This window comes from Genypterus blacodes, unplaced genomic scaffold (assembly GCF_046128005.1).
Source record: "Genypterus blacodes isolate CSIRO-AG114 ecotype Tasmania unplaced genomic scaffold, CSIRO-AGI_Gbla_v1 ptg000007l_1, whole genome shotgun sequence".
In the NCBI taxonomy this organism is placed as follows: Eukaryota; Metazoa; Chordata; class Actinopteri; order Ophidiiformes; family Ophidiidae; genus Genypterus; species Genypterus blacodes.
Window position 1 is genome coordinate 2392178 of NW_027466821.1, and position 72089 is coordinate 2464266.

The 72089-nt window shown below is 44.3% G+C and overlaps 1 protein-coding gene across 1 annotated transcript; it reads right to left on the bottom strand.

Moving 5' to 3' along the window:
- Positions 1 to 24397: 24397 nt before the first annotated feature.
- On the bottom strand, positions 24398 to 38907 carry lrrn3b (leucine rich repeat neuronal 3b). Its single transcript, XM_076150024.1, has 2 exons — positions 38553 to 38907; positions 24398 to 28171 (listed from the first exon to the last, which is right to left on the bottom strand). The coding sequence occupies exon 2, from the start codon at positions 27725 to 27727 to the stop codon at positions 25598 to 25600; it is 2130 nt and encodes a 709-aa protein (XP_076006139.1). The 5' UTR covers positions 27728 to 28171; positions 38553 to 38907; the 3' UTR covers positions 24398 to 25597.
- Positions 38908 to 72089: the final 33182 nt, after the last annotated feature.

Genomic DNA, 72089 nt, shown 5'->3' on the forward strand with positions numbered 1-72089 from the left:
AAAAACTCCCCATTAAATTAAAGCTCTGATAATGACATCTGAATAGAAAAAAGCTTTTGCCAATATTTTGTCAATTGACGAAAACGGTTCAACTGCAACTCGACTAATGCTCAGAGCAATCTTAGAATAATTTGTTCCACCATGTTCTCTCCTTCAGTGGAGTGGCGGTTTAGTCTGCAGTGGGCAAGCAGTTTTGGTACGGTACTGACTACAGACATCAGAGGGTCGTGAGGTCTGCATGGGAACATTTTTGCTTCCCAGCGACTCTGTGCACGTTGCTATTATAGTTTCACAGCTCGAGATATGAAACAATAATCTGAGCGTGTCTGTGTTTGTATTCCTCGGCTAATATCTCCCCTTTAATTCTTAATTGGCTCCAGAGGATGCGAGTCCCCTACTTGGCCACACAAACAAGCAAACAGTGCTTAATTGATTGGGATGACCCATTTCAGCTGAAGCCAAATGGGGGTCGCGTTTTAAAACACTGAACTGTGGCAAGACGAGGCGACAGTCGGATGCCACAACCCACTGATTGCTCTTTTTGTTTTTGTACTGTGAGCTTATTTGAGTTTGGCGACACTCTCTATCATCCACACACACATTCACACATATTGTCTTCCCCTCTTTATCCATCACCCACAGACACACCTGCGCACACACGCGCACCCTCTCACAGGCACACACCATTTATTTTGCTCTTCCTCTCTGCCACCCGCCACCATTTGGCAGGTGGCACACCGCCGGGTTCCATTAAAAAAAAAAAATCTATAATGGAAAATAAAGAGTGGGACCTGCTGCCAGCTTGCTTGTATTCTGTGCCAGATAATAGAAATGGAGGTGCGATAAGGTTCTTGTATAATCTCCCCTGTCTTTGTGTAGTTAATTTTCCCTTTCCTGCATTTAGGTACTTGCTGTGACATCGGTTTATGTTATATAATGCATGCTAAACAGAGCATACACTTATGGGAGCTGTGGCCGGTCTATTTTTGTTCAGGTGTCATTCGTTTTCTCATCCATGCATTTCTGTACTTTTGTTCATAGCCAGGGTATGGATAATGTAAAGTCTGTGGACTGTCTCAGCTTCGCAGCTGAAACTGTTGCATTAAGTGTTCGGTGGCAGTTGGAAAGAAGCAGGTGCAAGGGCGGCTGATCGCGTACATCAGACTAATTTGATGATGGAAGAGGTGCTTAAGTGGTAATTACACGTGCCAAACAACTGACTTTGTTATGCATGCATCAGACCGAGCTGGCTTCATTATCAATTATACGTCTGAGAGACACACAGGCAAGGTACCAGAGCGAGCGGGCAGCCAAAGAAAGTGGCGATACATGGACATAAAGAGAGAGCCCTTTAACTTGATGAAAGTTATCAGTGGGTTGCGTTTCTAATGTTGGATTCATCATCCATAAATACATTTTTGTGCCTCATCAGCTGCTGCACATTGATAGAACTTGTCATGTTCTGTGGACCGGGCATTGGCCTATTTCCCTTCCTCATATTAAATATCCTAATCCTTGGGATAGCTATTTGGGAAGCAGGAAAAGCCTCCTTTGGCTCATCTTGTCCTCAGTCGTCCTCTCATCAGGGAAGCACATGGCACTCATTTGCTCCTGCTGAGAGCAAAGAATGAATTATGGAATTGGAAGAAAATACAACAATCGGCTGTAAAGAAATATTCAATAGAGGTTAGAAGACACTCGCAATGATATAAGTGTGGAGTGATAAAACCACGGCAGCTGAAAGTGCACGAAAGTTACGTCAAACTGCAGCTACAACATTTTTACACAGAATTTGATCAAGGAATCCATAAAAAAAAAAACCGAGAGCAAAGGAACAGAACCAGTCAAGGGGCAGCACAGGGAAGGCGGATCAGATGGAGAGCCCTAAGTCCAGGACCCAACCAGGAGAGAAATTGGGGCCGCAGCCCAAAGTCTCGACTGGACAGAATAGGCAGTGCTGAGTAGGCGGCCCAAGGAGACGAGACAACTGCTGGCCCTGGCAACAAGATGACTGCCAGAACCAGAGCAGGGACTAGAGTAGGCGACAAGACGACTGTTGGCAAGTGCAATGAGACAGCTGCTGGAACCAGAGCAGGGACTGGAGCAGGCAACTAGAGGACTACTGGCACAGTTGACAAGACCACTGCTTTAACCAGAGCAGGGACTGGAGCAGAAAACAAGATCACTGCTGGCACAGGGACTGGAGCCAGTTACGAGACAACTGCTGGCCAGAGTGGGACCAGAGGCCAGTGAGGAGTCCGCTACCACTCGAGCTGGACCAGGGACTGGCCAGAGGGGTCGGCCACCCCCAAAGTAGGGGCAGAAGCTGGCGAGGAATTAACCATCACTGGGCCAGCAATGAGATGGCAACAACTGGGGAGGCAGTGGCTCAGTGGGTAGAACTTCCGCTTGGGAACCGGAGGGTTGCCAGTTCAAGCCCCTGCCGAGGTGCCCCTGAGCAAGGCACCGAACCCACAATTGCTCCCCCCTCTGCTTTGGATAAAAGCGTCTGCCAAATGATCGTAATGTAATGTAATGTAACTTGAGCAGGTGATGAGACAACTGCTGGCAGATGACTGCTGGTACTGGATCAGGGGCTGGAGCAGACGACAAGAGGCCTGCTGGAACAGGGGGTGAGACGACTGCTGGCACTGGGGCAGGGACTGGAGCAGGCGACGAGGGGTGCAGAGACTTGGTCAAGCGACGTGAGAACTACTGGACATTCAGGCTGACATGGACATCCAGGCTGACACCTGAACAGCCGAGAAACACATTTTTTACAGTGTAATATTTATGGGAAATGAGGTAAACAGGATCATGTGAAGATAAATGTGACACAGGTAAAAACCCAGGAAGATCAAATTTGGGCAGGAAAGTGACCAATACATGAAAAAGCTACCATATGATGGGAGGGACCATTTGAGTGTATGATGAGTGAATGAGGAAGATGTCTGGAGACCATAAAATCAGTTGTCAAGTCTTGACCTTGATCGATGCTTGGTTGCTGTACATGTTGTAGGCAATCAACCTGCACCTGATTTTGCCTGTTGGACTGCTCCTTCAGACTCCCTTTCTGAGAGTAGTTCGATTGGGAGAGAGCTCCAGAACTGTCCTGGCACATTTTGGGGTCTTTTTCCTCAAAACTGCTGCCATTAAGGTTAGGGTGAGGAGGAAGCAGGCAGCTAGAAGGCAGGCGAGGGGTCAGGTAACATGGAGCCAGACCAGCTGACTTTTTGGAGAGGAACCATATCTAGCCTCATAATACTTGGCCTCATTAAGACCAACAGGACCACAGGCCCCCGGGCGACGACAGTGATGAAAGAGTTTGATGCATCATGACAAAGAGAGACGGTGGAAGCAAGTGTGATAAGGCAGATGGACAACAAATACAAACAAGTACCTAAAGGATATGGGGTTCTGTGATAGGTCATTGTGTGTTTGTTTGTGTGTGTGCCTTACACAGATAGTAGTGGGGGGCCAAGATATCGACGTTGATCTCACAGGATGTTGTGCGTGCCTCACACATGTACTCCTCGCGATGTTCTCTGTAGGAACATACGGTGACGTCACCTTGTGGCAACTCATTCGCCAATACCGCTGATCTACCATTGCAACCATTGTTGTGCTCCCAGTGGAATGACCTCTAAGTAGCCATTTCTCGCAGCCACAATGGAGTTGAATGAGAGGAAGAAGGATGCTTGTGGCTGAGCTCCCAACACCGTCCTTATTGGTTTTTGTCTGCCACTCTGAACAAAATTTTGTACCAGGAGAAAGTTGCATACTAATCCCTCATTATCCCTGTTTTCTGAGGTGTGTGTGTGTGTGTGTGTGTGTGTGTGTGTGTGTGTGTGTGTGTGTGTGTGTGTGTGTGTGTGTGTGTGTGTGTGTGTGTGTGTGTGTGTGTGTGTGTGTGTGTGTGTGTGTTTAAATCTTGTCAGGAGCACATGTTCTCAAAGACCCTCCACTGCATGCCCTCAGCTACAGGGCTGATGAACATTGATTGGCTGAATTAATTGCTGTTATCAGATGCAGCTGAAGGCCACACAGTATTGTGTCTCTGAATGTGTGTGTGTGTTATTTGTGTGTGACATGGAAAATAGGGAGGAATGTGTTTTTTAGCTATATTTGTTCATGTACATCAATGTGTAACTGTCAGATATCACTGAAGGCCACCTATTGTGTGTGTGTGAGAGAATGTGTGGGTCTGTGTGAATGCATATATGCTGTATACTGCCGACGATGCCCTTGTAGATTACACGGGAAGTGCAATCTGTGTTTAGCACACTCGCCCTTAGAGGATGGATTATGGGATAAAAGGAGTGGCAGACTCCTGTCACCACACACACACACACACACACATTGCTGTTCAGTACTATAGGACAGGCAGAAGGTGGTCATCGCCTATGAGCTGTGGAAGTTGTGCACATACACTGATGCTCATTTATCTGCATTTGCAGATGTGTTGACTGCCTGATTAGATTGCATACAGGACCACCGTAGGGCTGCGATGTGTGTGAGAGGAGAGACAGTGAAAGAACATGTCACTGAATGTGCAGTGACCCAAGGTGCATATACTGATTAAGGGAGAAGGAAATGTGATTAAAAACCAGAGGGTTGGCATTGCAAACCGATTGGTGGGAATAGAATTGTTAAATAATTGGGATAAATAATCCACCTCGGTTAGATAATCCACTTTAATATGGAAATCACAAACCTATGTCACCCGTTAAGATATAGTATAAATGCACATGAATAAGTTCAGAAGGAATATTCTGAAGCTATTTTTTTCACCCTTGGATTCTATCACATTCGCACATGTAGTCCCTCACTCTCTTTTCCCCTCGCTCCCTCTCTCTTTTTCACACACACGCCTGCACCCTTCCACCACGAACTCAAGGACACTCAGTCAACATTTACCGGAGCTTTGACGGATTTACAGCCAAAGTTATTGCTTTCTCCCTTCCTCCTCCTCCTCCTCCTCCTGGTCGCAATTTTCTCAATCTGGAGTGTAATTAACCACACGACAGGCTCGAGAAAGAACGGCATCCAGTGGCTGCACAGCTGCAGTCGAGGCCGAGACCAAATAACCCCCTGAACCCGCCCGCAATTCACTCGGGCATCGTGGATAAAGAAAACTCCTTAAAATGTCATTGTCAGTGGAGACTAAATAGCCCAAAGAGAGAAGAGAGTGTATCTGCAGTAAATTTGGTGCTGTAGCAGCTTTCTGTGTCATAAACTCCCACCTGCACTTTGTTTTATATTTAAACTGATAATAAATGAGATCCACGCGTGCTCCACTAAAGGCTCGCTTTATTAACACAGGAAGGAACTCTTAAAGAAATGTTGCATTAATCCCTTTGATTTTTGATATTCCTCTATCATCTCTTTGATCTTCCCCTTTGTGCGTTGGGAGATAATGCTGTGATGGAGAATGAAGTCATTTTGGAGCACAAATTGAAAAAATGTTTGCCGTTATCTCCAGATTTTTTTAATGAGAAAAGAGGTGGTGGAAGAAAATAGCTTAAGTTTAGTCGTGATCTTCTGAAAATCACTGATTAGCAGTTCAGAGCAGTTGAGGCCCAACAAATCGTCAACTCTTGGCACTTTTAAAGATCATTTTCACTGATTTCCTGTCGCCCTCTCCAAAACCTGCATTGCACCGCATTGCACCCACAGAGACCCCCCCTCCCCCTCGCCCCTTCCTCGCCTCGTCTTATCAACGAGGAAGACACAGCGGCGGGGGGGTGGGTGACGGAGAAGGATGACAATTTGTTTAATCCCTCCATGAATGCTCTTCCTCTTTCTGGGTGATATTGAAAAGATGCTCCAGGCTTTCCCCCAGCAACGCGCCAAAGCAGAGAGGCCCCTGGGAAATATTTTATTCAGGCACTGCCAAACCTTGTACTCTTTCTCACACATAAACACACACACACAGACATACAGACACACAAACACACAGACACACACGCACAAGTCGCAGTTTTCGTGAAAGAGAGGTGCTTGTCCTATATTTCACTTCTGTCACCACCGCCCGCGTTTTCATATTCACATTGGGTGATGATGCCACGACTTTGCAAATGCAAGCTGAAGGTGAGTTCAGAACCACTTGAACCGTAATGTTCCCATTATTCTCCTTACATTTGCCCCATAAGTACCTGTGAAGTGAGTTTAACAATCATTTCCTGCACTGTTTGACAATCTTGCCGCACACACGTTCCCCCGTCTTTCTGTCGCAATACTCCACAGATGCAATATCACACTACTATTGACTTCACGGAATTTAAATGTTTTGTTCCACAATTGCGTACATAAAAGGAAAAATCCAGCATTTTGCACATTCTGGCGCTCAGTATCACATACAATACATAGATTTTCACCAATATATTGTAATCAATTATAAAGTTGTTTCAATAATCATTCAGATTTCCACCTTAGAGGGGTGAAGATCTGTGAACAATACAAGTATCCCAGGATTTAAGTTTGAGTACACATGTATGTATCTCTTTTTCTAGTAAACACACATGCTAAAGCAAAGCAGCCTCACACACATGGCTGCATACTCCCATCACTCTTTTGTCTCTCTTGTTTTTGTCATGCAGCTGCTGGCTCTTGCGTCGTCGACAAAAGCACACACGCACGCACACACACACACACACACACACACACACGCACACGCACACGCACACGCACACGCGCGCGCCTTCCCTTCGCGATGTCTCGCCTCATTAGACTGTGTGCACGTGTTTGAGCACCTCGTCCTCCCACAACCCACCCAAAGCGAAAAACCTCTCTAAAGTTAATGAAGTGGAAGTCCCCTGGTGTTGTGCGGGCTTTGAACATGTTAGCATGCAGGCATGTACGTGTTTGTTTGGCGCGGGCGTTAGGAGTGCGGGCGCCAGGGTGAAGGTGTTTGATCCCGACAACAGCCATCAAAAGCCACGTGTCCTTGAGCAAGACACTGATGTTCGCATTCAGACTGCTCCTGTGCTTGCAAAATGTAAATGTGGCAATGGCAGACTTTCGTAGCAGCAAAGCCTTTACTACAAATGGCGTCATTTATCTTTGTAAGCCTCATCACAGAGAAAACACAATAGTGTTGGTCAACGATTATGCTATGGAATATGAGTTGACAGAGAGAGGAATGTATGATAAATATGATCAGATATATGTGCCACAACCAGTTTGAATCATTTACTATGCTGCTGCAAAATACATGAACTGTGAATGTGATATTTCACTTCACCAAGCTCTCATTTATCTCCACCTACAAGGACAATATGACTGTTACTAAATGGCAACGCACAATTTAAAAGGATATAAATTGTGTTTGATTTAATACATACATAATCGGCATTGGAATTAGTCTTCTAAATGACACAAGACGTCTGTTGGCACTAACCTGCACAGTCCCTGGGAGTTCTCTTTGTGAGCAGTTTGCTTTCTTTTGCGTTATTTTTGCTTTTGCTTTGCTGTATGGATCAATAGATCAATCCCAAGAGAGCTAAAAGAGAAAGCGCCTAATTCAGTAATAGAAATAAATGATGTAAATAAGCACTTTTTTTATGACAGATTGCTGTGTGATCACGATTTGTCATGGCTTTACCACTGAGTGCCTTCTTTAATTAGTTTGTGGAACACAGAACAATAGAGCTGCAAATCCAATGTGAAGGAAAAGAAGCTCATTGTGTTTGTTATAAAATCGGGATCGACTTTCAAGTCCCAGTTCTGGCCTGAAACAACCTGACCTGTGGATCCTTGGCAAGAAAAGTTGAGTGAAAAGATTTCCTGAGGGGTGGCCTGTCCTGTCTGCTAATAATTGTGAAATCACAGAGCAATCAGTGGTGAGGGGTGGCCGCCACCAAAACAAGGGATTTCTTATTGAGAAACTCATCTCAGCTAGAGAGAGTGATAAGGGACAGATGGAGGGGAGAGGAAGGGGGGAAAGAAAGGACATGCTGGAGTTGGGCTCCAAAGCTGTTTTTCTCTCTGTCCAGACACTTTTACTCAGATACCTCCCTCAGGTATTCTACTTATTATGGAGCACAAAATTGCCTAATGTGCTTATTTCTGCTGCTAATGCAGCAGGCAAGCAGGAAGACAGGATATTGCTCTCCAAGGGAACGTGTACAGTACAATAAGACCTGTAAGCACTATTTAAGTAATTAGATGGTGAGGCTGGAATTAAGGCCCTGCGCGTGCGTGTGGAAGCACACACACACACACACACGCTCCCTCACGCAAATGCACACAGCCAGTGGACAGAAGCAGATAAAGTAAGCAGGCACACACACAATTTGTGGTCATTTGTCCTGAATAATTCCAGTATCGGTGACAATGATGAAAAACAGCATTAAGAAACACATTCCGGTTATTCATCCCTTTCCCCGCTTGTCCCTCCACTTCTGTCTCCCCTTTTGACCCTTTTGCCTCTAACTCTCATTAGCAGTGAATAATAATTTGGGTATAATTTTAACACCCATGCTGTACTCTGCAGGTGGCTACTCATCTTCTCACAGTTTGCCACAAAGAACAGTGTGGTGTGAAGCTGCAAAGGGAGGCGGGGGGACAGAGACGGGGAGACGGGAGGGAGAAGAAACGGCGACAATGGAGATGTGAAAGTTGGCAACGGAAACAAAGGGAAGAAATAATGAACAGACGCCGTATTAGGCAAGAGACAGAGGCAGATCAAGGCCGTAAGATGGAACAAAGCTGGTCATGTAGGGAAATGGGATGGCGACGCGAACCCAGAGAAGGGGGCTAAACAAAGAGGGGAAATGAAGGCGTGTAAGGGGGAAAAGGTGGAATCGAGGAGCAAAGAGATCTGTGTGATTTATGCCTGGGGAGTTGTGTGTGTCCTCGGGAGGCTGCCCCCTGATTCCTTCACTTAGTAGGCAGAGGGGGATGGGAATGGATCATAATCATCCTGTATGGAGCTGAAACACATACTTACCAGTTCAAACCCAGATATTTGGAAGTAATTCCAACCCCAGTCATGTCTCTTCACCATATTTGTTTAGATATGAAATCACGCCAAAGAATTTCACTGGCAGGTTTGATCCCTCCCCTCAACAGGGGATTAAACAGATGATATATTCAAAGTTTATTCACGGTGCAGGTCCGTTTTGAGCAGATCACACACGCACACATCATGCTGCTGAGAGACGCTCTGCACGATGGCTCGGGGTAAATAAAGGCAGAGAAACACCATGAAGGCTGAATAATGTGCTCTCTGCCCTGTTATTAATCCCTCAGAATTAGCTTTATTGGCCTTTTATGTTTTTTTGTTTTTTTTTATTGCACAGCTCACGAGCTACTAACTTTTATTCATTGCATTTCCTTCCCTTCCGCTAAATAGCCGAAAGGGGAGCGTAATAGAAAATGTGATTTAGCGAGGCGTGACTTTTTGCCTCGGAACATCCCACAGTATCCTATATAATTATTGTTGTTGTAAAATCGCTTGTTGCGGATAAATAAATGCCTGCTTACCTTGTTAGAATAAAATATAGCCCAGGTCGATCCGCTTTCATAGAAAGCAGAGAATTTACTGTGTATGGCAGTGGTATTATCATAATTAATGAATAATATTGCTGTGAATTAGGTTGCTTAAATTTGCATTGCTTTGCCGTATTGATGCACACACACACATGGTCACACCAAGGTGGCAATTGTGCTCAAGGCAGGGCTGCAACATACATACACACACGTGGGGGTAAAACACACATGCTGTGCAACACCGTCTAATTTCATACTACCCCGCTACTTTTGAACATCAAACTCCTGTCAGCCACACGCTGATTGCAACCGCCGCACCGCTACTTTACAAATTGCATAGAGCCAGCGGGATCCGCATTTACCTTGGGAGCCAGCGCCAGTTCCCAGTCATGCACACCTCCTTGCCACCACCATCGCCTGCTGTGTGTTTACATCCAGCGTGAGCCATTGTGTGTTTTGTTCTGTGTCAGGAACGTGTGTGTGTTTGTGTTTTTTTTTCTGTTTTTGTTTTCGGCAGTGTGTGTAGTCTCATTTGTTGTTAATGTAGCCGTGCTCCTGTGTCATCCTACATTACCCATAATTACACACGGAAAGAGACAGCATGTATCCCTAGGGACAGGTGCTCTCTCACAAACACACACCACCCAGCCAAAATAACACAAAAGGAGTCTATGAACATTCAGACAGTATCCCCCTTAATTACGTATCTTTAGCCGCTGTCGTTTGGTTGTGTGTATTGTACAAAAGCACAAAGTGAAATAGCTGGCAGCCATTCCCATTGTATGCATTACCTTGTGTTTTAATGTTTATCTCAAATTTTCATCAAAGACGTAAAATACGATGCAGCTCCCCAGTGCAGAGCTACAGTAATCTAATTTGCCGTAAACAACAAACAGTCTAACACACGGCCATATTCACAGAAGGTTGTGAATCAAACGTAATGTACAGATATTGGGACAAAAGGAGGGCTTATCGTCTTTGTAACCATGAGAACATAGACACTGTAACTACGATCGAGTGTGAAAATCGGCAGAATGCCCCATGACTGAAGCCTACTTGATTTGTCACAGAGGAACGATGATGAGAGGTAATTTTTTTATCTAGCTTCATATGATCTTAATTCTCTCCTTCTACCTGAGTGCAAATAAATGATTTGCTTGGACAAGTGGCTTTTTCCTCACCACACAATCTCCAGCATCACGTTTTTTTATGGCAGGGATCCATGTGTGTGTGGGGAGGGATTTCCACTTTCTTTTCTTTTTGTTTACTTTTCAACACTTCAGCAGTAACAAACAAAATTGTTTTTTCCAGAAGCTTCTCTGAAATTTCAGATCCACGATGACAAACGTCTTATAGCCGCGGCTCATTCCAGCCTATCAAATCGCCACACGCTGCCTACCATTTTTATCCTCCTTTTGATGTGAAGCTCAAAGGGTTACGGGAGCTGTCAGCGGTCGTCTTCGGATACATCACGGCAAGGCGAGGAGTGAGGCAGACCTTTTGACGCCCTTGCTCTCTGTTTCTCTATTACATGAGACCAAACAGACATTTCAAGTCTGAGATCTCAGACAGGCAGCAGTGGAACATCGGCAGGCCTGGCAGAAGGGGAAACGAGGACAGTTTTTTTTAGGGGGCTGGAAAAATACAGCTTCTGCCGGGCAGCTCAAGGTCCTGCACACACAAACATACACACACACCCACACCAAGTGGAAGGAAGATGGAGGAAGATGGATGGTCGGGTCAGTGTGATATGACTGCGGAGTTGTGAGGGAAGATAAGCGAGAGACAGACGACCCGTCCCTCTGATGAGTGGGGGTCTGGAGGCGAGAGAGGGTACGAGGGAGTGGGTGAAAGGGGGAGCGAAGGAAAACGGGAGGTTTCGATGAAATATTATTAATGACTGCCAGAGACGCTCAGGTCACTCGGAAATAGAAAGAGAGGCGGCAGGTTGCCGATTAGCTGCTGGGTTCGTTCGTCTCTGTGTAGGACGCCTTAATGCGACACATTAGTTATATTTGCAATATATTACTGTAATCACGTCATTGTCGCTCAGATTGTTGAAGGTCTTCAGCTAAACATTTCCTTCGTCTTGCAAGCAATGAAGGAAGAAAAGACGCACATCTTTAATTAAGCTTGTACGCATATAATCAATGCATACAAGCTGTTCTGCAACGCCGGCGCCAAACACCGAGCTCTAAATTATTCCACTTTTCCCTCTAGGAGTTTCCCCGCTCAATGGAATGATTGTGTACACAGGACACACACACCTCCGCTTCCTCACAAACGGCGACTGACTGACGCTTCCTCTCACGCAGACGGGTGGCACATCTGTTTTTAACCCAACTCCGCCGCTCCAGAATACTGAAAACATATGCCAAGGCAGCAGCTATTTCCTGAATGTGTAGCTTAATGCAGTAAGTACATCACCTGCATGCCCCTTTCCATACGCTGGCTGCATTGCTCATCGCTGCTGACACACCCAGCTTCCTCTTTATCTGACTGTCGAATCATCAGAATTTCATTTTTAATATTCCCTTGTTGGTAAAGACAGCACGGGCTGACATCAGTTAGGATGGTACCATTGTGCTGTGGAGCTCACCGAGCGTTTCCCAAGTGGTGGTGACAGAGTTGTTAATAGAAGTTAAATTCCATAGTCAGCAATAGCAGAGCGGTAACAAATGTTGTCGAATTCGTCTGTTTATAGCTTTGAGACGATGCTACATTGCAGAACCTACGTGGAACTTTTGCACGCTGACAGTTTTCATGTAAACAGTATACACTTGCCCCCAAATCGACATTTTACATCTGTCATAATTCTTGGTGTATTTTGGGGCCGTACATCAGCATAAATGAGCAGCACTGAAATGTCTCAAAAGTATGAAAGACTGGATTTAAAGAAACGGGCTGTCCGTTAAACCCATTCAATGGTGTGCTGTGTTTTGTTTCTGGGTGGACCCAAAATTGCAGACACAAAACCTCTAGAGTTCAGATTGGTGTTACAAGAGCATTTATTGAAACCACACATCAGGCTCAAGAGGACTGGAGAGCTCAGTCAGTGACTTAGCTGGTGCAGAACTGACAAAAGCAAGGCTGGATCACTGAAGTGGAGCAACACAGAGAGATCACTTCAAATGAAGCAACACAGGAAAAAATCAATGTAGACAAAGATTCATCCAACACGAAAAATACCACTGAAGGCGACAGAACGATCTGGAGAAGACAGAAGAGTTGAACTAGTGTTTTAAATACTGGAGCTGGTGATAGATTGATCCACGTCCAGCCAGAAGACGCAGACAGAAAACCGGGAGGGTGAACCAAAACGCTACAAAGAAAGACAGTGAAATCAGAACATCCCTCCCCCCTTCTAATGGGAGCCCCCTGGCCAATCAGGTTTATCAGGATGGGTGCGGTGGAACCCGGGCACTATACAAGGATCGAGGATAAAAGTGGAAGGAAACCCTGATCGCTCATGTGGTCCACAACCCTCCCAATCCATACGGTATCGGAGGCCTCAAAAAATGCAGGATGGTCATCGATTATCAGGATGGGAGGAGCAGGTTAGACTGGAGAGCATAATGGTCGAAATGGGTTTTAACTGAGAAACATGGAAAGAGGGATAAATCTTCAGAGAAGCTGGTAGTTAACATTTAACAACAGAGGGGTCTAGAAGGTGGTGCAGAGTATGCTTGTATTTATCCAATGATAGACTATCAATATCGATCGACTATCTGTATCCATATATCGTCTAGTCTATCCATCTTGTGAAACTTCACAGGCCATTAATGCATGTCCCTGTGTATCATGATTATGTGGCTAGGATCATGTGACCGTTTCACTCGGCAAATATTTACGGCAAACAGAGTTTATTAATGATGTGTCCCGACCACACAGTATTGCACGCCAAAGAAATGTAAAGACGGATTCTCTTGTCCCCGCCCCTTATTGTGGTCACACACTCCCCTGAAGGTTATTAGATTATCGACTGCCAGAGTATTTAACCACTCCCAGCCTTCCACAGTCCATACTCCATTGATTTTACCGGCTGCTCTTACACAAAGGTGATGAATTCTATTGAATTCCTCCACACGGCGGAACCTCCCTGCTTCCAGCTTTGGAAGTAAAGGATAGTTTTAATCTTTTTTTTTTGCTTCTCTCTACCTCTCTGGCTCTCTCATTCTCTCCCGACACCCTCTCTCTCGCTCTCTCGCTCTTTTTCACTCTTATCTCCTTTGATTTCGCTGCTTTTTGACCACAGCTAGCCTTGAGGAGTGTGTCTCTGCTTAGAAAGTGTCCTTATGACTACAATGTATGCCCTTAAGGACAGATTTCCGCCTGCTACTATGAAAAGCTCACTTGGCAATTTCTGCTCTGTGTTTTCTTCTAATTCAGTTAACTTTCCCTCCATGTTACACTAAAGTTAGTTTCAAGCTACTTCAGCTTCTTAAATCTTTTTATACTGTGGGTATCCCTTAGAGGAAGGAGAGCAGCACTGTTTTCTTGTGTCTTGAGGGTGGGCTCCTCACTGCCTTTCCACCGCACAGGGACTCAGATGGTGTGGTAACTAGGTCTTCCAGGACTGGGCGGCAACGCAAGATCGGAAATAATAATAGGAAAACAACAAACCTCAATGCTTAAAGCGTGGCTGGTGAATCAAACTAATTAGCAGCCCAGCGCCTGGGATCTGTAGTCATCTGAGAAGCTCATTAAAGTAGAGCCTCGTTCTCTCGCTCATACACTGAGTTTACACCAGCCTCAGCATGTGTTTCCCACTCTTTAGGCATTCAGTTTTATTTAAAAGCTTGTTTTTTTATATACACCCTTTATTTAGGCCATCACGATATGGAGTCGCAGATGCACGCCTCTGCATTTAATGGTAATGTCTTATTTAGCGCCGTCGCTGACCGTGAAAATGAACGGCATAATCAGGGAACACTGAAGTAACACATGCAGTATAATGAGCTGTAGTCGCTCTTAATTTGATGCAAAATGTTTCCTGATTGTCTCGTGTGTTTTTTTTGCATTTTCATTACTTGCACATCCCCTTTCAATCTAGATGATAGATGAATGCATAGATATAAGGGTGAGAGAGAGAGAAAGAGAGAGAGAGCGCTGCTACCAAGCTGTAGCACCATATGTGCTGTGTGGATCGAATTGGCAATTTGTCAGCAAAATGTACAAAATTCCCTTTGGGTCGGACAAGTGGGCAATAAAGAGCACGTTATACTGTACTGCAGCACATATACTGTGTATATGCTGTGTATACAGACATAGTGTATCTGCTCCTTTCACCATTTACCACTGGCGATGTGGGCATTAGTGAGCCACCCTTGTTGTCTGCCGCCGTGTGCTGTAATCTGGCCGTGATGGCTATTTCTGTTAAAAGACTGTTTTTTTGTCTGTGTATTTCCAGAAGCAGCTAGGATTTCTGTGCACCACACACAGATACACACACACACAGCAAACCTGCGCCTGAGCCCAGTCCTAGAACAACCCCTGCTAAAAATCGATGTAACAAAGGTCATTGCTATTCCAATCATAGCCAAGGCTGTTCTCTCTGTTTACTGTATGTGCTGTGTCCCCAGAAATGGACGAGTGACCGCCTCTGCATCTCCAGATCAAAGGAACGAGGTTGTCCTCTCTTCTGCCTTAATGTCATGCACGTATTTATTCACATTCCTGTGACGCATTAACGTGATAGAGCAAGCGTGAGAGCTTGGTGTTTATGAGGTGCTCTCCTGGCAGTGTGAGAGAGCCCTGCTGAGAGAAGGCATTGCCAAATAAAGAGCCAGAGCTCTATCTAAGACAAAGTCCACATATGACTTGGTTGAGAATTAGTCGACGCGCAGCTGTCAGCGATGTTCAAAACTTTCCTCCACCACTCTGTGTCGGTCACTGCATGATTGGTGGTCAGCGGTGGAGGAGGTGAGAACATCTGCTCCATTAATCTGCGATGCAAGAGCTTCCATTTTCTTTCCTCCCTGAACTGATGATTTTCTGAGGATGTGGCGCGAATGTCAGGCTCCGGCACGCGGCAGCGAGCCAGCGAAATCGCCAGGCGTCCACCATCTGTGTGTGTGACCTGCCAAATGCCATGTCATCATCATCACCATCAGTCAAACCCACATCCCTGTTTGTGTGTGTGTGTGAGAGGGTGTGTAAATCTGTGTGTGTCTGTTTCTGTCCCTGTTAAGAGGCTTATGACTTGTTTATGAGTGTGATTACAATTTAGCTCTGGTGTGTGTTTGCCTGGTTTTATGCTTTTATTCAATTTTCTATTCTGTATGTAACAATCACACTTAGCCATTAGTCCTTCTATGCATCGGTACAGTGTATATTATTGAGTAGCGGCGTGTTTAGAGTGTGAGCATTTGAAGATATAGCACGCACATTTGTGTGATGAGTGTGTGTGTGTGTGTGTGTGTGTGTGTGTGTGTGTGTGAGTGACACCTGACCGCCATTCGTCTGTCCATCTGTTGTGGAGGCTCTAACAGGCTCAGGCTGTGTCCTCTGTCAGATGGTGGATTGATGCAGAGCCCATATCCCGCTGGGCTGCAACTCCCAGTATGTTCCAGTCTCTTACCGTCTACGCCAACTCAATTTTCTGAGACACCAAATTTACAATGTTTTGTTTTTTTCGCGGGGTTAAATGTGGTGCTCTCTTATTTTGAACCCCTCATTTAACTTGATGTATGTAAATCAGGCCTGCTGTTGCATTAGAGTTGCAGTCGTTTCTCAATAGAAACATTAATCCCTCATTTTGTTATGCAAATGAAATAAGCTAAAAATGCACTGGCTTCTTTTTCTATTCTAATTTCCATTTTTAATTGACACTTTCATCTGTTATGACTGAATTCCAGGGGAGTTAAACTCAAGTACAGCCAGCTAGCGTAGGCAGTATTCAGAATTCATGTTGCAGCAACTCGATCACCTTGGTCTATGGAGTCCCTGGCGATGAGGGACTCGGCCTCCTGGCTGTGTTATTCTATTATAGAGCGGCTCATGAAAAAAACAACTTCCTCCCTGCTCATCCACAAAATAAGATTACGATTGATTAAATGCCACCGTTGGAGGGGAGCATCATCAGATTTGACCAAAGTCTCTCAGCGTGTTGCCACGGCTCCCAATGGGTGGAGCTCGCGGGAAGTCAGAGGGAGATGGAGGACGCGGCGGACTAGGGCGAGCAGGATGAATGTGTGGCGGAATGCAGCGTGATTGAAAGGAGGCGATAGATGGATAGAAAAAGAAGGAGGGATGGAGGGGAGCAGCGTGATGGATGGCGGGCAGGATAGGATGGTGATGGAGGAGTGTAGAAGGGAGAAGAGACTGATGGGCAGCATAATCAGGCAACGTGTCTCCGTCTGGCATGGCGAAGACATCATTAGGGAAACCTGCGGATGTCTTGGTTCACAGGCTCCCTTTCCCCCCTGCAAATCAATTTCTATAATTTAGCTCTGTTGGGAGTCTCTTTGAAAAGAGCCTGTTTGACCCCCGCAACATGGAGTGAGAATCCAAAAGTTCCCCCGAAACGAGTGAGTGTGACGCTCATCAAGTAAAAAATGCTGTGATCTGTTTGTTCTCTGATTCCGTTGGTCGACCGGGACGATGCTCATCAGTGCAGGCAGCAGGAGGTGCTGATGATGATACGAGGTGTTGGCTGAACTTTTAGAGGAGTTGTGTCGGGATGTGGGAAGAGATGGGAGGAAAATGAAAAGTTGAAACACATGCCCTTCCCTCATATGATTTTCCCCAGACTGAGGAGACGTGATGCGAGTGTTCCTAGTCCGTTGCCGCCATTGCTGCAAGAAGGCTCACGTTCTGTTATGTTTCAGTCATGATGAGGCTGCAGTCTGAGGGATGAAGGGATGGCGAATTGGAGGGGTGAGAGTGTATGCTGCAGCCTGAGGAGTGATTACCCGGCGTTGAGCTGAGGGATGAGAGCAGAACGGGTATTTTATTTTGTCAATTGGAGTGTGCAAATGGAAATGTCAAAGCGGCCAGAAAACTAATGAATCTGATAGGAGAGATGGCGCCTCCCTAGCCGAATCCCTGATCAATTGCTATTGTCTTTTCTGGGCGCCGATGTTTTTCCGTTGTTATTTTTTTTGATTGTTTTCTCCGCCCGGGCGCGGGTTTTTGCAGTTAAGAGTTTCATGTTGAACTCTGAGACGAGGAAAAAGAAGGAATCGATCCGAGGCGGGAATCAATGCTCTCATCTGTTACTTACGAGTCTAAGCCAGTGAAAAGTGATTTTGGGTTAGAGTTCTCTAACTCGGTTAGTAAAGTCAACGTAAACAGCCTGCAAACAATTTGGCTGCCTGCGCCGGGATCACAGCGTGCAAAACGTCAATCTTGTCCCACTTATTTCCACATTTCCATTTTGTGGCAGATACATACTGACGTTCAAATTCCCTAATGGCAATAACAGAAAAACAAGTTGTCTTTTTCCACTTAAGTCACTCAATTTCATAACCTTGCAGCGTTTTTGTAGATGAGTGACATGAGTGGCAGATGTGCTTCGTTTATATTTAGACAGACAGTGATACAGTGTGTCAGGACTTTGTGCTCCTTCATTCTCAATTTCTTGTTACTTGATGAGCGTCGCCAGGGACCGCGAGCACTCTGGCAGGATGAAAAGAACCCCCCACCCCTGTATTGGCGCCGTTCTATTTTGACAAGCAGGCTAATTCTGCCCAGGGTCATCAATATTTCTGACACCTCAGTGGTGGCATAAATTTAGAACGAATATCGCTTTGTTGTGCACAGGGAGCTACATGTCGCCAGGCATCAACAAAAACGCTGGGATCTGTTTGTTAGCTGGTTCAGGCGGTCGACCGGGGCGATGCTGGGCCCCCCCGGTGTCTGCTTTCAATATCATGCTTCATAAACAATATTCAATCTGGACTGTTGAACTATGAAATACACTGGGCACGCAGGGGAAGGAGATCACAACAAAGCAACCAGCTCTGTGAGTGATGAGCGAAAGCACCAGCTTTAACAATAGAATGTATCTCCTCCTGAGTGAAAAAACCACGATGGCTTAAATCTAAAGACAAAGAAAGTTCTGTGCAGGCTATCGCCTTGTTATCAACGGTACCCCTTCAATTAGATAGATACTTTAATCAGAACCTGGCTGTGGTTTCAGCTCGCTTTTATCGCAGTTTCTCCATCTGTGTCCTCACCGCATAGGTTTAAGCCCTCTTTGTTCCTGAGCGCACCAATCCCTTTGTTTGATTCCTCCTCATTACCTTGGTTCACTTTTTTGATCCCCGAACAGGCTCAGGGACCTCTCTCACATTTTCCCATCTCGCTAATCCCACTTGCTAAAGCCGTGAGCGGTGGCACTTTCTCAATCTAACCCCCCCCCCCTCCCAATATCCTCCTCCCAGCTCGAAGCCAAACGGCGAGATCTCGGCAACAAGCATCTCCCACCTCCACGGGAAAAGCCAATCGAGACAGAAATAGTCATTTTCTCAGAACAGAGAACCAGCAAAGAGCCTTTTCCTGCTAATGGCCTGCAGGAGTAAGGGAGAGGAGCCAGGCCCTCGTTATCACCCATGTTCTTTTGGACACACATCAGAGGAATGAGGAAGGCTTTTCTTTAGACAGAATGACAGGGCTTACAAATGTCACAGATCTCTACAGCTAGTCGAGCAGAGAGGACTCAGAATAAATATGTAGACAGCTTTCATCGTGTTCATTTAAGGACATTTTGAGCTGATTTCTTGATGTGCCTCGCTTCAGTGTAACATTCACTGCCCTGAGTGAGAAGAATTTATTTGGACAATAATGAATACGGTGCTGTTTCGCCGTCTTTTGAAAATTCTACCATTAAGGCGACACAATTTAATAGGTCACATTATGGGCCAGAGCAGATTGCCTGTGCGTTAACTACCCCCGCTCCCTCCATTTCAACTGCATGTAATCTAGATGGACAATTTATGTTCAACACAATAATCATCAATATGAAACGGTCATTCACTTCCACTGTGGTCCAATCTAAAATTGGTAGATTTGTCTTATATGGGGATGAGAGAAGGTGGAAGACGATAGAACAGAGGGGGACAAAAACAAATAACAAAGAGAGGAAAGGGAATTCATCAAAAAGATAATGAAGATCAAATACTGGGTGTTGGTTGTTGTTATTCCAGCTCGCAGGGAAGCGTGTAATGAACTGTAGGAATATGTTCTTTATACAACTTTACTGGGCACCACATGCTGCGTAAGTGTATGAGCTGGCATTCGCACATGCTGGGGGGTTTGGGGATGATCAATGGCAGAGTAAACAATGCGGCCAGGCACCAACGAGGTCGCTGCGGATTAGCTATACAGCATTTAGACCTGGGCAAAAACGCACTCACATCTGCAGCATGCGTGTTTGTGTTTATACCCCCCACCCGTCAGCCTCACCCTGTGTTACTGTTGCGAGCAGCAATTTGAAACGAGTATGAGCGAGGGCAGTAAAGCGCTTTATCTACACTGATTGCTGTTGCCGGCACTGCAGGTGTTCCTCTGCTTAATGGCCCTCGTGAGCCTCGACCCCATCTAATAAAATCCATCCTCATTCTACACCCAACACAGCCACCATCGCATCAAAGAATAAGGCCACCCGTTATGATGAAAGACACACACACACACACACACACGCCAAGCCATTTTATTTAGGCCACAGGACCCATCACTGCACTGTTCCCAGAACAAAGGAGTGTGACACTAAAATGGATGTTATACAATATACGGCTCACTTTATATATACTACTACTACTACTACATACTATTAACTATTGCATTTGTAAAAGCAGAAGCAAACTGATAAAAGCAATGTCAGGATAACTTATTCTCTTTTCTGTATTATGTTGACAACTTACCAACGAATCAACAGAAGAAGCTAAATCATTCAGAAACAAAAACACCACTTTTATGTTTTTCCTCCGTCTGAACATTATGTTGACGTGATAATTTGCTGTTCCATTAGGTTTTTTCTCTTCCTGTTTTTTGTTATCACTGTCAAAATGCTCAAATTTGCATTCTATTCTCTGTACAGCAATTTCATGAAATTATAGGTGTTACAAAGCGTAATGTTCTGAAAAAGTGATTGTGAAATGGCTCTAAGCAGACGCCACAGATGTGATTTTTTTTTTTGTGCGTTTGATGTCCTTCAGTACATCACATTCTGCTAGCTGATGGATTAAATAAAACTTTAGAAAGAACAAGTCATTGCTGTTCTACTTTCCTCATTCTCCATCATAATCCTTCTCCTTCTATCCCCAGAAACTCCTTTCATTATGCCGGAGCTTTATGAAGCTGTGATGTGCAGCTACAAAAAGAAAAAATGCTTCCTGGAGAGATTAGATGTATTTGTACCGCATGCGTGCAGTACAAACACAGTGATTACTTACAGTGTCTGTAACTGTGGCTCTTCCACCATTTTACAACCCGAGTTTTTGTTTAGTGATGATTAATTAGGTTGAACTAATGTATCTAAAGGGACGTATGCTGCGTGCTGTAGGGTCGACAGAGGATAAAGTGGAATATTCCTACCTCTCCTTAACCAGTTTGCCGGTTTGGAGCAGCAGTCTTTGTTCTTCCTCTCTTTTCTGATTCCAATCCATCCCGACTGTGAGCACACGCATGTGTATAACTCATTAGGCACCCCCGCCCCCGCGATCGATCTGACAGGGGAACAGGCCGCATGCCCCCATTCATAAGGGAAACTACAATGAGACAAAGGGAGGTGGAAATCAGTCACCCAGGAAACCAATCATTTGTTTGAGAACGGGATTTCCAATTAGTGGGAAAGCCCTCTGTGGCTTATGTAAGACGTATGGTCACTTTGTTAGTCTGTCAGGGTAACACAACTCTGATCTGCATCTCATTTAGTCGATTTTGTTTCTGTCTTTCTAAACGTACCTCACTAAGAATGGAGATCGAAATATCGTTTTGAGCTGTACATCGAGGACAGCTTCAAGAGTGATTGTTCTGGAAATGGAGACGGGAAGAGGCCAGACTGCACACAAATGGCTGTTGACTGTTTGCTCTTTGATGAGCCGCGACAAATCTGCTGTGACACTCCCGTCTCTACTTCTCAGGGAATACAAGGCGACGCATGTGCGGAATGACAATGTAGCGGCACAAAACCCTGGCTCGCTGATGATGAATGCACTCGGCGCCGCGTGTATGCAATCTTCACCTGTCATTCTGACTAACATCAGTTCCAGTGTAAACACATAAAAAGGTGAAACACACAAATCAAAGTGGATCAGAGGCAAAGTGCTTTACTTTAAGAGTCAGCGTCGCGGTGATTTTTGTAATCTTCTCGCTGGACTACTTTGTATTTCTCCGAGAGGCATTCATTTTCTGTCATGAAAGCGATTGATGCTTTGTTACTGAACTCCATAGAAGGTCCTCTGGTTGCTTGTTCAGTAGTTGGCTGTAAAGTTAGCCTGTAAAAAGCAAGCAGCTTCATTAAACACAGCGCAGGATTATAAATACGTGTTGACATTTCACTTTCCATTCCACTCCATTTCCAGCTGGTAGTTATGGTGGTCGACCCACAGAGAAGTTTGTAACTTTAATAAGCTTATAATTCAAACATATGAAATAGCTTTGGTAGTGTGTACATTTTGTTTTACTCTCCACAGTCATTGCAGCACTGTAGTGTTATCTGATACTCCAAAAAATAATTAATTGCAGCTTTCAGAAAGGCACCTCTAATTTAAACAGTTATTTATCATCAGATCAGTTGACTGAGTTGTCTGAGTGGTGTTTTCTTGCATAAACAGGCTCACACAGTCCTTTTTTTTGTTTTAATTTATTTGAACTAATTCTGTGAAAGGCTAATTACCCAGTGTTGTCCCACCTGCTGATTTAATTATTACCTTGTATTGAAAGCACACAGGCTGGGGGGCAGGGGACCATTTCACTTGCACCTTCTACCGCTGGACACCGCCATCAAATCTCAGGCAACCTGAAAATGATCCTTGCCAAATGAAAATGAATGTGTAACCAGTCGGAACAGCCATCCGTGAGCCTTCACAGAGCATGCGGTAATATCTGCCTCACTGCGGATGACTTTTATGAATAGAACAAGGTGGCTTTAATATTTGAAATATTTTAAAATTCAACAAGAAACCTAATTTCTTCTTTCCACGCTTTGGATTTAATGGTGACAGCTCACTAGCTCTTTTCATATGGGATTTAAGCTAAATCCAGAGGGCTTCTACCCTCCCAGTGCGGCTCGGTTTGATTGTTACAATTTCAGACAAAAAGCTATCTCCTGATTTCATATGGACGGAGAATGTCAACAGGGAGGGGAGAGAGAGTGAGAGAAAGAGGGAGGGGGTGGGAAAATGCATGCATTTAGGACAGACGGCAGGGGAGATGACTTTCCCAATAACGTCCACGTTATTCACCTGAGTATGTAATCAAACCTCAAGATATAAATATTTAAAAAAGGGAAACAAAGAAGAAGAGGAGTATGGCTAATACCGATGAGCTGCCTTAATCTGGGCTAACACGTTTGGTCAGTGAACTCATTCAGTAGGTCCTTGTGCTGTCATGTTGTGTTTCTGCGTGCACGCTGATTAAGAAAGGACAGAAGCTTATGCCGCCTGCACCTTAGGGTCGAGAATGGTGCGTATAAAACTGGCTGATTGATTGGTTAATTGTGTGTGTTAAATTCAGTTTTTGTCAATAATTCACTACTACAATTTTTGCCTGAACTGCACTAAAGCACCATTGTAGAGTGAGGCATACATCCTGTTATGAAATACCCAATATACATGATTTAGTGATTAATAATCAACTTACAACCACGAACAAGCCTGCTCAGGAAAATGTGTGCTTTACTCCAATTGCATGGTGGTGATGACCTCTTTATGTGGTTGAGTAAATTGTCTTAAAATTGCACCCCTAGTTCTGTTACTCTGAGTTGCTGATTTTGATCTTATGATGCTGTGTACATGATGTTTGCAAAACTCAACTCACTGCTTTGATGCAAGTTGTAAAACCCACAAAAAGCACCGAGTGTCTGAATTAGTCTACATGAGCTGCTTTGTCAGGTTCCTTCTGTGTGTGCATGTGTGTGTGTGGCTGCACGTGCCGCCTCGGGCTCTGCCAGGCTTGTTTGTGCATTCATATGCACGGCTGCTTAGAGAGAGACAGCCTCGGTGTGACCTGAACATTACCTGAGGAGCACACTGCGTCATATTTTAACTCCTTTTGTCTTTGACTGATGGCTCGCCTCTAAAAGCCTCTGTCCATGGTGCTGAAGGCTGGCCTGATGTATGAGTGCTCCACTCCGCTTGATAAATCCACCGTGTCACTCCACGTCTGACAACCATTCATCACGCTCAGCTTTCTCATGTGAACTGTTCTGCGTGCTGGATACTTCAGTGAGACAAATAAAATGCAAGTCCGGAGGTTTTTGCTCCCCCTCACCCGGCGTGACTTTTCTGTACTGTACTTTATCTCTGTGTCGTGGGGACGTTGTGTCCCTGTCTAAGCAGCGGCAGCAGCTGTAGCGGCAGCACAGTGACTTTGTGCGACTATATTCAGGCGGCTGAAGGGCAAACATGTTCTTAATGAGGCGACTAATGAGTTCTGTTCTTTTGTTGTTATTTTTTCCTCTTATCAGGGTTAGGACAGTCATTCAGCCATTTAACTGGAATCTCAAGACTTCTCTCACGCTGTTTCTCTTCAACACCGCTTCGTCATCGCCAGTGTTTTGTCTGCAATGGCTGAGAGGTTGCAGATTGTGTTACACATTCCTGTTGTGTAACACTGACTCTTTCAGATTGTGACAAACAGCAACATGGAATAATGTAATTATTATCATCATCATCATCATGACATAGCTGGTAACAAAATGAAATATTAGGCGATTGTTTGTAAAAGAAACAATGACATTTATTTTTTTCTTAGCACTTTTCTTAATTAGTCTGTTGTGCCCATTGATCACATATAGTACAGTTAATATAAAAATGGCTTTTTAACTTTACACCCAAAGCAACAAAGCAATGTTTTCTTAAAATAGGTATGCTAAAAATATTGAGAAAGTATTTTCACTAAAAGTACTAGAGGATAGCTTGTGATTCTGCAGTGATGACATGGCCAAGTTTAGCTGTGGTGGTGACGTTATTTCTTCAGTAGCTTCTCTGTTTACTTCATGTAGTTCTTGTTGTGTAGGCACTTACCAGGGCATAACAGACCGCTCCTCATCCTTCACGAGGAGACAACGCATCAAACGCCACACAACCTCGAACAACTTGTTCTGTTTGCGTTTCGTCCAACATGTCCCCGTTTTCTCAGCCACCATTGCAATGAGAACTACACACCATAAACAGCCATTTTGGCAAATGTCCTCTCTAGACACCCATTTTGTAGCTGAACTTCATTAAGTGTTATAAGTGACGTCGTAATCAAAAGTAGTCTGCTCTTTGCCATTCAAACTGTTCAGATACAGAGGATTTGTCGTTACATCAACATAATAGAATATATAACAATATTTCCATGAAAAATCAAGAATCAAATTTAATTAGAAAAGGTGAAGGGAGGGGGCTGGGGTGTATTTCATCAAAAGGCTTACACCATAGTCACTGTTATTTGTCTACTCTACGAAATCTCCCTTCCCATTATAGACAGGTGTTATTACTGGAGCTCTAACTCGTCTATGGATGTTTGACAAAGCACAGACGGTATTGCTTGGGACCACACGGACAGTTCCACGACTCTGAACACATTTAACAGTCAATTACAACAGAGTTGACTATCATCGTCATCCGCTTTCTTTGCTCTCTTCCCGCATTTCTGTGTGAATGGTGCTGAAATATATCTTTTTAGCAGCAAATGCCCCTTCCTGTTTGGATGTTTGGTTTGGTTTGATGTCACGGTAACAAAGCCACCACTTCAGCTAGGGTTGAAACTGGGAAAGTGTGTAGTCTATTTTAAACCGTCCCATCCCAATCCAGGAATAGTTTTGCCAGTGTATCTGAGCCAGGGCCACCAAAGGGGATGCCTTTCAAGCAGAACTACAGGTTTGTCCAGCCCTGCCTCTCGGCCTTGTCCGTTCAGTGTAGTTGGTGTGTGGTGCTCTCCAGAATTGCGCTTCCTAAAAGGCATTGTCATGTACGTTTATGACTGTGGCTTTCACTTCCACTCCAATCGGCAGTCCCTTACTTGAGACCCACAGCTTGGTAAAGAAAGGAGAGTGCATACTGGGAGCCTCCAGTGGCGCCAGCAACGCTTTGGAGTCGCATTTCCTTAAATCCCCGTAAAGGTGGCGGTTCCTCAGAGACGCGTAAATAAGCAGGCAGGCCACTGAAATCACAGCCAGGAGCACACCAAAGATGGTGATTACGACTGCGTCCCATTTCTCTGTGTCCTTGGCTGCCAGCTCTAATCCCTTAGTGATGACATCGACACATTTGGTGTCATGCTTGTAGTGGATGCTGCGGACATCCACACACACTTTGTACTGAGTGGCTGGGTTGAGATGGGTGAGGTTGTAGACTTGCATGTCAGAGGGGAGTCGAGCTGTGAATGCTGTTGTAGGATGGTTACCGTCGGACAGGGTGTACCACTTGATGTTAGGAGCCAGACTGCCAGGGCCGGACTTCCAGGAAACCACAACAGATTTGGTCTCTACTGACTTGACTTTGACATTCAGAGACCCGTTTATAGGTTGGGGGAAAAATCCATTGACTTCTACTGAAACAGACTTAAGATCAGCTCCAACCAGATTGTGGGCAACACAGGTGTAAACCCCAGCTTCATTCTCGGTTATATCATAGATGTCAAAAGTTCCCTCTGGGTGCATGTAGAACTTGTCAGACACGGTGTTGGGCAGAACCCTAGCGCCAGACGGGGTGATCCAGTAGATATCCGGCTCTGGTTCTGCAAAGGCCCTGCAATGGAGTGACACTGAGCTCCCATTCTGCGCTTTAATATGCCCGGGCATGCTTTCGGGAGAGATGAGTGGCAGACAAATCTCCATCATCTCTCTGAAGTGCACCTGTCGGACATGCTGGCCCTCATACTCTGGAGGCTCGACACAGTACAGTGAATCCGGCTCCATGAAACGAATGTTGGTCTTGTTCATGTTCATCCAGCGGACCACACAGTCACATCGGATGGGGTTGCTGTGCATGCTCACCTCCCTGAGATTCGGGAGGGACTCCACAGTAATCCTGTGAAGTGCACTGAGGGCATTACCATTTAGCATCAGCGTCTCTAGCCTCGGCAGTTTGTAGAAAGCATTAGGATGGACGTAGGAGAGTTTAGGATTGTTGGTGGCTTCTATTTTGGTCAGCTCAGGGAGGTTATTGAGGGCAAAGCTATCGATGGAAACTAGCTCTGGCATGCTATTAATACCCAGCTCTTTCAGATGCAACATATCCACAAAGTCTCCTCTCTGTATCCTTGCAATGGGGTTTTTATTCAGATCCAAAAACTTGAGGTTTTTCACATGTCTGAGAGCAGAATGAGGCACCTCAGGGAAAATATTATCATAGAAAGAGATGCTTTCTAAGTTGTCGAGGCCTGCCAGTCCATCATCAGGCAGCTGGGACAGATTCATTCTGGTAAGGACGAGACTGCGGAGGTTACTGAGAGGTTTGAAGTTCATATCATCAATTGAAAGAACTGGATTTTCACCAATCATAAGGATCTCAAGATTTGGCATGCCGTCAAACCACTCTTTGCTAATGGTCTTCAGCTTGTTAGAGTTGAGGTGCAGCCGGATAAGGTTGCGGAGACCCTGGAAAGCCATTGCGGAAATGGCGGAGATGAGGTTGTGATTCATGTAGAGTTCCTGAAGGTTAGCCAACTCAGCCAGACATCTTTCAGGCAGCTCTTGTATCCAATTCTCCTCCATATGAAGGGACAGCAGCTGGGAAAGTTGTCCCAGATGGATGTCGCTGATAGAGGATAAGTTGTTTTGCGATAAATCAATCTCCGTGATGTTGGCCAGGTAATCCAAGGGTTTGTCAATCCTGGCAACATTGTTTGTTTGCAACAGTAGCACTTGTGTGTCCGCTGGTAATTTTTCCGGCAGGCTAAAGAGTCCCAAGTCATTACAGTCAACTGTCTGTGCCTCCATATACACCGAACTGGGAGAAAACCAGGGTCTAATCTCACATACACAGAGCTTCGGGCAATCAAGCCTCTCCTCAGTGGCCACAACAAAAGAGGCCATGGCCAAGCCGACAAAGAGACGATCCACAAATGACACGTCCTTCATATTGGACCGATTCCCTCTAGTAAGAAATTGGTCCTTGTAGATTAAGTGGTCTGAGCTGTTAACTTCACAAATAATGAATCATTTGTTGCAGCTGCCGAGGCGATTGACTCACCGCCCCTGCCACCACCACCACCACCAACAGCAGTGGGAGTCCCTGGGGGTTTTTGTCTTGCTGTGTAGACGCCCTTGGATGTAATGACTAATCGCTCAATGTTGCCTGTCTGTGTAGGGGTATCGGGGGCCAAGGCTGCAACCAGGCAGACCCGAGAAGAAGGGAAGGTGAATAGAAAATGAAACAATGGCTAGATAATCGACCTCACAGGGCTTCTGCTCCGATTAAGCACATTTATAAGTATCCATGAAAAATCTGCTCTCTTTAATGACGGATGTCCTCATTGATTGTTGTTACTAGCTTCCAGAGTCCACAAGCCAGTCCATTACTACCTGTAAAAGACAAAGACAGAGAGAAATAGTGAGTATTATGTCATAATGGAGGTATTCGGGGAATGTCATCAGAGAAGGATTTAGTCATATTGACATTTGTTATAGGTACAGTGATGCCTGTTGACATTTATACACGCTCCCTTCAAGACACAACACCACGGATTTATATCTGCTTGACCTTCTAAACCTCATTCTCGGGACATATCTGTGCTCCTGTTAGATGACATTCAAGTCTGATGTTAGCAGTGGGAGTCTATTATGAATAGAAGAACAGACTTTATTAAGATTCTTAAATGGCAGACATCCTAGGGCTTAAGCATTAGCTTTAGGGCAAGCTGCGTGAAGACACTGGAATATGCCGGTTACTATAGCAATATCTAAATGGGAAACAGATAATGCAGAGGTAACAGGCAAACTAATCAGTAGCACCAGATGTGGTGTGCACCTGTTTGTTAGAAATCACACCCAATAAGCATGAAAATGAAAATACTATTGCCTCAACAATTAATTTTTTCACTATTTATATCTGCCGCATTAGCTGTGGATTGTATAATAATAAATGCAGTTAATCAGTGCACTCGTGCTACCAACTGCTACATTAGTACATACCTAGACATACAGTACATGTACAAACACACCGCTGAAGGCCTAAGGTTAAAAATGATTAATAACAATTATATCATCCAACACACTCGTGCTCATAAATCAGAGGTGCTTTGTGAATACTAACAATAATGTCCCATAGCAATAAAAACAGAGAGTACACAATTCTAATCTGTAATTTCCCTTTATTACATTTTAAGAGTTTTTCAAAATTGCACATAAGAAATGTGCAAACTGGTCTAAACCGGACGTAAAGCCCAAGGTTAGATAAATTCATTTTACTTTCATAGGCAACAAAGCCTGCGACTCTCTGCACAAATTCTTGCAAAAATGTGCTTCAGATATCCTTAACAATGAGCCTCTGGTACTTTTCCTTTTTCGAAAATATTTATATATGTTATTTTTTAACACAATCTCTCAATATCTGAAGCTGGTTCACTCACAGCGATTTAAAAGCCATAATTTGTGTTTGATAGTGACTCTTCTGGGCACTGTAAGATCATTTTATAGTCCAATGTTATTTGCCCTGCTATGAAATTAGGCCCATTAGGAATAAAAAGCTCAAATTGACAAATTGACCATCATTGAAATTACAGATCAGGTCTCATTAATGTTTGGGTTTCCTTTTTATCTTTCTTTTTCTTTTCTCCCCCTCTGCCCATAAGAAATGGTCATTGTCAAATGCTTTCTTCAATAAAAATATCCAACAAAAGATGAAATCACAGATCAATTTAATTTCCACAGTTATTGCAGTAACACATATTGATAATGATTTCATAATCAAAAATAATTATAACCATCATAAAGAATAATGCAGCTTTTTGTATGCCTGTCGGATGTAAACTTTCCTGATATTTTGCCATCACTCTAGCTCCCGATATGTCGAAATCTCCACAGTTTGTTTGCGTCATGTAATTTGCCATGCAACTGCCAGTTACTGAACAGATGGGGGTGATGGTGCTTGTCGTATTTGGGCCCTCAGCGCACACACCATATCACGAGATAGTCAGGAGGAACAGAGTATGAAATGGAAAGAATCAAGAGAAGAAGTGTGACGGGAGCTAGGAAGTGAGAACACAAAAAGAGGAATGGTTTCATTTCATTACCCTCCACTGTTTCTTCCCCGTTGGCCACAGGGGGAGATGTGGAAAGACTAAAATGATAAAAAAGAAAAATCTCTCTAAATGCAGTAGAAATACTGCGGTTGGTCCTGCTGGCAAAACCAGGCCATGGTTCATTCTTCACGTCTCTGTTCTGGCACCGGCCCGAATTCTGGTTTAGGAAACAGTTGTCCGGGTGAGTGAGGGCGAGAACAGAGAGAGACGGGCAGTATTATTTTTCAAAAGCACCAGGCACTCTAATAAGCCGCAACAACCCAGAGCATTCTGATAAACAGGATTTAGCCTCTCTCCCTCAGCACTGGCGCTTCATTGTCAGCCATGCAGTTGATCCGCACACCAGAAAGCAGCTCCAGAATATGTAATTAAGTCTATGACGTTTGGTGTCTCACCTCTGCTCGCTCCTGTTTTCTGTCGAGTAGCCACAATTACCAAAGCTGTAATACGGCCAAATGAATTGTTTTCACAGGGCTTCCATGTTGGATCCCTGCAGTTTGGTGTCTGGGCCCTCTCCATAATCTAGCTAGCAGGACTGATATTTGTTCTGCTAGTGATGCTAATTTGTGGCCAGGGGCATTATGAGGCTATGGCTCCCATTTTGTGATCGATATTTCTTGTTGGATGTTTTGGAGCAGTCGAAGGAAGAAATTATGCCTCTGAATGGATAGTGTTGGTGTGGAATAAGAAATAGTGCTATCCATGTTTTCACCCCACAATAAATTGGATTTTACTTCATAAATTTTTGGCAAGGACTTTGGCGTAGTGATGAATTCGGAGTGGACACAACAGATGGTTGCGAGAGAAAGTGAGCGATTGGGAAAGAGAATTCATTACTCTCTTTAATTTAATGTTAATGTTTGCTTGCCCCACATGATTTAGGATGGTGCTAAAGTGGCTTTAGAGGACAATTCATGACCAGCAAACACAAAACATTTCCCTGCTTATCCCTGGGGGTAGGATTATTTTATGATAAAAATTAGAGCAGCACACATGTAGAATTTATATCCGATATGGCCGTGCTCCAAGTATTTACAATGCATTGCCACTTGAGAATGGCAGTGTGCACATTTCAGTTTCTTCCAGTGTTTGCATTAAAACGGATATTTCGATGTCATCATGACTAATGTCGCATAATTTTTAATTTGAGATATGGTGAGGATAATTGGATGTCGGTAAAACTCATTAGAGCCATTAAAATTGGTCAGGAAAACAGTGAGTATAGTATTTTCCAATCAAATAATACCAAAATAATACAAACGACTCATTATTCCTCATGCTTTTTTTTCATTATAGCCAATAATGTTACCATTTCATAGATGAAATGTCTACTCCAGTCAGGAGAGAAATTATTCTAGCTAATTACACAAGCATGGCGCTCTAGCAATGAGATTGGATTTATAATAATATCTTTAATATTAACAGATGTCTGTGAAGGTTCTTCAATATTAAGAGGAAATGCAACTAACACAACTGAAACTTTCTGGCACTGCCCTCTACTTACATTAGACACGTGGTTGCTTGATCATACGTATGCTTATACAGTCTCATGTGTTTGTAAGGAGAAGCTGGCTGAATTAGAAGCGACATCTTGTATGGCAGTGCATGTTATGTGGCAATTATTAAGTCTTATGATAAGATGAGATAAGATGTCCTTTATTCGTCCCACGTGGGGAAAATCCACAATTCACTTCCAATTCCCTGCCGACATGCTTGCCACCAAAGTGTAGTATAGTGCAGATTTAATGAGTCACTTACATGAAGGACCAGTTTGGGGGAAATTGAGGCAGGATGGGCTTATAATGTTTACACAATGCATACTTTGCAAATGTAAATGACAAATTAACATCCTCAAGTGCCCAATATACCAAATCACCATCTCAAAAACAACAGAAAAGATGAAATGCTGTCAACAGTAGAGCCCTCATTTAGAATGATTTGTTCTTAGTTTGGGTACATTTAAGGGCTTGTTTAGAGGATAGTTCAAAACACTATACTGCAATATACTTTTCTTATCCTTATCATCAACAAGCAGTTGAACAGGTAAATTAGTGTTGTATGACTGTGTTATGCAAAGCTCAGGAAAGAGCAACTCTATATTCTAGGGGCTTTGCACCGTGACTGCTGTGACCACAGAGTCCACACACTTGTACTAACCTATTAGGATGAGATCCAGTCACCCCGCCAGCCCCCCCGACCAAGCACTGCCACAATGTAGAGCTAATTTCCCACAATACACTGTCGAGTTGCCGGTAATTGAGGTGCAGTGAGAGGTGGGGAGGGAGGAGGAGGGAACTGGAGAGCAAAATGACCTGCTGGAGGAGGAACTTGTCATTTCCTTAGTGCTGGTGTATTAACTTCTGGCGACCCTGACAATGCAGTCATGGCAGACATAATAAAACTTTGGGAGGAAAAAAGCACAACGCAGAAGAATTGAGGAACCTGTAGTCAAATATTAGGGGTAAACAAGGAATTACATGCTCCAAGGACAAATGGAGGAACCTGTGGTGTGTTTGGCATTAAGTGGCTCGCAATCGGCGATGCAACTCTCAGACAGAGAGAAATGTGGTTAATATTGCCGGAGCAAATAGAATTTTAAGATGGATGCCTCTAATCTGTGCTGGGAAAAGCCTTGAGAGGGGAGATACATAATCAACTGCTGGTAATACTGTATGACCCGGAGGGCTTGAAATGGGATCTCCCGTAACCTAATGTCCAGCCGCACAAACACATTAAGCCTAAGCTTTGACATAAAGTCGGCAAGCCAATGGAACTCTTTTATAGGTCAGGCTAAGGTGTTCACTCATGGAGCTAACATGAGTTCCCAGGTGCCGGTGTGTGTGTACGTGTGGGGGGGGGGGGGGGGGGGGTTGTTGATGTTGGGGCAATCATTCAAGCCACGGTCTCCAAAGCAACTGAATTACAGTAGCAGGCCTGACAGTCTCGCCCATGGGCTTTTCACTCTCGCCTGCGTTAATCCAAGCTGTGAACATTACAGCAAACAATCTGCAGGTATCGGACACGTTTCAGGGCAGCATTGACAGTGTGAAATAGGGCCGGGTTTGTTTACTCCTAAGCAAATAGAGAGGAAGCTTTCAGAGCCGCTATCTGTACTCGCCGAGGGTTAAAGCGTGGCAGATTTTCTTTAATTTGCTGCTCACTACAGCTCATTATGCGCGTTGATGTTGTGCGATGGATTTAAATTGGCAAATTTACCCTGTTTTCATTGTGATTGCATCACCATTAAAAACTGGGGTGCCACCATATCTGCATATTTATTGACATTTCTAGACCGAGATGCCGTTCAGGTGTGACAGTGTCATTGCATCACCATTAAACCCTGGCGTGGCTTTAGAGCTCGTTAGTCACAGATTTCACTTTTTACTTGCATGACATTTGACATCACCGGAAACTATGGAATATGTCCTCATTAAAATGTTACACACTCAGGCCGATTGTAATGTTGTTGTTTGAGAAACTCAGGTCTGATTTTTCATAGTCATAATCATTCCAAACCCAGATAAGGTTTAGGGTGAGTTTCAAGACGTCCACCCACTCTCAAGGTGAAAAGCTCTTCAATTCGGATCTTGGCAACGCCTCACACTCACTTTCCCACTGGGCCACCTCCATTACACTAACGCTGGCTGTGGCGGACAGTAATGGCACAAATACAGTTTGATTAGAGACCAGTGAGATATGACCACTTTGAATTAATGAGTGTGCACAGCAGGGGCAGAAGGCTTTGGTCCTGGTTGCTCTGTGGCGCTAATTCAGGCGAGCGCGTTTCAAGCAGCCAAACAGCTGGGTGAAACTGTTTGTTTTATGCTGTTTATGAAAAGAATTGCAAATCTCGCCCCGCTGTAGAGGGCTCCGTCATGGTCGAGCGGCGCGGGAGACGCGGAGATTACTGCTTTGTTGCAAGTGTAATGCTCATCGGCGCCCCGTGTGGTGACTGTTTCACAATTCATGTGAAAATAGACTAATTTATAAAACGGGTGGATATGGAAATGGATAAAAGAAAACAAGAGATCTGAGCCGTAGAATAGTTCTAGATGCAGTTTTTCAGCTTTTTTTTGCAGGGAACATATTGGCCCTCAGGGAGATGATTATGAGGCCTGCACAGTTTAAGTGGTAACAAGGCAGTATTGCATCTGCTGAGAGGTAGACATTACACTTTCTATGGTAAAACTGGGTGGAAGACATAAAGGTCAGACATAAGTGGAAAGTAGGGCACGGCAGAATTGCCTCCTCTTTCAGGAGAATAGCCTGTGTATTGCAGAAATGGTTCACTGGGAATTTGGATCCACTGGTAATAAGCCTCATAAGGCTTTCGACTTCAAGCGCCCCCCAGCCCCGTGCATGCTCTTTCCCTTTCCTATCCGCTCTCTCTTTTCCTCATCATCTCGCAACCCCCACATCGCTTTTATAAACCCTGCTCTTTTCATCCTGCCTTCTTACATTTTCCTCTGCTGCCTCGAACCCGTTTGGTGAACATCTAACCTCGTGTTCCCCATTAGCGTCGCAATCCCGCCATGCAATGAACCGGAGAGGATGTTGCCGTTCCATTTGGTCTCCTCGCCTATCCGCGTCCCTCTCTGTCTTTCTGGGGGTGTGCCCCGCTGCTCGCTTTGCTGTCAGGCCGCCTTCACGCTACCTGTCATCCCTGCTGTGCCAATCTGGCTAAACGTCTATCTGCATACGTGTCTGTCTGTGCCGGTCTCAGTAGTTCCAAGTGTCTGTGCCTGTCTGGGTTTCAGCTGGCACATGCAACTGAGATCTGGGTAAGCCTCTCAGTGGGTGGAAGCCTCTGTAAGACTTTACTGTCCCTCCCTCTGCCCTTCACCTCATTGATTTACTATTACACTTTCTCCAAGGAAAGGGAGAGTCCATTAAAGGGAACCTTCTATGCAGTGTGTGTGCATAATGAAGCTTCCTGTATGTATGTATGTATATATATATATAATATGTGCATGTGTGTGTGTGAGTGGGCGTGCATGTGCGTGTGATTGAAGATGGAAACCTTTCCCCTAACATCTGCACTTGTCTGGCCATGAATCAGTGGCAAGGCGACCGTTAATGTAAAATCAATGTTCCAAATTAACCACAGGACCCCATCCCTGTTTTTTTCCACTCTTTTCCTGGACACGATGTGCCCTTGGAACACACATGCTGCACTATCGAACGCTCCGCACACCCACCTGCACTCAGGCGCGCACACACACACACACACAGGCTTGCACACAAACACACACAGGCGCGCATCGAGATGCAAAGATAGCTGCATGCATTTGCACATGCAATTTCACCAACGTTGTCCTGTTCTCACACAGAGCAGGGAAAACAAACATGCTCTCACTCATTGGCATAACGCATGCATAAAGCTCCCCACATAGAGAAAGAGCGCGGCTGAGTCCCCTTGTCTAATTCGCATAGTGCTGCATCTATTAAAATTAAGCCAAGGTATCCAGCTTAGGGCTGCCGCTGATAAGGTCAAAGGCGTAGCGAACATTCCTACACTCATTTCTCCCCCCCAACATAATCGCACTCACTCTGACAAAAATCTGCATAATGTTCCGTGTATAGCTGCTAGCCAGGATGAAAGAGGGAGGTGTGAGGAGGAGACAGGCAGGGGGATGGAGCCAGCGGCGTATCCCTCAAAGTCAGAGCCAAATTGAATCTGCAGGTGCAAATGTGCCATGTGTGCTGCCTCTAAGATGTGCAGCTATCTATATTTATATGAATAATATATGGCTGGTCAAGGGGCCACAAGCCTGCTGGGAATACGTTCCTGCGGTAGACGGAATCAATCATTATATGCCACTGAAATGCATTTATCGCTGGCTTGGAACTCTTTATTTTGATTTCACGGGTTTGATATTGGTTTCTTCTTTCTTTTTCCTTCTCTTCTTCAAATGTTTTTCTTCTGAACAGAGGGATAGATGTGGCACTTTCAAACGCATGATGGTTTTGTAGCCAGCGCAGGGGGATTTTCAGACAATAGGTGCTCAGCATGTGTGTTTCTGTGTGTGTGTATATATATTCCGCTGATGCCTGCTTAGTGTCGATCACTGTGTGTGCGCCTGTACACGCATGCATGCATACATCAACACATCAATCGGCTCTGATTCATCAGAACAGATCACATGGTTTGGTCTCCCAGTACCACATCACTCATTGGCCATGCTCTTCAGTAATGTGCTGGTGTGCTATATGTATCCGTCTGAATACAGAACAGATGGATGGCACAGCAGTGGTCCTTAGATGTCCTCCTCCTTCCCTGCTCATGTTTGAAACTGCAATATGGACACGCGTCCCAACCATGTCCAACTCTGATAACAATCTGCGATGGAAGCTGTGATTGTTTTGATGAAAATCCCATGGGCGGCTTCTTCCCGGCATTGCTCCGACTGTTCCGTTTACGGTGTACAGCGGTTGCCCCACGGGATTGTTCTTTTTCGGGTGTACCTATTGATACGATGGTGGGATGCCATACCAGCCGTTGTGTGACGTGTGTGTTCCAGTTAAGTACATCAAATATGTATGGAAATGTATTCATGACATTCCAAAGAAGTACGAGGCAGACAAAGCAGCATTTGATATGAGTGAAAACATTGAGACGTCATGGATGCTGCCGCCAAACTCTATTTTGATCCTCAGCTTTCCTTTCACTCTATTTCATTAGTGCAGTTTTGGGTGTGCTACAGTTCGTCTCCTTGAAAGATGACAGGCATGCCATTGTTGTCGCCCCTTTCTCTCACCCTCCATGTGTGCTCCTTCCATTTTTTGTTTGTGAGCGGCGTGTGTATCAGCGAGCCGTACGCTCGAATGCACAGGCGCACCCCCCTGTAGCCGTCTCGTGAATATGTTTACATGCATTTCATTCACCAGCCCCGAAGAGATCCGGGAGCGCCTCGTTATCACCGAGATGGAAAAGCAGAAGCAAATCAGGGAGTTTAATTTGGTTTGGATGGTGGCATACAGCAGCCTTTCCAGAACTCACTCTGAAACCACGGACACCCACACGTCGTCTCACCTCACAGGAACTGGCTGCCCTCCTCCTATTGCCAAATGAATACTGCACACCCACACTGTGCTGCCTATCATTGCCTCTGAAGGCTCCACGAGGCCACTGCAGGCACAATGCCGCTTCCACCACCCTGCTTCCTTAGCGTTTCACACACGGATCAATAGGCAATTCACAAAGCCACTCACTTTAAGCGTATGAGTTGTTGTGGACATGTACTATTGATTTGTTTTGAGCAAATGTTCCCAAATTAATGAAGCAACCCATTACGGCATTGCTTTAGTTTTTTTTTTATCACCATGTGACTCTGCTGCTATATACGTAATATTGAGTGTTTAGGGCTACATTTCCTCGGATCACAATTGATTCTCTCTGGTGTTACACGGAAAGCACTTTCTAACTGCTCTCAAGGATCATTCTGGAAAAACTGGAGGATGAATTATTAACTGCAAACACTTTGGCTGGATCAGCGGTGAATCCAACCAAAATCTAACTTGGTGTGGTTTGATTGTGCGTTCTGTCTTTTCCTCTTCCTGGAGTCTGATGGGGATCCGACGGGGGCTTGTTGGCTCTGGCGTAGCATGTGACTCTATTTCATATTGAACAGTTGCCTGGGTGACTCATTCACAGGCCTCACTCAGCAAGATTTGAAAAACTGCCAAAATCTATTGTAGCTATTTGTCAGTATCACAATGGAAACACACACGCGCACACACAAGCAAACAAAGACTTACAGATACTTAAAAGTCTCAACAATCAGATGTGAGTCATGTGTTCATCTGCCTTTGAAATGTGGGGTGACACACATTTTGGACATGGAGGAGAGGGTGAGAAGGGGAGAGAGAGGGAGAGGGAGGGGGTGAGAGACAGAAAGACGCCCCAATGCAGTTAAGGGATTAGTAAATAGCTTCCATCTCTCTAACCAGATCCAGGCATGTGTGGGTGGACGGGCAGAAGCGGCTGGTAGCTTAAGAGGCGAAGGTGAATGTGTTCAAATATGCTTCTTTGTACAAAAGCCTCGGATGCGCGCACAATTTGCGGTGAAAGAGATTTTCCAACACATGCGCTGGAGTGTAGATTAGATCTACATGTTGCAACAGGAAGATTCAAAGGCAAAGGGAGCGAGAGGGAAGGAGTTCGCGCGCGTGTCTCTCTGTGTGTGTGTGTGTGTGTGTGTTTCGGGGGGGAACGGATGTCCACCATTCTGTGGATTTCTTCGAGACGTGACTGGTGTGTGCGCGCTTGCTGAGGTGCGTCGTCAACACGGAGCGGCCCGTCCATCACTCCACACGTCTTTCCGCTATTTGCCTAATCAATTAGCATTTTTTACCCAAAGGGGTTTCGTCGTAAATCCTGTCCGGTTTAGGCGCAGCCTGCAGAGTTGCGCAAAAGCGCATCTCCGCGTCAGGCGAGGGTTCGAGCCCAGTCATCAGCATAACCATCCTAAAACGCATCTGTCTCATTTCTGCACGGGAGAATGTTTATATGTACCATCACAACAATTCTCTTTCTTTGTGAATCCGGGCAATCGTCCATGAATCACCGCATTCAGGCGTTTTCCATTAACTTGGAAAATGCGTAACGGCGAATGTATCACCTGATAGAAAATACTGGAGGAGAGAAAAAAGAGGAAACTTACCGGATTTAAGCATTGTAGCCTAGGAAGCAGAACGTGTTGTCTATATTCCCATCAAGTGCGCTGGATCAATGACGAGAGAGACCCTGCGCGCAACAGAAAGCCAGCCAACAAACGTCTTCTTGCTTTTACGCAGTTGATAAAAATCGCGTCTCGGCTCTGCTCCCCCACCTTAAATGCGAGGATTCTTCGCGGTTGGAAAGAAAAAAACGAAGTCCAAAAGCGGAGGAGAGCGGCTGAAGCGAGGGACGGAGAGAGAGAGAGTCATGTGTTCCCTGTGCCCTTCCCTTCCCTTCGTCTCAGCGGCTGTTCAGGGCGCATCTCTCCCCTCGATCAAGTGTCAGGCGGACCACATAGACGCGCTGCCGTCTCTTCGGTGCTCATTAATATGCGAGCAAACCGCGGGCTCTCTAGAGAGGCAGCCAATGGCGTCAGATGAGCCGAGCGGAGGAGCGCAGCGTCCCTCCCCCATTGGCCGAGAGGACCTGTCGCTCATCTCCTGGAGCCTGTTTGGAGGTGAAACACGCTACAAAAAATATCCATTATCAAGTCATTTAGCCTGACAATTAATGTAAAGCCGGCCAAAACAGATGAAGGAGGCAAATTGAATGTGTTGTGTTCATCTTTTGGGTCTTTGTGCGAGGGGATACAGTATAAAAGGGCAGGTCACTCCTCTTGTATGCAGGTATCCCTTGTTTTTTAGGGAAAAAATGAAATAATTTGAGAGCAACACAACATCACAGCGGTGCACTTTTGTTTTGTAAAGTCAGATACTTCATAGAAGTGATTTAGTGGTGCAGCTTACACTTCCTCACCTTATTGACCACTTTGGCTCCCAGCAAAACAAAAACATCAAACATTTGATAATTGCCTGACAGGGTCTGATTAGCAACGACAGCAATGTTGCCAGCAAGACTCACCCTGTAGATGAATGATGTTTCTTTCTGCACCTTAAAATGAAATGATTATAGTTCTGTAGCTGCAACACAATTTCATCACATTTGACCATGGAACACACACAGTACGGCGCTGCGTTGATGATTGTGTCTTCGCCACCTCTTGCAGTCTCATGATAATCGTAATGTATTTTTTGAGCATTTGGGCGAGGTGTGGTGTCATTCAGCCCTTTTAGAAATATCTACCCAGCTCCAGAGGAAACAATCATAAAAAAATAGATTGAATATCGCGTTATGATTTACCGGCAACTTTTGGAACACTGATGAAAGATTGCGCAACAGCAGGAGTACTGTGGTGCCGGGTCTCTGCTGCTCCTGTGCTGCGGTGGTAGAAGTTAAATGAACCAAAGATGTGCCTGCCTGGGCCAGGAGCTAGCTGCCACTTTCTGAGCGCACGTACATTTAAGAAGGACATTTCTTGCAGTGCAGGGGAATGAGGAAGAAGGCGCAGGCAGGAGAGAAAATGGATATCTGTACCTATTAGCTCCAGAGCTCCCCACTCCAATCCCAGGAGGATTTCTAACACAATGTTCTACAAACTGATGTTCCTGGAGGTCAGGCAGGGTTATCCACAGCCTCAGAGACAGAGACATAACTCATCTGTCAGACCAAAGGGTTCTGATCCAAAATCTGCAGCACAGACGAGCGTTTGAACATCAGCTTTGTCCGATTTTACATTATGGGGCCATGCCACAACGCGCACTTGCCTCTTGATCATCAAAACACCTTATGGAGCTATATTGTGTTAGGGACTTTAGGGATAGTTATGCTTTGTCAATACCCTGAAATTTTCCCTTTGTATCCGATAGAAATCAGGAAATTGCACTGAATCCATTTCAATGGTTTACTTATAACTGAATGACCTCTGTGAATTAATGGAATACCACGGGAATATTTAGACGGTTTCCTTTCATTTCTTTAATTAGATGCAGTTTATTTGCCATGCCCCAGGTGTTGCTTGCTCCACCTAAGTCATTATGATTTTTTTTTGCTTTCATCCATTTATTTTTGTACTTAAAGAATAGCGTTTAATATTTTGTGTGCCCGTGAACTTGCAGTCTGCCCTCTTCCTTCCCACGACACCTTCTGGGATTTGGAATAGATTTAAGATTTAAGATTTAAGATTGTTTATTTATCATGTTACATGCAATTCACAAACAAATTACATGCAATTGAAATGTGTCTTGCACCACCTCTTACATATCACACACACACAAACACATGTATTACACAGGGGGTGCAGAATATGTCTGTCAGCACTGTGTGGAAACAGTCACTTGCTGCTATGGAAACTCCTGTCAGGTATAATTTCCAGGTATCCATTTTCCAGGATCTATCAAAAATCAATACCTGAGCACAACCCAGAACAACAACTTGAGTCTTTAGACTATACACCAATTCTCTTCACATCGGTCCTCAAGAAAGGCCCCGACACAAGGTCACCAAGACTACAGGAGCCCTCATCAAGAATCAAATGGGTTTGTGAAGAGCATCAATAGAAGCCATCGCAAAGAGATCACCTAAGTGACCATCGAGCATGGCATGTTACCTAGGCGACGTGCTTCACTCTCCTGCTGTTCTACACAGGGCACAATCATGTCAAATTGGCAAGAGAGGATGTGGTTACACAAAGTGAGAAGACAATGATGAAGCTTCACCAGCCCAAAAGAAGATGCTTTCAATAACTGCGATTTTGGACAGCATTTATTTGCTTCAGAGATGTCTCAAATTGCCTCGAAGCTGCATTCAGTTATTCCATTGTCAATTCTGTTATTATTCTTGTTCTCAGAAGCTGTGAGGTGTGAGAAGATTTTTTTTTTCCCGCGTAGCAGATCACTTTGCAGTCTTTGACGACGAGCTGTCCCGTATGGAATTGGTTGATAAAATTACGGCTGTCCTTCGCTTGACGATTACTTAAAGGGCATTTTCCTGAAAGTGTATCCTGTCAGAGTGGAGCTTAATATAGGTACTCCAGTGCCGTCTGAATGAAAGTACAAGATCCAAGCCATCAACTCAAATAATCTAGCTGTCATCAGATCCCCAGCTGGTGTAGAATGCTGGCCAAGAGAGAAGACTGAAGCAGCTTTATATCAAATCTGAGAGAAATGATGATCGACGATGTTTTGCATAATGGATATCAGTAGAAGACAGAGGTTTTGGAGCATTTTGCAGGTGTTGGTCTCACCATGAACTAAAAACCCATTAAATCTGATGAGATTTTGCTCACAGATTTACAATTTTACACACATGTAGTTGACATATTCAGAAGGTGTGTGGTGATTTTCATAGTTCTAATATTGAGGATGGCTCTACTACTGCCACTTAAACCCGAAATACTCAATATAATAATAAGTCAGTTTGAATACGTGTCTTGTTGGCTGTATTTTGTCCTCATACTAAACACAACCCTGTAACTCAACTTCTAGCCATAGTCACTTGTCACTTTTTTCCCCTTTTTTTACTGCTGTAAACACCTGGTATCAGGTATGGCCTCTCTTGGGAAAAGTCGTTGCACGCAGGAAGTGGTGTGATTTGCATTTACAGGAGCAGCGGTTTGTTTGGAATACACACAGGAAAACTTGGACAGTTTGCCTCTGCAGCACTGAAAATAGATCGAGACCTAACAGCACAAACACAAACTCAAAAATTCTTCAACAGGGATAAAAAAAACAAAATAGAATCATGAAGAAAGTGCCTACTAAAACAGAAGTGACCCTCTCAGTGAGCACAAGTATCGCCTTTATAAGATGAAAAGCACTCCAGGATGAGAAGAGACTGAGGAGTGATGCAGACATGGCTTTTATTCTTGTGGATTGATTTTATTACCGTTTATTAGCTGCAGGGCAGAATGCAATGAGGTACATATCATATTCCTATATGGCTGTCGATTTCACCTTAATTCTCTCCGTCATATCATGGCAGCTGGCTGAGGTAATGAGGCTCCTCAGTGATTTTTAACCCATGGTTAGGTGGGGATGGTACCTATGGCACTATTTAGTATGCAGATTGTCAATATGGTAAAAATGCCTCTGCAATTTAACTGTAATAGTGTATTTTTCATATTTCAGTTTTCTCAGTGTGTATCCCGTGGGTTCTAATTAGGTGTCTGTTTTGCAGTTGGTTTAACCCAGCTTGGATTGTACAGCTTAGTTTCTTCATCTGTGAAATGGAACTTGAATATATGGAATATGTGCCGACTTTCCTATATTTGATTAAATAGTGGATTATATTAAATGGTATAAATGACGGCGTTATGACACTCCAGGCCAGGTTCATACTTACTTATGCATGTTCCCACATTTTAACACACCAGGGGTTCTGCGTACACATCTAAAGTATTACTATTATAGTCACCTGGGGGCAAATTTGGGAGCGGAACATAAATAGCCCCCTTAATAAAAACGCTTCAGATTCCGCCCAGCAGTATCTGATATTATGACGGCAAGAGAATCAGTGGCGGCGATGCTTCATGAGGGCGTAAAACTAATTTTGCTGTGCTAATCCTATCCTCATCCTGCTTGGAGATCATTTTGCCAGTTGTGACCGTCAGTGCCAATGTGATAAAGGTTGACGTTACTGCCCCCAAGATTTTTGTAGGGTACTGCACCTTGCAACGTTGCATTATTTCTAGGGAACCTGCACAACTAACGCTTAAAATAAATACAGGCTTTGCCGGCCTAATGCTCCAAAATTAACCTGACATTTGACAATCTTGCTATAATAAAATGCAAAAATGGCAAACATTGTAATCATAGATTAGTATTTTTTCCCAGCATCGCCAATTCTTACAGATCACGAAACATGGTCAACATTCCCATGCATCACCTTTAAGCAACCTTTACCTCCTGAGGTGTTGGAAACTAATAGGGCAGCGATGAGGTGATGCCTGGAGCTGATTCTGCAGTTTTACCATCCATGCTGTACCCTGGACCTCCGTGAGTTGACCCTGGTGACTGCACACCTCATGAAGCCAGTGAAGGGTAAAGTCAGTGCGTCATAAAAACCATCCAGCGCATGGCAGAGCTGAGGAGCAGCTAGGCTTTTTGTGTGTGTGTGTGTGCGTGTGTGTGTGTGTGTTTGTGTGTGTGTGTGTCATAGGCAAAAACAGGATAGACCTGCCATGAAAAATATGCACCAAATTCATTCCTATAAAACACTTTTGGAGAGGGGAGCTTCCTGTGAGAAGGCCCGAGGTGTTTACAGAGTGAGTTATGTCCTCGTTGATTCTTGTTTATTACAGAGTTGGGGAAAATATTCCAAACGCGTTTCATTGTGACATTTTGTCATGTGTTCCGTGGAGGGAGAAAAGGCCGCGGAGGGCAGTAGAATTTATTGACTGAATTTCACAGTTATAAATGGGTCTTTTACAAGTGACATAAAGAAAATGATCTGTTCTCTGCTGAGCCAGTGGAGATCTGTAAGCTTGCTCTCTGTACTGCCAGCAGTCACAACACTTGTATTGAATAAAGTTTCATTTTAATCGACTATAACTTTACTTGGATAAATATTGTGTATGGAATTGCAGATGAAGGTACTCAAAGCGCCTGGATGGTTTGTCGCGCGTTGCATATCAATGAATACAATCCCATAGTAATTGTGTCTCAAAGCAAAGCGTTTAATCTCCTGAAGTAGTGCGTGCACAGCCTGCATTTAGGTAGTGCAGCGCTACGTTCAGTATCGTTGTCGGATATGTTTTGTAGAAACATTTCTTTGCTCCATACAAAACCGAAGAGCATCTACAACCTGATCTGTAGGTAATCATCCCTAGAGAGAAGCCACATACTGTACAAAGAACCTATTGCCTGTGCTTTACTCAAACAATGGTGTCTTTCTCTTGAATATTGTGCTCTGAAATAACAGCTGTGCTGCTCATTGCAAAAAGGAGCTGTTAATTAACTGTTAAACTTTCGTCTCCTTTAACACCTTGCATTAAAATATATTAAGCTCTGTATCTGGATAATGACATCCATTTTTATCTTATGAATGTGTCCCTGCTTTATGGATTGAATTTACGCCTCTCAAGTTGTGGCTGACATCCAATTACCATAGGAGCCAGGCCACTGTCCAAGGCTTATCCGAATACAGGTCGAAAAGACAATGAGCTAAGCAAAGCAGACATCTACTTGGCCACATTCTGCCACCCCCAGGGATCCCAATAGGTGCCCCAGATAGACAGGATATGAAATCCCTACAGCGTACTCTGGGTCTACCCCGTGGTCTCGTCCCAATTGCAATGTGCCTGGAACGCCTTCCTAAAACCATCCTCAGTAGATGCCTGAACCACCTCAGCTATCACAACTGTTCTACTCTACTTGCTCCTTGTATGGACGCCATAAATATATCGCAGCTACATCTGAGTGACAACATCTTCCAGTGAAACAGATCTCTCCATTTGTGAGGAGGAATCACGGACCTTGTTCATTTTCACAGCATGCAAAAGAAATGAGATTTAAAGTTTTCTGCAAGACCTGAATATTGATCAGATAGCCATTTTGCTGTGTAAGAGTAGCATAATGAGTGAATACCCCAGTGTAAGGGTATACTATACTGTATGTAGTAAGCAAAGTCTCTTTGATAAATGACTTGCCTACGGTCCAAATACTTACATCTGCTTGGAAGCTTTCACCTCATCAAGCATACTTTTGGTTCTAATAAGGAGTCGGCAGCTTGAGCAGCTTTGTAACATCTTGTTGTCTTTTGTTAATGAGGTTTGGGTTTCCACAGCGTTTCTCTGTTCCACCTGGTGGATGTTGTCAGTCATGCCAGGTGTAAACTTTTTAGACTGGTAGACAAATAAATAAATACAACACAATGTACTTCGGCAGCTGCAATGAAAATATTGCAAGTTACAGCTACCAAGGGAGTTTTGTAAGTCCTTAAAAGTCAGATTGCCTTGCAGACATATCTCATCTCACCCACCACAACAGCAGTGACGTCAAACATTGAGAATGACTCAAACTCAAATTCTCACTATGCTCTTATCCTTTTGATGTTTGTATTTTAGATTTTTCTACTTCCACCATCGTGTTAGGTCTGTTTGTATTCAGCTCTGCGTCCCTTACAGAAATATTAGCTGGATTTGTGTCTTCGCTCCAGGAATGACACCAATAAGAGAGCCGATATGAAGATCTCGCCACAAATTATGATACCGAATGAGTAAAAACATAGCATGCTGTGTATGGCTTTATGTTTAACCTGTTTCATGTTGCATATTAAGAAAACATGCTGTCCTCTTCTCAGTTAATAAAAATGCTGCATGCGCCAGTAGAAAATGCAGGAAGTAGGCCTGTGCGTTATCCCACCTACAGGGATGAAAGAGACAAACACCACATGCATGTTCGCAAATCTGCATCCTGCATGGTTATAATAAATGACGTTAGACATCTGTAATGATAAAACGGCCAAATGCTTGGAGTCAGCACGCAGGGGCCTGAGTGAGTCATTACGCCACAGTGTGTGATGACCTACTTCACATTAAATGCCTATCTGGCTGTTGTGCAGCAGGCCAATTTGTCTCACGACGATGACAGAGTGACGGGGTGTGTGTGGGTGGGTGTGTGTGTGTGTGTGTGTGTGTGTGTGTGTGTGTTTGTGTTATCTGTACACATCTAGTTCTTCTAAAGCAGCGGGAAAGGCTTCAGCTGTGCCCACATACCTCTCTGGAACTCCCACACGCCTGCTCAAAGACACACACAGAGAGACTCACTACACAGCCTGGAGCACAATCTGCATGTGTGGTCAATACTTCAAGTGCTAATCAATATGCAGGAGATGGAAACACCGGAGCTTCCGCAAAACTCCTATTCATGAGGTATTAAAAGTTTAAGAAGAAAAAAAAAGGAAAGACATTACTGGAGGTCAGAGTGCTGTAATAGATGACGCCGTTTGTGTCGGGAGGTCGAACCTGGTCACGGGTTCAAGCCGCTTGAGCTCTATGCTGGTTCGGTGTGGTTACTCCGACGCCCTTGTCAGAGTTCACGCCTCACAAGCAGCAACTCAACGTCCCGCAATAATCCCCCCCGCCCCCTGTTTTTACAAAGGAGAGTTAGCATTTGTATTCACCGCCACCCCGCGCACGCTGCTCTCACTCTTAAACCTCGTCCGCGCTGCAGCAAAGTTATGGCATAAGAGCTAAGTTTTATCTTTTCACCGTGAGAGAGGTGAGGCTGAGGAATATCGCCCGAGGATGTTTCATATCCCCACAGCCCCGGCTTTGCACTCTCTACTCTTTGTTTTTTTTTCTTCTTTCCCACCTCTCTATCCCCTCTTCTTAATCACTCATCTTTTAGTTTTATCTCGCTGTCTCTCACCTTGGCCTCTTTTCTCCCTCCTTCGCAATTCTCCTTCATCTCTATTCTCTATTTACAGTCTTTCTTTCCGCTCTGTGCTTTCTGGTCCTTTCCCCTCTCACTCTCTAACCCGAGCCGGGCAGCAGCCAGGGGAAGAAGCGGTGGCGCTGTCACCACGTGGACGGGGCGCCATGGGGAAAGACGAGGCGGAAGCGAGCAAAAGTTACAGAGGAGGAGGAGTGCCGGGGCAGAGGGGGGGAGGTTGTGCGGAGAAAACAAGACACAGAGGAGGTGTGCAGATGACAGGTTCCTTCACCGGGGAGCCGTGTGAAGTGAAGGAGCTGCAGAAAATAAAGGAGAAAGGAGCGATGAGAAGGGAAGGGAGTGTGGGTGAGTCGCAGAGGACACCAGCAGGCATGCAGGGTGTGTTTTTTGGAGGGGAACCAGGAAAAGGATGGAACTTCTCCCGACAGGTTGGCTGTGTAAGCTCACCAACTGCACAGCACAGTGGGTAGATGGTGGTCGTTTGCGAGATGCCTGACTGCATCATTCGCTTGCTGCTTACACAGACCAAATCCTACCCGCCATTTGAATCCTTTGGCGCATCTTTACACAACACAGATTTATGTCAGGAAACAAAGAGGTACAGAGCCAGGATTAAACCCACTTTTTACACGGGTTAGTTTGCGTGTGTCAAGGCGAAGAATGTTTTGATCCTTCAACATCGGCAAGCGCGCATGATCATCTCAACTGAATTATTGATAAAGGTGCCGCTGTGTTGTTAGTTTAGCATGAATGTTTAAGTCTATGCGGTGCAGCGTGACTCCTCAATGACTCATTTATCAGAACCTGGAGCCAATCGCGTACTTTCAAACCTCAATACCGAAAAGAACGCTTTGCACCCCCTGTCGACTTTCTCACCCCCAACCCCAATATCAAATGAATAAAGGACTCTCACTTCAAAGAGCAGATGCATTTATTGTGAACAATTCCATCTGGAATGCAGTAAGGCCTGTTGATCAATGCTTACGCCATTCTTTTTGATGTGCACACATAAGTTTTACGGTTAAGTCCTCCCTGACTGTGAATCAAAAGCTCGACAGAAGATTTGCGCTTGTCAGTCACTGTGTGTTTTTTTACCATGAAGGCAGACGAAGGAGATTAATATTTCAGCCGCAGCTTTTATGATGATACTGTTTGACCTGGAGGATCTGGGGAATTCACTGAGCTCCTGTAATAACCAAGAGTGGGCTAAAAAGTGGGGCGATGTTAAAGGGTGAGCCAGTATCCAGAAACCTCAACGACCTCGCTTGAGATCACGGTTGGATGGCTCGCATGTAGCACGAGTCTGTCCAGATGAAAAACTCCCGCTGTGGCAAATGTAATCCTGAGCTGAAAGCGAAATCGAACTCTGAACTGAAACAGAATTTTAACGCTGCTCTTTCATTGCAGCATGTGATCAAGCTCCAGCCACATTTCTTATCAGTAAAATTGACAACACTATACAGTATAAGCTGCGGTAATCATCAGGTCGTCTCCAGAGATCAAAACACACCTGAGCCCCCATGCATAGCCGATAACGGCCCTATGACTTCAATCTGACTCAATCACAGTATTTAACTCCTTTGAATGAATTCCATTTCCATAGGCCTTACCAGAAATAAAAGAAATTAATTGTAAAATAATCTTTTGTTGTCATTTCCCTCTTCCAATCTGAAGCACCCATTCCAGTTAAACTGGCGGCCACGTTGCCGCAAATGCCCACTGTTGGCCTGGGGATGTTGTAAATCGTCATGTTGTTCCTCCTAGACACAGTATGTTGTCAGCTGCTTCTTTTCACCTGCCAACTGCACCTGGAGGACACAACACACGCATAGTTTTGTGTTGTCCCCCTCTGATCCTTCCCAAACAATCAGCAGGAGTGAGAACATTTTTCTCTCTTGAAACTAGTCCCCTATGCCGTCCAATCCTTTGAACGATGGGTTCTGTAATAAGGCCGGCCTGTATTAAAAAGATGATTTTTACTCCTTCCCAGTAATCCTTAAAGCCTCTAGCCTACACTAAATTATATTTTCTGGTTCAGTTTGCGAGAGGCAAGGACTGTCGCTTCAAAATGAAACTTGGAGAGAGCCTGAAAGTCAGAAAGTGGCCACATCTCGCAAACACTAATCCAATGCCCAACGTTTTGCTCAGTTTTGGGAGGAGAGATCCATTTCTCATACACCTCATATTTAGGTACAGGATGCAAGAGCAAGTTCACTTTCTTTGCTGTAGCGAGCACAACAGTTGTAAAATAGCCCTGGCTTTAAAGGCAGGTGTATCTGTCAACAATTGCTGCGATTGTTGCAACAAGAAGTGTGCCGAGGACAAGAGGATTTTGCCACTTTGCCGCATCTGGCTCAACTCCAACTCTCCACATGTCAAAGCTCCCCCAGCAACGGGTGGGGAACACGTTGGCCAAGGCCTCTCTGCGATTCCCTGTCACCTAAATGGCTCGTCAGTACGTCTCTCTTTGTGCTCAGCCGTGTTCTGTATGCAAAATTAGGCCACAATGACTGCCCTCTCAGTGCAGGACTTCAATGGCTCCCCAAAATGCGTCTTGTTTCTCTGTTGCCTCATTATAATCCTTTGTGTGTCCTCTTTGAATGGCTGATGATGATTATGCAAATGTGCCATCGGAGAGCAGCACGGGTAATTATCACAGCAGAGAATGAGGCTTTTTAAAATTGTCCAACTGCTGAGGAAAAACCATGGACCTCCAGTGTGTGTGTGTGTGTGTGTCTGTGAGAAATAGTAGGGTTTTGAGATTGTGGCCATGGTGATAGGTACGCAACCTGCAGAGGGTGTGTTGTGTGGTGCATTGTGAAGTCTATCCTTTCCTGAATAAGGCCAACTGCACTGCTACTTTATTTGTATATTTGATTAATTTCAATGCAGACACAAGGACAACACACTTGACCTGTTTGAATGAGAAAATGATCGAGCTTGTGGAAAACCCTGCTGCTAACTTTCCTACGAATGGATTGACATTCATTTCAATATCTGAGTACAACCGTAATTGACACTCAATGTATTCTGGTCATGACTCACGCGCCCTGAATATCAGTATTCAGACAGACGCTAATGAAAGCAGCCAAGAGGTTCGGAGGCTCCGGGCCCCATGGTACACTGGTAGGGTCTTGACAGAAGACCTCAGCTCCACTGGTGGAGACGTTAGACGTCTCTTGGTGCTCAGAGGAAAATTGCTGACAGAGAAATAGAGCGATGGAGACAGACTGAATTACAAAGATAAGAGAGGGAGAGAGAGAGAGAGAGGAAATAGAGCCCATACAGTCAAGTGGTTGTGGTTCAGTATGGAATGGGAAAGGTGTACACTCCCACAGAGACCAGCTTTGAGAGCTTTGGTGCCCGGGCCGAGTGGCCTCCTGACTGAGTTGAAGACAGCTAGGCTGCCCGGGGTCAATTAACCTCCGGAGCAGCTGGGGTTGGGCTCTAAGGAACACTGGTTTTTATAGGCACTGACGAGGCACAATTTGTCTCTCCGCACTGCAAGAGTGATTGCATAATGCAGGTCATGGGGTAGTGAGCCGTCGAAGGCATACCAAGTAAAATGTTCTCTGCTCTAGCCTGGTGTATCCCTTCCACTCGGGATTGCCTTGTTGGCAAGGGTCAGGTCTCGGATGATGTTGGTCCAGAAAGAACTTCAGAGGTGAAGAAACTAACGCTGGAGTTCACAAATACATTTTTTCATCTGCCCCTCTTCCTCATTGTTTGGCAGAACAATGGCGTGTCTCCTCGCGGCAGCCCAAACAATGGAGTTGAGACTGCGGTTTTAGGTCGACTTGGACGGGGTAGATCATCGCAGTCGCCGCGGGGATGAAACCACAACATAAATCATCGCGGCCGTCACTCTTTGAAAAAACAAGTCCAAACTTCTTGTGGTTCCTATAGCAGTCTGGAAAACGGCCAAATACGACGAGCATGTGATGTGTGTGTCTGCGAGGATGTGACATACTCCATTCTCTTCTCTCTGATTTTTAATGTGATTAAGTCCGACCAGTTAATGTAATAATCCTGCTGCAGTGCACAGTTTAATGCTCCAATCACTCTCATAAAACTGCCTCGCCACCATTCCTTCCTTACTTCCTTCCTTCCTTCCTTCCTTCGTCCTTGCCAAGAATTCAGAAGTCATCAAATCTTGACTTTTGAACCACCACGTTAATGTGAGGGCAGGAATGACCTCTTAGCCCATCTCTGCCTGCGCCTTTCTTTGTGCCCCTCACGCATTCAACCCCTTCTCCCATCGCTCCACGGGAAGCTGTCAGGCAGGCGGAGAGCATGCATCAGAGGGCAATGGCAGCAGTGCATGGAAGGGCCCGTGTGGATCACAGCCAGTCCACTGTCCATTAAAAGGCATCATTATAGGCCTGTCTCTGCTGCAGTTCGCATGGGAGGAAATGGGGGAGGAGGGGGAGGAAGAGGATTTGACTATAAGGAGGTGGAGAATCAGACATTTGGTGTTCAGCTGGCCTCGCCCGTGCAACACACAGCAGGGATCCTTTTACACACTGACAGGGAAATGAGAGGCTGCCACTATTTCTCTCTCTATCTTAGTCTCTCAACGCTTTGTCTCTGCCTCATTGTTTTATCCCTCTTGAGTCATCTCTTCAGAAAATCCAATTTATGTCCATATCCTTATTGTGTTTGTCTCCATTGGTGACGAGTTATGAGTCAGTGTGTGACAGCCTTGAGAGGAAACGCTATCATGTAACATTTGTAGACTCACACTAAATCCTCCATTTTGATTTAATGTTGCTTTAAAACTATCCTCTATTGCCTCATCCCCTGAGTCCCGATGGCAGCGTGGCCAGTTCTTCATAAACAAATTCCTTTGAGCAACTTCCAGGTGGCGCCACAGATTTTCCTTTGAGGATTTCATGCAAGTACCGCTGTTAAAGCCTCCCAAAATCTCTAGTTTTCCCCAAACACATCTACAAGACAAAGCCAGGTCATGCCGGGTTTCCATCCCACAGTGTAATTACTTGGTTTTATCTGGTGTCCTAAGTTTCAGGAACTTTGGATCCAGCCAGACAGGGAAAGGATTGGGTTGGAGACCCCTGCGTAAAACGTATAATGTAAGTAGTAACCGAGTTGCCAGGTTTACATAGTCTCGCTGTCTCCTTGTCTTCGGACTGCACAGGCCTAGATTTCCTTGTCCCCAACGAGGAAACCTGAAGGAAGTGGGCAGTCAATGAGTTTTTCGGAGCTGGACGCCCTTACACCTTCAGTTCAGCCTTCCCCTCCACTCTGGTAATCACAAAGGGCAGCAGAGGCGTGGGCCACAGCTGCTCAATAAACTCCCATTTCTCACGGAGCTGAACTTTGTTGCCGCTCTGTTGGATCTGTCCAACTGCACATATTTGCTTCCTGTGCAGCCACCACAGAAAATAACTTGGTCTCCGTGCGGTTGAACCTCGCTGTGATCTCCTTCCTCAGCAACATGTCAGGGAAGCAATGGCACACAAAGATGCCCTAGCAGAGAACGTGCCATTTTTCGCCTCCACTCTTACCGAGTGCTCCCCATTATGTCAACAACCTCCTCAAGAAGTCCATCATCTCTGGTGCAGCACCACTTCAGGTCTTGGCGAAGGGTAGGAACAAGGAGAAGCGCTCCACTCTTCCACGCCACGTGGTAGTTTTTGTCTTCTCCATAGCAGGTGAGGACCAGCAGTGTCCAACGTGAGGCAATCACTTTAAACAATCAAGCTCTGGCAAAGCCTTTTGTTTTTTGGCTGAGTTGTTGTTGTTGCTGTCAGTGTCGCTACAAAAGTCAAAAGGAACAGAACAGCTGCTGTAATTGTACCGGGGCAGCAGCCAGTGGACTGATTGGGCTCATCTAGATCGGCAGAGCATACAAAGGCTAATTTCCAAAGCGCAGATATACAAAGATAAGCTAACCCCGCTCACGTTCGCAGGAGTTTGTCAGGCATTTCGTTCACCAGTTTGCGCAATATAAAATTAGTCTGTTCCATTTACCGCACCACTGGAGAAATCAATGGGACATATAGCTAATGAGGAATAACTCGGACTAATGGTGGCGTGCATCAGCGAACACACATGAGCCTGAATGAAGCATCCCATTTACACTTATTATTCTGTATTAAGCCGTGCATGTTATCCATTAGTGGCATTGTACTGTACTTGTATTTTGCATAATTAGATGGCAAATTGTGAGTCCCATGCAATGTGTGATAGAATATGGAATATATACACACACATTCGCATTAGAAATATAAAAAGACACACCATGTTGTAATACCCGTGGTCAATGCAATATCCCTGCAAAAAAGAGTAAATCTGATATGTAATTCATTAACATTCATTGTTTTCCATCAGGACACAGTAGGGAAAACACAAATCTGTTTTTGTAAGACTATTTGTCAATCATCCACAAACCAAAAAGCATTTCTAGACAAAAACAGAAGCACCAGCAGCCAATTAGGGTTGACAAAACACTTTTTCCCAACTTCTCTCTCTTAAATAAGCCTTATTTTTCTTTGGCTGACAATGGAAAACAGGCAGACACTGACAGTAACAGTTAGTTGCTAAATATGGGTCTTTCATCCAGCTTAACTCTACAAATGGACCTCATTGTCTTCTGAGGCATTCGATTTTCTGCCATTCTGTGGGCTCGCCGTGTCTCTCTCTGGGGCCCACTCACTGCGGTCGGGCCCCTTATCAATGGCACTCAGGGTGTGGAATTGAGGAATTGAGTTCTTCCCGAAATCAAACCATGAGTGAGAACGACAGCAGGGAGCGAAAGGGAGAGAGAGGGGAAGGCAAAGGGGGGATTTGGAAATGGAAGGGCAAGACGAAGACATTCTCCTGAGGCCTCCACTCCTCACCCACTTAGACAAAAGCCACACACATGGTCACACACGCAAGACAAAACATGTGCCACACATGCATACACACACACAAGTCTTTGCCAGTAAAACTATCGATTGCTCTCCCAGTGCGGGAAGCTTTTATACACTTTAATTTCCAGTGTTATCCTGTCTTGTGTGTGCCCAAATACAGCTGTTTCTACCTATAAGATAAAGGCTGTGCTACTTGTGTAACGTGTGTGTGTGTGTGTGTGTGTGTGTGTGTGTGTGTGTGTGAGCATTCCCAAGCCACTCGTAACCCAGCGTGCATGATGTCGCATTGTTTAGTCCTTTTACAGACATTTTATTACAAGGGCTTTGTCACTCCTTATTAAAATTAGGTTAAGAGTTATTAGCGGTTGATTATATTGAGGCGTAGAAAAGTGTCTGTCGTTTATTAAAGAGGCGCAGGCAGAATTCAATCAAACGTGTTGCTTGTAACAGCAAAGCGAGGACAGGAGGTTAATTATAAAAAGATGAGAAACAAGAGCAATTGTAGGCTTTAATGAAATTCTGAAAGTGAAAGAATCATAACAACGGCAAATTAATAAAAGAGAAAAAGGAAAAACAACAATTGACGTGAATCCAGATATTCAATTTAGCAATTCAGGCTGCGTAATGATTGGTTACTGCCATCTTACACGTTTACAGGGAGATGGAAGCCAAAATAATGACACTGTTATGATGACACAGTTTGGAGTCATTGGGTTTTACAAACGCTGACAAAACATCAAAGTGACTTTACTTGGAATACATTAATGACGTTCTGAGATATAACTTTGTGAAGAAATGGTGTGTAGTTGTTCCGCTTTTGACTGGTGTGAGAAATTAGTTATTTATGCTGTGGCACAAAATGAGCTTATCAGTCATTCAGTCACAAAGAACCGGCTCACATCAGCACACATTAGAGCAGAGCAGTACAGATTCTAATCTTTGGTCCGCATTTTTTCATGGTAATTGGAATGAATATAACATTATATATATATATTTAAAAAGAATGTTATTACCCAAGCCGTGGTTATGATGATGCTGCTGTTGTGAACTGATATTTTTGATTAATGGCACCTCCGCGCTGAATACTTATGTCGCTGTTGTTGGTTTTTGATGACACGCACACATTGTAAAGAAAAACACAAATGCACAAAAAGCACACTTTTTCTCAGCAAGCTCATAGAAGAAAGATGAGTCGCATTTTGCACTGAGAGAAAGTCATTTAGCTAAATTGAATACTAATCTGCGTTTTAAAACAGCAGCACGGCTTCTCCTCGCTCATCAGCTGTCCAGCGGGCGTTAACAACGTTTTCGCTGGTGAATATTGTAGTCACAACCACTTAACAAAGCAGTTTGTGGAACATTTGGCTACGTAGTAGGTTTTAAATGTGAATGTTTGGGATGGCCAGGTTTTTCCAGTTGTATAGTAACCATCTGTGCAGTCAGTGTATTAGTTCTGCTGTTGCAATAGTCTGTAGTACTTCCATTGTGCATACAGCAAGACTGAGGCAATTCTCTGCAAACCAATTGTGCACATTTTATGTCAGATTTGTACCCATGACATAAAATCTTTGCAATTATGGTCTAATTTTCCCATTTCTGCTGTGCTTAAAAAAGTAATTTGAAAAAGATAACTTACTTTAACACACATCAGGGTGTTAAAACAGTGGATATTGCATTTTGGAATGAAACTACTGTTCTCTGTATAATACTAAAACAGAATTTGGCAACAATGGCGATCAATAAGGCGGCATCAGAGCTAGGTTATGGCTCTTCTCTTCTTGATTATTGCTATAATTGTAAAAGCCATAATAGAGATCAGCAAGACTGCAGTTTAAATAAAAGATTGAAATTATTCATTCTACATTAAGCAAATGAAGTTAGCACCTTTTATTATCATCTGATCAATTCACTCTTGCGCACATCAATGCTGCCATCTCAGTTCTGTCACTGCTGCACCGCATTAAGTGATGTCATGCACCTAATTAACCAGGGACAACAGGGCCAGCCTGGAACGAAGCACACGAACATGGATGCACGCACGCACCATGCACACGCACGCACATGCACGCACGCACGCACACACACACACAAACACACACACATACACACACACACACACACACACACGCACGCACACAATCACATTCTCACAGAAGCACACACTAACTACTCCTATCAATCTGATCCGAGGTAGTGCCATTTACAGCAGGGCAAACACTGCGTCACCTTGCTAGTGAGTGTCATGCGCTAGGACACGGTAACTAGGCCCAGTGGTGTGCTAAAACCACCGTGGGGCATCAAGCCAACGTGTGAGGTGTCAAGGCTAAGTTACACATTGAGGTGTGACATTACTGCCGGTTGTTGGGACAATAAACCAGGCCCACTGTGTGCTCTATGGGAGCTTTCACCCACTGAGCCCAAGTTATCTGAAATGATTTTACTGGGCTGTAGCTGCTAAGTGGTGCTTGGTGCAGCCAAGCTGTGCACCCAGAATAGCGGGCCAAGAGGCATAGCTGCATTTTAAAAGGTAATAAAAATATATCTAAATGTGGAGAGCGGTGGGGAGAATTATACAGTTTGAACTGTGAATCAATGTTTTCAATAGCGCTAAAGCAGCCACATTATTTGTAGTGCTTGAAATGGATTTGGCATGGCGAGGAAAAGTTTGACAACAAGCAAATCATTTTGATCAAAATGTTGAATTGCTTTCAAGAACTACTTTAGTCCAACAACTGTGGAAATCTGTTCATCAATTAAAGCTAATGGTTGCCTGGCCACTGGGAGTAGCAGGGATCTTCACAGTGGGGCCACTTCACAGCCACTGTTTGGGGCCGATGCATCGCACCAAAAATACACACAAAAATAACCGTGGAGAGGGAGTTACCATCCTTAACGAGAGACCTCCCAAAATGGTAACCATTGAATTCCAACAGGGGTTCCAAGTCATTTCCCTGTCCATCCCTGATTCATCCCTCATTAGCCATTGTTGTGAACATTAAAATTGAATTGCATCTGTTTTGTAGAGTCGAATCTTAGCGACACTCATCCTTGTTTCGAGCAACAGAAACAAGATGTGTGTATTTACAAGGACACATTTGACATTAGCCATAATAAGTGCCTGGAACAGATTAGAATTAGGTTTGCGAACTTGAACAGAAACAGTTTTCTTGTTGGTGGAAATCTGAACTCGAAGCAAAATGTAGCCACATAAGCAATACAACACAAGACGGGAACAAATGAAGGATGGTGTATAAAATTATGTCATGGTTGTATTTAAATTTCTCCTTTATTGAGCATCTTTGAACATAGGATTTTTCCAGGAGAAGGTTCCGTCGTATATTCTGTGTTTGTGATGTGCAAAACATTATACAATAAATCCCGCACACAACGCTGGGAAGTTGCATGTGATTCACTTTGATGTGTGCAGTCACTACTATTCTGAGTGCTGGTGGCACACATGCATCCTTGTCCTCCCAGCTGGGCAGTAACACACACATATGGACTTATAATGATTTTTAGCTGTGGGGACCCAAGCTTCACATACACCACTAGGAATTGTACCAGAACAAATGATGTTGCTCATTTAGTAAGAGGGAAAGTCATCACACAAACACACACACACACACACACAGACACAGCCTGCACTATAAAGAGAGTGATTCATTATAATGAGTGTGTACCCGTAGATGTGTTTGAAGTTTGAAGCGGTTACACATCTGTGTGATGTGATCTCGCTGTTATTGACCAGTAAGAGTGAAGTGAACAGAACAGTGCAGCCCCTCACCGATGTGTGTGAGGGAGAGAAGTTCCCGGGCTGACCTTGACCAGTTTTTCACCCTCCATTATTGTTCCTGCCTTTTATATATGTGAGCATGAGTGCGTATGTAGTACGTGGGTGTGCTTGTGTGAGCTTGAGTGGATGTAAGTGCCTGTAAGATGGAGTACAGGCTTTGTGTTGCATAACAATTTCCTCCCTTGGGTTTCCAACACAGAGACTGGCACCCCTACAATTACATTACTCTGAACAATCCAGAGTAGGAAATTAATGGTTCCTTCTGTGAGTTCCTCCGCTGCGCATCAGGTACCGCGAAGATTAGGGAGATTAGAGCAAGCGATGTCTGGGTAGTGACAGCCGCGTCACTTCCCCACAACACACCTTCTGGAAACAGCTCTTCATCCTGAGGGACCAGGCTGTTTAATGTCGCCAATATCTTATACAGACGGCACCAGAATGTGGTCGGTGTCCCAGAATAGAATCCGTTATGTTGTGCCACTTGCTACTGCATCTGTTGGAATCGATGTCTTTTCTGGGCAGTACTTCACGGAAAGACAAATTGCATGTTTAGATAAACATAGGGATATGTTTTAATGTCATTACGTACAAAAACAAGCTTAATGAGAGTATTTATGTTGGTCGTTGGCCTGACCAATCCGCAAGCTCCCAGCAGTTTGTCACCTCACACATACTACACATACTCATACTCTTTATATAGAAAATGAAAAAGAGTTATTTATTTTCCAATTGTGATCCGACAGGCAGTCCACACGTTGGCAGCCAAGACAATAACTCAAAACAATCCTTTCAGAAGTTAACAAAAACACATAAATAATCAAACTTTATACATTTTCAGGATAAGGGTTATTCACACATATTCACACAAAACCGTGGAAGATATATGACACCCATCACAACATATGATTCAATCACATATATAAGCGTTTAGGGATATTTATGGAATAAGAATAGCAATCTATATATACTGCAGCTCGCGTGTGTGTGAGTTGTGGCTGACAATGTCTTTGCACAAGCATGCGGGTGTGAAGTGAGGATTAAGATTTATGCAAATGCATACCTTCAGGTGTGGCACAAACTTGAGCAAAGCCGCTGCCAGAGGGACGCAGATATAATTGAGGTCAGATCGCTGCATCTCAACCTTGTCCTCCAGTCAGGTCTACCCATCTTTCCCTGGTCATTTTCTCTGGAAAAAACGACTGTCATTAAAATAAGCCCACAACGGTGGCTGTAATGCAGCTCCATTAAGATTTCAATTCCCCTCCTCCTCTGAGAACAAGATGTAATAGCTCCAAAACATCTATTTAGTCAGATGGGAGTGGATTTATTAACGAGGTGTATTTCATTGATAAAACCTCATCTTTTCATGAGCCGGAGCACTTTTGATTGCAGGCCTTTAAAAGTCAGAGTCTTTCAGAGCTTTGAGTGCCCTGCAGCCGACCTTAACCTATTGATAAACAGAGTCGTAACGGAAGAGTGGTTGTTGGAATGTGTTACTTCCATCCACCATTAAGTCCTGATTAAAAATGGGTGCAAAGGGCACAAATCTGCAACACCATTACAGTGCTCTGCATACACACTGAGTCAAGGGGATGTGAAAGGTAAAGAAATCACAAAGTCCCAGTATGATCAAGGCCAGAACTGTGTATTAGCTGCTTGCAACATTCACAGGAGAGCGATTGTGTGTGTGTGTGTGTGTGTGTGTGTGTGTGTGTGTGTGTGTGTGTGTGTGTGTGTGTGTGTGTGTGTGTGTGTGTGTGTGTGTGTGTGTGTGTGTGTGTGTGTGTGTGCGCGTGTGCGTGTGCGTGTGTGTGAGCGAGCCATGTGCTTTAGGGGTTATGAATGAGCACAGACCAGTCCTAAATGCATTTTGATTTATTCGTGACGCTCACAATATTTTTCCTCTACATTAAACGCTGGCTCGGAGGCTAACCTTTACCTCCGGGTGGAAGCTTGCTTTGGTGGTACAGGGAATTATTTCAGGGTCAAATGCTTTGTACATAAAAAAAAAAACTGTTAATGCCCAAAGTGCACTGTTGTTTACTGTGGTAGGAAGAAGCACTTGTTTCTTCTCTGGGAGGTTTCAGCTTTGGGTTTCTTCAAAGCAAAGAAAATAAAGTGAGATCACTACACTGCAAGAGTGTGTAACATTTCAGACACTGGAGACACGCACGGCGTTGATTTCCTCGCCACTTTTCCAATTGACTGACACTGGCTTTTGGAAATAGCAACGTGAAAAAATAACATTCTAACACATTCTCTCGGCTCGAAAAGTAAATGGTACCCACCACTGTCGTTTGGTCACACAAGGTTCAGTTTAGATGGCAGAGCTTTAATTCATTTGTCTTGTACAGGGCAACTCCTTGACCTTGTGGATGGAGATTAATGAAGAGCTTTAGTGGTGATGAAGGCTATCAGGCACCATGTTCCCCTTGTCTAATAGAGCAAGAGTTTTACATAGCCAATTATGTCGTTTGGATTCCGCTTGTAAGCGCCGATCTGTCAGGGTGAGCCCAGTCGCCTGTGGTATACAGTATTTGCTGTAGTAAAATATCAGGGTCATTCAGACTGAGTGGTCCTCAAATTTAGTGATAATTTCTCGGTATTGTTATGCCACTTAGATTTTTCCCCCAGTTTTCTCATGACTATGCGAAATGACTGTGAGTGTTGCTCTTTCATCGTAGCTAAACATAAATAGCCATTTAATTGTGAGAAGACCGATCAGACGGTGTGCATGTGCTGTCAAGAAAGACGTTTAGGCGTAACCTCCAGCTCATAAAAGCTTTTGCAAAGGTCTGTGTAACCCATTCTGCTGTAAAACGGTGATGTAAAAAAAATGCCCACAGCCTTCACAGACTTTTTGATCACAGGGTACAGAGTGTGCAAGTGCAATTGTGAGCCATTAGCACTCTCTGCAGCAATTATTGTCAAGCAAGGCTCTTTTGGTCCTTTGCGGTGCTCTTCTGGTCGGCGCATATAGAGTAATTTTATTCCATTCCATAACACTATAGCGTCATCTGAGGGAAAATAAAGGAACATGCAACACAACCTGTATCAGCCAGAGTGTTCAAATAGCGAGTATGTCATAGGGAAACGTATTGTAATCACTATCTTTGTAATTAGAAAGTGTTACTAAAATGTTTCAGTGTCTACAGTTTTAAATTGTGGTTCTGTCACTTGTGAGACAAGATAAGGCAATTTGGTCAAAAAGTGTTATTTTTCATTTAAAAACTATGAGGGACTAAAAACTTCACTCAGAGAGACACATTATCTTTTTACCCATTTATAGCAGATACATTTTTGATCGACTCTGTCAGACTGCAGATTTATTGAAGGCTGATTTCTTTTTAAGACCAGGTTCCAAGCCAGCATGAAGGTAGATAAAGATTCGTTTGCACATTGTGGTCGCACTTTCTTTGAGCAAGTAAAAGTAATTTGTAAGTTTCTCACAGTGCAGCTCCTTATTCTTACACGTTAATGACGTTTCTCGCCAAAGTGAATACAAAATGGGGCAGGGGGAATGCTACAGCGTTCACAATACCTGGCCTTCCTCTCATCTGTGTGTGTCACATCATTATTAGAACATGAGGTTCCGAGGTTCTCATACAAGGAAAAACTTTTCTGATGGTGAAAATAGCTCATATCCATTAAGTATGTAACTGTCCTAATGGAAAATGAGATGCGGGAGGAACATGTTCCATTAAGCTCTTCATAATGCATTTATTATGGTTAACTGATGCAAGTAAACTCTCAAATATGTAAGGGCTTTAATGCACAAATTACTTGAATTATAGTAATGATCCTATATTCATGTTGAAATGCATATTAAGAAACCAGAGGGCACTATGTAGAAGAGCACAAACATAACAGTCATGTTGATTTCACTTTCTCTGCATATAAAGCCAGACTTTGTCACAAACTTCAAAGTTTCCACATAGAGAAGTTTATTTTGCAAATTCATTGCACAGTGATAATAACAATAATAATGATTATAATAAAATCATGTTCATCATGTTCTCAAAGGGTATCCATAACTGATCATAATACGTCAAAATAGTTTATATTTGTGAATTCTTTTAGGCTTTACTCCATTTATACTCCAAGACTAAAATGAGCTAAATCTTAGTGCATTGGATTGGATTGTACTGCCTGGGGAAGGCTGACAGATATCCAGGAGATCATCAGGTCATTCCCTGCCAGTAAATCACTAACGGAGGCACATCAGCGCCAATCTGCCTGTTTGGGTCCCCATGGATCAGTCGGTACTTCCGACTAGGCTCTTAAGTGGGATCTGCGGCGTCGCCATCAACCTCTCCACGCTGACAACACACTCCGATTGAGATGGCAGGGAGCCCGGCGCCCGTCCTGGAGCATCTGTCCCTGCCCTCACTCTCGGCGGCTGCTTCTTGCCTGTCACGCTGCATCCATCTCCCTTCATCTATGTTTTTGTCTTCGCACCTGTCTACATACATAACTCTCCTCTCCCTGTCACCATCTCTCCTTCGCCGTCGGTACCAGTGACCCCTCTGCCCCACTCTACATTTAAAGATTGCCATTATGTTGTCACCTCGCCTGCCTGAAGTAGTCTGTCAAATCTAAACACCCGAGCAGCTTTTTGGTTTCAGCAATGTGTTGCCCATGATTTGCTCTTTCTGCACTGGTCTTTGTCATCAGCTACAACACTGTTACCTTTAAAAAATACTTTAAATTGGACTTGCAAAGCTTACAGAAACCATTTCTGTGAGTACTTTGTGAATGTTTTGGATAGCTGTGTTCACCCCTTCCAAATCCCTCTGCCTGATGCAAGCACAGGCTGAGCAGTGGCAAGAAAGGCTCAGTATCAACTAAAAAATGTGTAATTATTTTCCTTATTAGATCAAACTGAGTGACTCAGAAACTGAAAACACGTGTTCTGTATTTCTTGCAACTGCCGAGTTTGTAATTGCACCATCAGGCTTTTTTTGTTGTTGCAGTGAAGTTGATGCGTGCAGTGGTGTAAATGACAAGTACATGGAGGTAAGGTTGAAAATCGGTGAAGTGCTCCTCTGAGAACATTCTGTCCTCATAAGCTAAGATGTGAAATAGAAGCGGTGTGATTGCTTTGAAAGAGACGCTTTCTTTCAGTGGTAGTCAATTTAAATGATATAACTGCAAAGTCAGCGTTGCATTTCCACCAAAATAATAGTTCAGCAGTTCAGCATGAAAGCAACCATAGTGATTGTTACCAAGCTGTTGCATTCATGCATTAAGGCGTCAGTCATCAGCATTGAGAGATCACCCTTCCTCCATCACAGCTGCCATATTGATTGATAACAACCTGACATGACTTCCTGTAGCCACTCAGATGATTTATCAGAGCCACGTTAACTGCTAAGCCAAACCTGCAAATTGGGAGAGTGGGCAAGCGGCACGACTGAGGCTCGCCCCTCTTGCACAGAATCTACTAATTTGCTGGCCACTAAGCTTCCTACAAGAAAGGAGGTGGGGTGACGAGGGGGTTGAGCTACACAGCCTCCATATAATGAGGAAAGACGGAATGAATTCAGTTGGGATTTAGAATTCTGCCAGACTGTGATTAATCCCATCAGTAAACAAAGCAGAGGTCACCGTGTTTTGGAGAACTCCAATTAGAGAGTGATCAGCGCTAATCAGACAAGCTGCTCGCCAGCATCTTGGCGATTTCGGCAGTAAAGGGCTCTCCAGTGAATTGTCTGCCCTCCACTCTGAAAACGACCGCCACACACACACAAACACACTCTGTGATCTAGTATTAAGCGTGTGGGAGGCAGAAGAAAGAGCGCGGGCTAATTAGCGTTGCCGTTCATTATCAATTGTGTGACGCGTTCTCCGGTGGGCAGGCGAAATCTGACCCCGATTGTGATGCATCTGTCTGTGTGTCTCAGGTACAGCGTGCGTGTGTGTGTGTGTGTGTGTGTGTGTGTGTGAAGGGTTTCTGAGTTGACTCACTTGAATAAAAATGTCAAGAATAAGGAGTAATCATTGGCTTACAGATCACCAGAGGGCAAACAGCTACAGATGTAAATGAGCAATGACTCACTGTTTTCCTCCAGTGGCCAGACTTGAATCATAAAATTTGCCTTTGCAATTGATGCCAACTCTCAAGGTTAAAGGCCCGGCTGGATGAGATTGTTTCCCAATTGATGGGACACTTTGCATTTTGCAGCGACAAAGGAAATAAAATTGTCGTCTCTTTCATTTACAGTAAAAGCTACATTGAGGTAATTTGTACTTTCCATTTTGTGCTGCTTTGCACGTTGATTACGTTTTTGTTGGAGATGAAATTCAGGTCAAATTTCCTCAACTACATACCAACATCTTCCCCCTGTTTACTGCTACGCTTCTTCGAACAGAGCATTGTAGGAAAAGCCGTCCATCACCACCGTCATTCATGATCCGGAATACTGCGATAGTCCCTGCATTCTTCAAGGCTCTTACACATCTCAAGAGTCTCAGGAAGGGAAAGTGGTGGAAGAATGTGCTGTAGTGCAAAGGAGCAAGAAATCCTTCAAACCCCAACAATCGATATCTCTGGGTGAAAAACGTTTTTCTGTGTTCATGCCAAAAATGTCATATTTTTTAATCCAAGGTCCTTGAATTCAGTACAGAGTCACAGAGGAATACCTGCTAATGAGTATTTACCTCTACGTTTGAATCCAGGACCTTTATCTGCACACTAGTTTTTCATAAAGGCATTAGAACTTTTAAATGTAGTGGATTCGAGTTATTCCACGAACGCTACTTTCACTACGTTACATTACAAATGCATGTGTCGCACATCTGAGTGTGAGGTGTCATAAATTAGTAAATCGGATTTCTTTTTGGCAGCTCACTCTTGCTCTCTGTCTCTTGCCCTCATCTCTCCGGCTGCATGGATCGGTCCTGCGGGGAGCTCTAATCAAATAACTTGCAGGCCATTGCAGCTGCCATTTCGGTGAGATACGCGCAGATGCTGGGTGGGCTCCCCTCTGGCCAATCACACCAAACGGTGATCTAAGGCTTCGCTCATCGCTATTACCTGTCTCGGCAGCGGAGACGTTTATAGGCCAAAGACCGAGCCGCAATAATGAGTTTGTTTTTATTGCTAACCTGTTGCCAGCAGAAATGGCAGGTCCTAAGTAATTTGTGAGTTTAATTCCTCCACCTGGTCCTCTGATGGCTCATTGTCCTCCCACACTCCAATATACATAAATTACCTGTTGATAACTTGCAGACTAATAATGGTTTCTGTGGGCTGTGATTTGTTCAGTCCATTCTCGCGCCAAGGTTATCTTTGTATCATACTTTTGATTTGCTTGAGGTTCTCTTTTTGTTGGCCACAAAAGCAGGATTCAGATTGTCTCGAGCGCGAAGGCAGGTGATCAATGTTAATCACATTCTGACATGGCCAGATTGTCCCTAAAAGAGCTGCGGATTGATTGTTTGTCTTTATCCTGAGAAAAGGGGCAATTAGATGGCCCAGTATGTGTCTTAATGGCAGCTACCGACTGTTGAACAAAAACTGTATCCCTTACGTTCTTGTTGCACAGAGAGTTGAATGGATTCTTTTCTTTGGGGAGTTTGTTGTCGCTTTATAGTTTGCTCAGAAAAGAAAGGGAGGACAAAGCAACAATCTGTTTGCTGACACCTCACTCTTCCCCTTTCCCTTTTCTGTGATGTCTGCAGAATACTTCGCCTGAAAACAAGTTCTATTGACTCCTTTGAAAGAAAAAAGCACAACAATTGCTCTGCTGCATTAAAGTTGGATTTTTTTCATAAAACAGTCTCTGCCCTCCTCTTTGGTACCACGGTGTCCAATTAGCATCTCGTTAAGCTATTTGGAGTAACGTTACTGTGGAATTTGTTGGAAGTCAGTCTGTGGGGAAAGTCTTTCTCATTGCGGGAAGAAAAGGAATCCTCACATCCTCCTTAATTAAAACATGATTTACACTTAGTCCCTGCTATGACGTCGCCTTTGATGGTTCTTGTGTCAATTAAAAGTAAGTCCTCCAGAAGATTACGTAGCTCTCATTACACAGCAGGTTATTCTCAAGGACGGACGAGTTCCAGCAATCAAGTCCAGACTTGGTTTGTGCAAGATGTTATAGGGGAAATCGTATAACACTTCATATTTTGAGATTATATAACTTTCACACCCGTCCTTTACCTTCACTCATGCCTCTTCACCTCTCTCTCTCTCTCTCTCTCTCTCTCTCTCTCTCTCTCTCTCTCTCTCTCTCTCTCTCTCTCTCTCTCTCTCTCTCTCTCTGTACCTGTCCCCATCCTCAAAGAAGGAGTCGCTGCCAGAGTGCCAGATCTGTGCCCGGCTCTCCCTGCTACATCTGCCAATTTGCCACGCTCCACTTAAGCTGCGCCAATACGGCATTTAGGTACTTGAAAAAATATCTTATCTTGCCTGAAAGAGAAGGGCAGCATGCATATTTAATAAGGAAACTGCTTTTAGATAATCACAGGCAAAAAAGGGGGCGTGGTTGGTCTAAATCAGAGGTCTCCAACCTTTTTGCCTCAGAGAGCTACTTTGACAAAATAAAAGTGTCCGAGACACTTTTTTCCTGTATACATTTTCAGTGTCAAGCTCACACCCATAAATTCACATCATATTAATCTCATAAAAAACTAAACAATGTTTACTATTTAACTAATACTTTACCTTTCATATTTCTAATTTTCTGTCTTTCCACATATCACTGTCACTATATCTCTTCACATTCCCTGTAATTCAGGGAATTCCCTGTGGTTCCCATATCATCTGTGCTTCACATGCATTCAGTCTGTTCTGATGTAAGTGAGATGACAGAGAGTGTGCTACTGTTTTCACAAGGAATTTAAATAGTGTTGGAATGTTTTTGCAGTGAAGCACGTTCTCTGTCCTACAGTTTTGGAACGTTATCTTCAGAGTGTTTTCCTGTTTGGAAGAACATACACTGGATTGAGAGCCTGGGTGGAGCTTCTTTTTTATTCAAACTGAAATGTTGGCTGCAAAGTTCTCATGTCTGTGAAGGTTTTTTGTGGACCCTGCGCGACATGACAGCTTAATTCTGCAAATTCTGCCTTTATGTTGTCACAATTGTTAAAATGCATCCAAATGCTGCTTTTCCGCCTAGCTGTCACTCATCTTTTCGCACACTGCAGACCGAGACCATCCGATCAATCTGTCTTGTATTAAGTTGCAGAAAAAATGAAAACAGCTCTCGGACAGGAGCCGGCCCCCATCGTTTACCCAAAAGAGCTAAAAGAGATGATATGGTAACTACGGGGAACTCTTCGAGGCGGTGCGTTCACTAACGACACATGACTTTCCTGCTGGCAGCAGTTGCCGTGGACTTTGGTGAAGTGGCGCTCAACAGACGCGTCCGCACCGCAAATGAGAAACGCACACACTTGCCATTCACATTCGCAATTTGTTGCCTTTTATCTGGGCTGTTTTCGCGGCAGTCATCGGCAAATACGGCGTGTGCTTGCTGGCCGGATGTTACCATGTCACGTAACCAAACCTGACCTCGTTTGCTGAACTGACAGCTGATTGGCTTATAATCGTTTTGTGGCAACGGAGGCGGGATTTGAAATTGATTGGATAGAAATTTAAAAAGCTATACCAAGTGACGATGTGTTGTCAAAAGTACGTATTCCTCGAACCTTTCTGCGAGCGACTCGGAAAGGCTTTGCGTGTTGGCGACTTTGGTCTAAATGCTGTTCCTGATGAGATTGAGACAAAAAACTACCACCCACTTATCCAGCCGTTTCACGACATTCGTTGACCCCGATGGTAGATCGTTTGTCAGAGCATTGAGAGAATTCTTGTGTTGTGTCTCCAAAGTCTATCCAGTGTTCGACTCAGTAAGTCTTCCATTTACTCATACACTTAATGGAAAAGTTGTAACCCATTCCCTCTGATGTTTCCCTTTCTGTGCATTTTTCTGCTTCCATTAATTCCAGCTACTAAGTCTCTGTTAGGCAGACAAGAGAAACCCTATGAGCTGTTCAATTTGAATGCAGACTCAATATTGCTAATTCCCCTTTTGGCCCGGGGAAAACGGTGAGCCATGATTTAGACTGACAGCCCAACAGCACAGTGTATATTTGAGCGAGATGCTAAGTTTTAAGACCCCTTACTTCTGACATTAGTCACCTTGCACCCACGCAATTTATCGTGATACACCCTTATTGCTTCCTTAGACTTTCCGGCCACAACTGAGCCCACGTCCTTCCATCGCCGTGTTGTCGCAGTAGATTGGAATGGAAGTCGGCAGGATGAAATCGGATCAATTATTAAATCCGCTGTTTGACAGAGGACAGCGGTGAGGTGAGTGGGCAGAGGAATGAATGGAAAGGGGAGAGAGAGAGTGGGGGGGGGGGGATGCTTTTCCTGGGTAATATCTTTCATGGTTGAAAACAAATAGAAGCTTTGTGCACTCAAGTGGGTAAAAGACAAGGCAGGCGGTGGCACGATTGACAGTTTATTTAAGAGGCCATTAACTTTACATACACCAGTTTGAAAAGAAATATACAAGTCATTGTTGTTTAAAGCCCAGAGGCACTGAGTTCCCTCGCATCTGTTGTGCACAAGCCGCTCCAGATTAAAGCAAGGACCTTTCTATTGAAAACATTACACACTTATTGGCAGATCACTGAAAGACTGGAGGCTCGGTGTTTGTACTTATATCTCACCTTGCCGTGCTAATAGAACCACAAGAGAAACTGACAGCTTGACCTTTTCAGTGTATTTTCATTTTGCATGTACTAGAATGTGTTTTCCCCCCTTTGTACGATTTGTTGGGATGGAATTGTGAGAAACTCTGGAGAAACAAATTCTGGAGCTGTGTGTGGGTAGTTGGAATGAAGTAGTTCTAATGCAGCAGGTATAATGGTAGGCTATGTACATGTGGTGATGGTAAAGTAATATATATTTGAAGGTTAATATCTCATTGTGGCATTGTGTATGAGCTCCCATCTCTTGTTCAGCCATCTGAAGGCTTTTCCGGCATTCTGTAGGTATAGACTATGACTAGAAGCATACAGAGATATCATCCATATGTTCCTCTTGTATCCTCTTACATCCTATTACATATTGCCCCACGTATTAACAAAAATGATGAGATCACGGATACAAGCAGCTGACTGCAGGACTTGCCCTGAGGAGCAGGCTAAAGAGTTCAAAGTAAAAATGTTTCTCCTTTGCATTAAGAGGAGCCGGCCCAGGTGGTTTGGGCATCTAAACAGGACGCCTCCTGGACGCCTCCCAATTGGGAGGAGACCATGGGGCAGACCCAGAATTCACTGGAGGAATTATATATCCCATCTGGCCTGGGAAAGTCTTGGGATCCCCCAGGAGGAGCTGGAGGGAAATCTGGGCTACTTTGCTGCACGAGCCGTACCCGCATAAAAATGGATGGATGAATGGATAGATAGATAGGAACATACAGCCACAGAGACACAGCAATGTGTTTCTAAATGCAAGAATATAAGGAACTATGCAAATTACAGCAAGGGGTTTAAATAAACAGCAGCAATATATGATTTCAGAGGTACACGTAGAGTACACATTGGAAATGAAATACCTTGAATCTGGCTTCAGTCAGGCACCATTTTTCACTCGGCACATCACATACTTTACCCTTTTTACCTCTTTGTCAGCAAGCACCGCTCAAGGGTCCTTCATCTCTACCAACTCCCAGAGGGCTGTTCTTTTGCTGATCCTGACCTCTGACCCCCCTGCAGAGGGAGGCAAGTACATTTCCCCTTCAGGGCTCTGAATAATATCACCAACTGCCTAATTTATCTTCTGCTCATGGCTGAAATAAAGTGCGTTCCATTTCAAGGGCTCACTCCTTCAGATTTCTAGACCAAATGTAACATAGAATGTCTCATAACAGACATTTCATGCCCAAGGTGTCCCCAAATGCAGCCAACACACACACACACACACACGTACAATCCCACAATCCATTACAATATAAGCCAGTCGATTGTTTAATGGAGCATCCTCAACCCGTAAAGTCAGGAAATATCACATGTCAAAGTCATACCTACCAATTATTTGTGGTCAGGTGATCACCGCTCTTTGGTAAATATCACAGGAAGCAAATAAATGAAAAAATCACTGCGAGGTGTAAATAATGGGAGGCGCGCATAAACGCCACTATTTGTTCTGATTAGCAGCCAGGGTGATAAATGGAAGCTATATGGCCACATTTACTGTTAACCAGTGCGTTGTTTATGAGTCGTAGATAAACACCAGAGCTCATTCAGTCAATACTGGTATTATTGTCACTTTGTTGACCATTTAGAGGTGACTCCCTGGTGATAAACTTTAAATGTTTGACTATATAAGTTGATGGGGTTGGCCTGAACACACCATTGGTTTAGGTTGTTATGAGATCAGACCGTTTCATTTAGTAAGGAGGCACCATCTTTTCTTTGGACACAGTTAAAAGACACCTGAACATGGACATACGTATCGTTTTGGAAGAAGTCAAAGGTGTCCACTTTTTGTTATGTGGCATCCAGAGAAGCATAGATAGAGGGCAGGGCACTCAGTCAGCACAGCAAGGGTCCATAGCAAGGAGATGATTTAAACCATCACCGAACCAGGGCTCAACTTTCATTAGCCATTGTCATTATTCCCCGGCTGCTGTCTGACAGATGGCATTGTGGGATATCGGATTTTATGGCAGGTCATCTTTCATATCCAATTTCTTTTCCCATTTGATGAGAAGTTCTCGCTCCAGTCAAATTCATTTTGTAGTTTGAATATTGATCGTATTCTGCAGTCTCTCTCTCTCTCTCTCTCTCTCTCTCTCTCTCCCTCTCTCTCTCTCTCTCTCTCTCTCTCTCTCTCTCTCTCTCTCTCTCTCTCTCTCTCTCTCTCTCTCTCCCCCTCCCTCTCCCTCTCTGCTGCAAGCTTCTTAAGACTAATGGTCTTTTTGCTCTTGGCACCAGGTCTGGAACACTGATGCTTGTCTCTTTGATCTACAGTGAACCAGCATAAAAAACATTAATAATTATGAGGTGAACGGGGAAGTCAATTAATAACTCTGCATTTATGAAACCTCAATTTTCAAGTCTGTGTTAATACAATCATCCCCTATAATTACTGTAGGGCCTAATTACCAGAATACATTTAAAGTAAACAAGATTGAATCAGTAATGCGGAGGGAGGCAGTGGCTCAGTGGGTAGTGCTTCCGCTTGGGAACCGGAGGGTCGCCGGTTCGAGCCCCTGCCGAGGTGCCCCTGAGCAAGGCACCGAACCCTAAAATTGCTCCCCCCTCTGCGAAGGGTGGTAATGTAATGTAAGTCGCTTTGGATAAAAGCGTCTGCCAAATGATCGTAATGTAATGTAATGTAATGTAATGCAATACAAACAAGTCTAATGTCATAAAGGAGCATGGTAGGGTTATAATGCTCCTCTCCTAATCTATTACATCAGCAAATCGTATGAGAGCTGTTGAAATGAGCTTTGCCATGAAATGAATAGATGGGTTTTGAAAGGAATGGTCAGGCTCCCAGCCTCTCCTCAAGGACATTAGGGTCAAGATCCGGCTCTGATAAGGCAGCGGCGGGCTTTTATTTCCCGTCGTTTCTTTCATTTGGTGGACAGGATATAGATGGCTGAGTGGAGATATTCTGTCTGTGCAGGCGGTGACCTGAGAGAACCCTGTTCCACCTGTCCACACCAGCGGAACCACTACCGGAAAATGGCCACCGTAATGACCCATTAAAAATTCAGTATTTGGTGTAATGAGATGATCGCACCCTGCCAGCACTTTGGATCTGAGGAGCAGTGCGTGGAGAGAGACACACCAGCACAATATCATATTATACCTGATAAAAGGCTGGGGACACTAGATATAAGTAGAACTGGGAGAAAAATCAGTCTTTATCATGTAAATATGACTTGCTCCAGTGAGACCGGAAAAAATATGGAGCCTTTGGCCAGAATGAGCTTTGTGTCATATTAGTGTAAGTAATGGCTCGCTTCTGAATAACACGCTTTGCTAAAACAACCCCTAAGATGACTTTTTCGGTTAGGCCGGGGCACATTAATATGAAACAATCCAACCTAAAGCGCGCAAAGCATGAAGGAACAGATTTGTCTTGGCGAGATATTGCAATTTGAGAGGTGATCAAGCATGAGATAATGGAAATCTCAATCTGGACCTCTTCATTTTCAAAAAATGTGTTGCTCTGGGGGGCTACAAGGCAAGCTGTCAATGTTGATCTGAATGCAGAAACTTGTTAGTGTTTCTGCTCTATCAATTTGGTTCCCACAGAGGTACTGTAGACCAAATACAAACAGTGCTCAGCAAATTGAAGACTGGCGCTTTCCTTCCCAAATATCTTTCATGAGCAGCCAGCTTGTTTTCAGATAATGGATTTGTGGGCTTAGACATCAATCTCTATCAAGTTCCCGTGGGATGCAATGGTCTATCCATCGACCAGAAAGGATATCTACTCATTGACTGCCAGGAGTCAGCTCTGAAGGCCCTAGCCGGCCTAACAGTGCATGAAACATAGAGGCCTCCTTGGTCCACTGGTCCCCCCTGGGCAAAAGTGAATGGTGAAC

Coding starts and splice junctions, on each gene's coding strand:
- lrrn3b (XM_076150024.1), bottom strand. CDS start 27,727: ATGAAGGACGTGTCATTTGTGGATCGTCTCTTTGTCGGCTTGGCCATG.